The 58,034-nt window shown below is 43.0% G+C and overlaps 1 protein-coding gene across 1 annotated transcript; it reads left to right on the top strand.

Moving 5' to 3' along the window:
• Window positions 1-1,289: 1,289 nt before the first annotated feature.
• ALOX5 (arachidonate 5-lipoxygenase) lies at window positions 1,290-35,682 on the top strand. Its single transcript, XM_074830815.1, has 14 exons — window positions 1,290-1,489; window positions 9,497-9,695; window positions 11,516-11,597; window positions 13,139-13,261; window positions 18,467-18,573; window positions 21,478-21,650; window positions 22,365-22,511; window positions 22,607-22,810; window positions 23,041-23,127; window positions 24,854-25,032; window positions 27,750-27,871; window positions 30,158-30,258; window positions 32,930-33,100; window positions 34,353-35,682. Exons 1-14 carry the CDS (start codon window positions 1,340-1,342, stop codon window positions 34,530-34,532), a joined length of 2,025 nt encoding a protein of 674 aa, XP_074686916.1. The 5' UTR covers window positions 1,290-1,339; the 3' UTR covers window positions 34,533-35,682.
• Window positions 35,683-58,034: the final 22,352 nt, after the last annotated feature.

Genomic DNA, 58,034 nt, shown 5'->3' with positions numbered 1-58,034 from the left:
GACCAAGCGAACTGTCCAACAGCGAGGAAATGAGGAGCTTGGTCTGATCCCAGAGCACTGGTGGAAGGACATTGCAATCTTCAAAAGCCCCAGCCTGGCTTCTTTCAGCACAGTATCGGGCAGCTGCTGCTGGCAGCAGCGTGAAGGAAGATCATCAGTGAGGTGACAGGGGTGACAGCATGTGATATTTGGCTGTGAAAATGTGAGAAGTATGTGAAAATGCAGGAGAAGAGCATTAGTGGTCTTGGTGCCTAAGTGCCAAGTGTGCAGTGTCACTGCTGTGGGGTTATTTTCTGTGGAGTAGGTAGGACTGCGGAAGCAGCACAGCCAGCTCTTCTGTTGTCTTAAAGATAGCATCTTCATGATAACAGGTATTTGGTGCTTGGTATATTCAGGGTGGGGACTGAAATTGTGGGCTTTTTAGAGCACTTTGTGGAAAGGGAGGATTGGTTGTGTATGTCCAGCTCTGATGCGTAGATATGCTGACAGTAATACACATGGTTGTGCAAAGACAACGGGGTGTTTGAGAAGCTTAGAGGAACGCAGGGAATAGAGCATGCCAGCAATAGTGCATATGGAGGTCTAGACCTGAGAAAAGGATGCACATGGGTTTGCAGATTTGGTGTATGGTGAGCATAGAGTGAGTGACTCAAGATGATAAAGAGAATGGGATGTATGTGATGTACATGTGGGGGTAGATCGTGGTGGTGTGTTGAGTCAGTGTAGTACGTGTGTAAGGTTTGGACACAGAGGGGTGTGCATGCCTGCAAATGGGGGTGATTAGGAGGTGAGGTTACAGAGTGCAGAGCAGTTTGAGGGTGCATGGCTGAAATCCTGTACGTGTAGAGGTGGTGAGGCAGGGTGAGCTGTGCCTGGCGGGAGCCCGATTGCTCTGCGGGGCAGCGTGCTGCGTGGCGAGAGCTCCGCGTTGCTGTGTTGGATTGTGCAGCTGTGGAAGGGTATCAACGTGCTGTGTGGAGGATGTGTGAAGCGTGCTGGCGGGGAGCTGGTGCGGTGGGAGGGCAGGAGCGCCGCGAGGGCTGTGTGCAGGGAGTGGGGCAGCTGTGCTGGGGTATAGGGGTGCGGGGCAGCGCGGGGTAGCTGTGCCGGGAGAGGGGCGCGCTTTAGGGCGCCGGGTAGCTGCGCAGCACAGGCTGCCTGGGGGTGTCGGGGAGGGCTTTGCAGGGTACCGGGGTGGGTGTGCCAGGCGCTGGGGAAGGGGCGGGCGGGGCTGAGCCGCGCCGTGCGGTGGCAGCGGAGGAGGAGGAGAAGGCGGCGCTGGGCAGGGTCCGGGCTAGGGCAGGAGCGCGGCTGAGCAGCGGGTCGGGTCGGTGGAACCATGCCGTCCTACACGGTCACGGTGGCCACGGGCAGCCAGTGGTTCGCGGGCACCGACGACTACGTGTACCTGAGCCTGGAGGGCACGGCGGGCTGCAGCGAGAGGCACCTGCTGGACAAACCCTTCTACAACGACTTCGAGCGCGGCGCGGTGAGTCCGGCCGGGCGGGGGGCTCCCGCCGCTGTCCGGCACCCCCGCCTCCACCCCCACCCCCGGCGGTGTCCGCGGGGCTTCACCGCGGACGCGCCGTCGCGTCTCTCCCTTCGCGGTGCCTCGGCCCGGACTCGCAAGGCCGGGGCCGGTGGAGCCGTCAGCGGCCCCTCGCCCGCTCCCCGGCCCGACGCCCCGGCGGGCTGCGGCAGGGCTGTGCTTTTTTAAACTCTCGCCCCCGTGTGCCGGTGCTCCGGAGCGGGACACCGGGACCGAGGTGCCAGCTGCCATCCCCGGCCGCCCGTCATTCCCATCGCTGCCCTGGGGGCTAGCCCTGGCTGTGGTCGTGGGGAAGGGTGGGTCCCTTTGGTTCTGGCTTACAACGGGCTTTCAGATTTCCTCGTACTTTCCTTACAAATACTAAAAAAACCGTACGTGCTTCCTCTTGATAGGTGATGTTTAGGGTCAGTATTTACTAGTAGTCAGAGCCCTGATATCTCCACGGAATTAAACAAAGAGGTAAGAGCTTCCAGTGGGAATTACAACACCCGTCAAGGGAAATGTGTGGGGCATCTTCAATGGAAGTTGGAAAATGGCATGAACATGCAAGTGTGAGAATGAAGTTGGGACTGGGCTGTCAGCTATGCTCTTTCAAACCTTGATTTCTGCTGTGTGTTGTGCCCTGTCCTCTCTGTGGTCTTATCACAGTATCCAGGCTATCCATCTGTAATCGCTTATATTCTGAGCACTGTTTTAGGATGGTATTCATTTATTTGCTTATTGTCCACTGTGGAAATAATAGACTCAGGTCATTTTTTTCCCCTCCCAAAATGTGTATGTTATTTGGAAACCTAACTCACAATTTCCAAAAGGTCTGAGGAGATTTAAGCAACTTTGAAAGTTTTAATGAAGTGTTTAATAAGTCACTTTGGAAACGAGGTCTACAGCTGCATAAGTGAGTGAGACTTCACTGTCATGGTGCTGCTTTGCCTTTAGGTGTGTTTTTTTAACCATGGGGTTCACAGCCCAAGTTAAGTATCTGATCTCTTCTGTGTTAGACATTGCAGGTATGGTTAACAGAAGTCAGCATTCTGAATAAGTGTTGATGGTATGTGTGGGTACTGTCCCTGGATATTTATAGCTGATGTTCTGAGGGGATGCTGTAACAAATTCAGGTGTGGGGACTTACCAGCTGCTGCTGTTGAAGTTACTTTCTTCATGATTAAACATTCATTAGTTTAGAACCTTGTTGTCTGCATCTCTCAAATGGACATCCAGTCTTCTTTCTCTCTTACCCTCTGAACAAGCACGTATTTTAAGTGAAGCTTAACAACATTAGCAAGAGAGGTTGAAGAAGACCTCAGACTGTCCTGCAAACTTAGGGTTAGGGTGCTCTCTCAGGAGGGATGAGCCCAGCACGCTTACGCAACTTACAGGTTGGTTGGTTTGTAAAATGTAGCAACTGGTTTCACAGTTCTGCCCTTAGTGTTTCTTTTAATAGCATCTCTATAATTTTCTTTTTCTGCAAAGGAATTCAATTGTGAAGATACTTGCAAAAAAAAGCACTTTTTCAGTGGATGCCCAGAATTTACAGTATTATCTTGTAAGGCTTTGTCTACTTTGCAGTTTCTTTTCTAAATGTTGGGCCAGGCTCAATAGTTCCATTATCTTGGTAATGTCTTCATTTGAATTATTGCAAATTATGCGCATTACTAGATATGAGGTCTTGGGCCAGTTCTGAGTAGGAGATTTAGATGACAAATGTTGATTGAGGGAAATTTGGGCCACGACAACCCCATGCATCGCTACAGGCTTGGGGAGGTGTGGCTGGAGAGCTGTCTGGAAGAAATCTGGGGGTTCTAATTGACAAGCAGCTGAACATGAGCCAGCAGTGTGCCCAGGTGGCCAAGAAAGCCAACGGCATCCTGGCTTGTATTAGAAATAGTGTGACCAGCAGAAGTAGGGAGGTGATAGTCCCCCTGTGCTCTGCACTGGTGAGGCCACACCTTGAGTATTGTGTCCAGTTTTGGGCACCTCAATACGAGAGAGAGATCGAGGTGCTGGAGCGAGTGCAGAGGAGGGCAACGAAGCTGGTGAAGGACCTGGAGAATAAATCCTATGAGGAGTGATTGAAGGAGCTGGGACTGTTTAGTTTGAGGAAGAGAAGGCTGAGGGGAGACCTCATCACTCTCTACAACTTCCTGAAAGGACATTGTAGAGAGGTTGGTGCTGGTCTCTTCTCACAGGTAATTAGTGACAGAACAAGAGGGAATGACTTTAAACTGCAACAGGGGAGGTTTAGACTGGACATTAGGAAAAAATTTTTCCTGGAAAGAGTGGACAATGGAATAGGCTGCCCAGGGAGGTGGTGGGGTCACCATCCCTGGATGTGTTTAAGTGTCGTTTAGATGAGAAGTTGGGGGATATGGTGTAGGGGAGAACTTTGTAGAGTAGGGCTGATGGTTGGACTCGATGATCCCAAGGGTGTTTTCCAACCTGAATGGTTCTGTGATTCTGTGAAAGGGACATGGAAAAACCTGAAGCAATTTGCACAATGGTAGCTCAGTTTTTGTCTGACTTACTCCAAGTACTGGACACAGGTGATGTTGAAAACCATAGCTGCTTTTCTTTTTTCTCAGTATCTTTTGAGTAAGTTCCTGTTGGTGCTGAGTGATTTCCAAGCAAGTGTTGTGATGTGACTCAGTTCTCTGTTTTCTTCCTGTTACCCCTTCATCTGCTTTTTGCTTTTGTTGAAAGAAACGCATTCACAAGTATTTCCAGAAGGGAAATACAGTTCTTTCTACTTAGAGCTTTGTGCTTATAGAAAGATGGGTTGTCTGTGTTGTTCTTTTTGCAGTATTAGGCTACACAGTAGGAATCCTCTCCTCAAATAGAAAGAGCTTAGGTTTCGTGTGAGATGAAATTGCTTGAACAGGATGCTACGGGAGTTTGGACAGTCCAATAGTCTTCATTAATTCTGTTCTCTCACTCTGAACTCAAACTCCTAGCATTTCTGGCTCACCGTGCAGTCTCAGGGATGCCATGTGTATACCAGGAGACCTTGTACAACAAATGCCATAGCAAGCTTGAGCAACCAACTATCAATTCTTACTCAGACCTTGTACCATCTTTGTAACCTGACACACATTTACTGCATCAGAAAAAATGTCATCTCAGGTGAGACCATGGCGCTGCTATCTTGGGAGCAGCGAAAGCTGGGTGAGACAGAAGGAAGAAACCCTCACTTTCAGAAGTGCCATTAAAATGGGAACTGTGATGGTCATACAAAGATTAAAAATTCAATGTCCTCTTTGCATCACATTGACAGTGATTTGTGTAGTAATTTTAGGACTCTTGTAATATTAGCAAAGAGGTTATTACCAGAGGAATGAGTTTCTTCCAAAGATTGACTGTCAATGTGACATTTGTATGAACTCTTTGGATCTGATTCGCATTGCTCTTTAATGTAAATCTTTGATGTGTGTATATATATATAGGTGTGACATTATAAGAACTATAGAAATATATATGTGTAAATGAGGACTTTTTAAAAATGAAATTGTTAGCTGAACCTTTAAAGGAGATGAATTTAAAAAAGGGTAGTCAGGTGTCTTGGGCAACAAGGAGTTGATAAGAAAATAAAACTAATTTCAGACTTTCTGTGCCATACTCATCACTTGACAGCAACGGGTTTTCGTGAGGACTTGAGCTAAAAATAATGCGGTACATTTCCCCTATCCAAACTGTGTTCTGTGGTCACTTTATTCTTCCTCTGTACACAACTAGCCTTGGAACTGGAAATGAGTGAGAAGATGGAGCGTAAAAGTCCCAAATAGCTGAATACAAAGTGAATCTGATCCAGATGCAGCTTATAATTTTCTTCTGTAGGTTATTGCAATAATTTTTACATGTTTAAATTCCCTTTATAGTGATGAACACAAATGGGTAATAATTCACATAGATTTGTGGATTCATTTGGACTGTGTCTCTGCAAGGTGGCTACTTCCCGCTCCTGACTGCCAAATACAAGATCATGGTAAAATTGAAAGAGAGAATTCATTTTGTGTTGTAATTGCACGAAGAGGTGCACAAGCAGGAAGTGGCTGAGTTTGAGATACATGTGTGATAGCCTGTGGCAAGGGACTCTTCTGCAAAGTGCTTTCTGGTCCTGGAAAGACATATGAAATTGCAGAAGTACTGACTCAGTGCGAAACCTGAGCCTGATAAAGAGTTTATTGACACTGTTTTTATTGAGAAAGCCAGGAGTTGCAGGGGAATTAATATGAAATAGAAATGGTTCAAGTGCTGCTACTTCTGGAAAGAAGATTTGAAGAATGTGAAACAACCTGAGCATGTTATCTACATTTTCTAGCCATCATCCAGAATTCTTTGTGCCGACTGACGAGAGTGAAACTGAGAATGTTGGACGTGGGGTGGTAGGCAAAGATCAGGGTGGTGTTTGAAACCAGCATTGTGGGAGGGAGGAATCTCCATTCACTTAGCCAGGAGCACAGGGGTATGTCCTACAGTCACTGACTGTCATAGTTGTAGCTTAAGGCACTATTAATGTGATTTCTGAGAAAAGCCATTCAACATTTTTCAGTCTCCGCAGCTGGTTGAAAATTATGAATCATGAAGGGAATAAATTTACCTTTACACATTATCTTTTTAGCTGTTCTTAGATAGTGTGTGGGCATGGAGAGGTTGAAGAGTCAGCAACATAAATGTTCAAGAAATATTTAAAATTAGTATATTTATTTGCTCTGCAGAAAGAACTTTCTGCTATGGAGATGCAAGGAAAAGTGACAAGCATCATTTAATATATTAGTTGAAATCTCAGCTCTGTAATTTTCATCTCTCGGCTCACATCCTAGCAGACAGATGCTGTCATCCCAAACTTGCCAAGGACTGCCATGCTATTTGTAAAGCAGTTTGCTACCACCTGGTGTGTATGGGTGTGCTATTGACATAAGCATTGCAAATTTTTATTTAAGACATGATGGGCTTCCTTTTTAAAAGAAACAGTTCAATGTCTTGCTTTAATAGGCACGGCAAGAATATAGCTCAGGGTAAGATTAGTCTGTTAAGTCTCAGCAAATCAGAACAAGCACTGTCCATACCCATTTTAAATATTTGAGCCTAAAATTAAATTAGGCTGCATATTGGAAGAAATTCCAATATCCTTGTTAGTATGAAACAGCCTCATATGAATTGCAGTGTAGCAATCATGGCGTGACAGTTTCAAAGTTGAAGAACATCTTTGGGGAAAGACAGGCAAGGACAATGTTTCATTGTCTGCAGGGTAGACTTTAAAGCCTAAAGGGTTTTTTATTTTCATCTGGCTTCTGTGAGTCAATTAGATGTGACAAACTTTATGAAAGCTGGTATTTTTATGTAATGGGTTATGAGAGAACTGAGTTCTGTCATCCTAAATTTTGGTGGACAGATAGATGTCTTCATGCCAAAATGATCATCACAGCTGGTAATTCATGGATAGCTCATAGAAAAGGGTACTTTGCATCAATAATGTGGGAAAATTGGGTTAAAATGGGAGAGGAAGGGATGCCAAGGTTTCCTTCTTATGTGTGTTCTTCCAATCAGGTGGGTGCAAGTTGCTATGAATCTTTCTTTTGTAACAGTTGAAATAATAAGTACCATATGAAGGCATGTAAAAATTACTTTTTTTTTTTTTTTCCCTCTCCTGTCTGGAATTTAATCTTTCTTCACTTTTCAGTTTTGGTCCTTATGTGAATTAGCCTTTCCCTAGCAAGTAAGACAGCAACACTGGGTATATATCAAATGCCTGGGGAAGGCTAAGAAAGTGCTTCTGAAAAGAACAAGTACAGTGTGGTGTCTAGGTTAAGAGCCAATACACAAAGCTCACACAGGCAGGTGAGTTTCTACAGGCACTGCAGCGTGTCAATGCAGTACCTCATCCTTTTGGTATCAGCAGCTGGTTGATTTCTAAGACTGTTGACTGTGTTTAGAAAAACCACAAGAGAATGAAGTCTCTACTTGTAACCACATGAAGCTTAGCAGGATCATCTGAGCAGAGTAGGCTTTGGCTGCTGCTCCCATGGTTGCCATAGCCAATTCAGCTTTGTTATGATGAGCACTTGGCTACTTCCATTTGCCCTGAGCTGTTTATGCTCTTGGAAAGTGATTCCTCTGAATTGCCTAGCACCACGTGATGTGTTACTGGTCATATTTGAAATGATTACTCATTTCTTCCTGTGCTGGTGTAACCTAATGGTGCAAGTGCCACCAGAACTGTCATTTGCTGGGTGCTGTCCCCACATGCAGTAAGGGACAGCATGCATCCCTGGGAAGTTAGTCCCATGATGGGACTGAAGTGTAGTCATGTCTTGGATAAGCGTTCACTGTCCTAAATCTGTTAGGCAATTTAAAGGCACTTAAGTCAGCATTCATAATAGCCATTGTGCTGAGAGGGGGGTGCTTAGCATGGGCAAGAAGTGCTGAGGGGAGCACCATGTCCACAACTGTCTTTCTCCCAGGCCTGACCATGTAGCTGTGGCACTGAAAGCGGTGTTGTGGGAGAGGTGATTTACACAGTGAACTGGTGCCTGACCTTGGCGGCCAAAGTCATCTTGTGTCCAGGCGACTAGTTCTCTGTGGCCTTCAGTGTGGCCACTCATCACACCTTGCTAGCTAGAGCACTTATCAACTAAGGTTTGCTATTACATGTTCTCACAGATATACTCATCGTGATGGGCCGGGTGGCTCCACATCCATTTCAAGCCATCTGATGGTGAAGCCCTGAGAGGCCAAATCATATACTTGGGCTGAGAACAGGCCAACCACATGGAAGAAATGCTGAGCTTGGTAGCTGAAGCTATTGTAATTCAAATGGAAGGAGAAGAAAATGTTCACTTCTACTTCTTTTGTAGCCCTGCTGGAGCAGTCATCAAGAAAGGGAAAGCGTGGTATTCAGTTGTTTCCTCAGCCTGACCAGGTTTAGAACTGCAGCCCTCACACCTCAGCAAAGCTTGGTGTAGGGCAGCACCAGGGCTGGTCTGCTTCTCACCTGGTTCATTGCATGGCCAATAACTCAAGTTTTCAGGGGCCTGTCCCTGTAGGCCACTGATGAGGGCACTCCTGAAGGAGCAGGTATGGGTGGTCCTAGCCTTCAGTACCAGCTCACTGCAAAGACCCTGTGACCAGACCCTTAGCGTGGGAAAGGACTAAACAGACTAGCTACAGTGCAAGTCTGGGATGAGGTCCCTCTATGTTGCAGGAGTCAGGCCTTTGAGTTAACTCCAAACTGAGGAAGGAGCTAAACCACATTTCCACATGCTGGCTTGTTTTCTGTGAAAGAATGAAGAGCCTCCAGAGCTAGATGGGGTTCTTGTGAACCTTGCTTTCAGTTAGCTACTTAAATTCCTTTTTACATCTCAGCTGTACAAACATAAAATGTATTATTATCCAAATCTGAGCTGTACAAACATAAAATGTACCATTGTCATTTTAAAAATGGAGAGCTGAAGAAGACCAGCCACAGGAAGCACAAGACAAAGGGGATTTAGGTGATCTGGGTACTGTCCTTAGTCTGAAGCACATGACTAATACACAGAGATCTTTAGATTTCTAGTCCAATGTGTTAAACTCATGATCATCTTTCCACTCCAGTTGCATTAATAGATGTGCCCTAGCAATACCTCTTTCAGCTATTGCTAGGAGAGCAGTAAATGGTTTCATGCTCTGCACATTTTCCTTAGACTTGCAAACGTTTCAAGGAGTAATATAATTTTTAGTTTGCATACAAAAGTGTTTCTCCATTTCTGGAGCATTTTGCATGTTCTTGTTTGTTCTTTTATTAATCTTTCTGTTGCATTGCAGTCCAATAATAGGTCTTCCTTTTCTCATCCACCAGAAGCTGGAAAGTTCTGTTGTACCCATGCCATATCAGGAAAGGCCAGGTATGCTTGTGTAGTGCTGGTTGTGCTTCCTGCATGTGCAGTGGATCATTGACTGTATTTTGCTCTGTAGGTTGATTCCTATGATGTGACTGTGGAGGAAGACCTTGGAGAAATTCAGCTGATAAAAATTGAGAAACGAAAATATTGGTACCAGGATGACTGGTACCTTAAGTATATCACTGTAAAAACGCCAATGGGTGACTATTTGGAGTTCCCATGTTACCGTTGGATTACAGATGAAAAAGAGATTGTTCTTCGAGATGGAAGAGGTGAGAGCCATAAGAAACCTAATTTCCTGCAGAATATCTAGAATTCTTCCACCTCTCCTTCCCCTTTCCCTGTGTACCTTCCAGTCTTCTTTCTCACGTGGAGACCCACTGCTAATCCCCTTCTGCATCGTAGGGAATGGGCTTTCCCTGCTGACTAGGACTGCTTTCTGAGCAGTTTGTTGGACTGGGCACTGGAAGTTGAGTTGGGTGTTTTGAGAAACACATACAAGGAAGAGTCCTTAGGCTGGCTTTTTACACTGGTCTTGAATTTGAAGGCTGACCCTAATGCCATATTTTTGCCTGCTCCACATCTCCATTGCTGGAAGCCCTTTTGATTTAATTAGAATTACTGTCCCATCTTTGTTTCATACTAAGCCCCTAAGTGGCCCATGATTAATTGCCTGTAGATTGTCTTGTTTTCTTGAAAGTGAAATAAAATCACAGTGTAGGCTGCTCAGCAGGTACAATGACTGACTTGAAACAGCAGCTTCACTTTTCACCCCTTCTCTTTGCATGCTATCAAGTCCAGAAGGCAGGGTGAGATGGATATGACTGCTGCCAGTAGTGGTGACTAACTGACAAAAGTGTTACAGCACTTCTGTGCTCTGTTCAGAGTGGCCTGTTGGACCTGAAACTTGTGTTTCAACTGTCTCTGACTACCTCCGTGCTGTGATCAGGGTTGGGGCAGATGTTTTTCACTGATGTTTGCTTGTTCCTCTCTGTGCTTCCTAGGGTAAGTTGGCTGCTCTAGTGGTCTACAGCATCACTGCCTGAAAACAGCTGAAACAATGTATGAGGTGGTAGGAAATAAATGTTTATCTTCCCATTAAGTTTTTGGCTACTCTTGGCTGAGGAATTTTGCATTTGAAGCCTTTTGTCCTATAATCACAACTATGTGTCTATTTATTTTTGGTCTCCAGAGGGACTTTCCATTTTTCATAATTTGATTTATAACAACTGTTACACTTCCATGGAAAGCAGCTTTGCATGGCTTTCAGAGTATGGTGAGGTAAAGATCAAAAGCGAGTGAAGCCCTATTGGTAACTTGAACAAAACCAGCTGGAAACCTTTAGCCATGTATATTATCAGTTGTATTACCTCTGATATTTCTAACTCCAAACCACAAACAACTATTTCCATGACACTCCTGCTGGCTTTATCTGCCTTACCATTTGTGTATGTAAAGTGAGTCACGTACTTTGCCCTTTCTCTGATCACTAAGGAAGTCTCTGTGTTATTTAATGATATAGTGAATACACGGTCATAAGAGCAAGCTCTCTGGAAATTAAGCCTCACTGGTTTTTCTTTCTGTTCTCATGACAAGAAGATACAATTACTGCTTCAAGCTGACAGGGGAGAGCACCACTCAAGGAGAGAAGATAGGAGGTTTCCTGGAGATGTCTTTTAGCAGAGAAGATTAGATGGAACAATGTTGTGATTTCGCTTATTGATGAAAATTCCCTTAGATACTGAAATGTAAAATTAATTCCCATGACCCTGTCCAGACCATTTAACACTAGATACGTACAGCAAGTGTCTACACTAGGAACCCAGTTTTTATATACAGTTGAGACAGATGTTCCTAGCTTGAGCTAATTGTCCCTTGGAGGTACACAGTTAGGAGCTTATCTTCTTCCACAGTTTCTCTAGGGACCTGTGTTTCTACTCAAGGTACTAAAATGGATCGTGTAAGTATTTCCCACAGAAACATTGTAAAGGTATAGATCAGAGTTTGAAAGTTTGGGAACTCTTCTGTCCTTCTCCTGGGCAGTGGTAGGTAGAGGAACCTCATAACCCTGTCTCTTTCCCCTGTTTCACAGCAAAGCTCCCCCGGGATGACAAGACCCAGATTCTCAAACAGCACAGACGCAAAGAGCTTGAGACCCGTCAGAAAATGTACCGGTGAGTTTTCCATAGCTCCCCAGAAGGTCTAGGGCCTGTTCTCATCAGGTCAGAGTTTGGCAGAGTATGTTCAGGTTATCATATTGCTTTAATTACTGGACTCCTGGATAAGAGAAAGCATAAGTTACCATGTTGGCCATATATGTTTTTTACTTAGATGGAATTCACTGTAAGTGATGATCATCCTGGTGCAGGTGGCATTATGAGATAGTTGAATCCCAGATAAGCCTATCTGGAAGGCGTAAGTGGGAATTCAGTGGTACAGTCTCTGAGTGGGCCCTCTGACACACAGTTGTTCTTTCAAGGAGGATCTGAAGGCAGATTTCATTTGCCTTCTCAAGCAATACTCCAGTTTTGAAACATGATCTGAACATGTCAGCTCTTACTGGAGCTTTTTGGCTGCTTCAGCAAGCTAATTTTAGTTGTCTTCTGCACTGGGGTGCAGTGGAAGATCTAGCCCTGCTTGAGTGGACTGGAATGTGCTATCAGAACACAGTTGTGATACCCACTTTTACACTGTCACAGACATTTTTTCTAATCAAGGTCACAATGGGAAAATGCTATCTTTTATCAATAGGGAACTCCAGAAGGCATTAGACATTTCCTTTTCTTGGAGACGTACTCTCTGTTAAAATAACAAAAGTTTCTTGCACTTGCATCTCCTTATCATGAGAGTAAGGATCAGAAGGACAGATGGTCCATTTAGAAGTAATGGATTGCGGCTTGGTGTATGTGTTGTTGATATCATTTGACTAAGAAAGGATCTTGCTTAAAGATTATGGGAGATAGAGCAGAGGAAATTATAGTTCAAAAAGAGGTGTGGCACAAAATTTTATTTACATATGCAAAGAGGAAGACAAAACCATTTGTAATTCCAGGAAAATAGCTATTTACAATTCAGAAACATAACTGATAACACGCAATGCAGTCTGTGTGTGGCAGGCAGTTGGGAAATACCACTGAAACAATATTCTTTACAAATCGCCTTCTTTTGTTTTGAAGTAAAAATGGGGCACAGCGCAAGAACATACATGGCAGAGAATGTGTGCCATGACCATTAGGAGGTAAGGCTTTTCTGATGAGCTGAATCAAGACTATCTGCATCTCTCAGAGAGTTGCTTTTTGAAGGAACCTAAATACGTGTCTGAGTACTTTTAGCTGCTGTATCTCAGTTCTGCAAAAATGTAGCCCCAAAAATGAGTGTGCATTGGGCAGCTCTCTGTCTCTCTGTCCCTTCCTCTCCCAATACATTTGAAGCTGTGGCCAGTTTCAACCAAATGTGACAAGTATTTGGAAATATCACAGTTATTAAGTTACTTCAAATTTTGTGAAGGTAGGTGGCCAGGTAGATGCCTTCTGTTGTACTTCAGGATTCTGTAGGGAACTGATATGTATTGGTACGGTATAAGTCACTATTTTTGGCCCAAATGGATCTGCTGCACTTTATATAGTTGAGTCACAGAAGCAGTGTAGGTAAGGGAATGATACAGCTCTCATGCTGGTAAGGTTATATGGTTAATCCAACCTGTCTTGTTTCTCAGCTGGAAGGAGTGGCATCCAGGCTTTCCCCTGAGCATTGATGCCCATTCTCACAGTGATCTTCCTCGTGACATCCAGTTTGACAATGAGAAAGGAGTTGACTTCATTCTGAACTACTCTAAAGCGTAAGTGCTTGTGGAACATCAGGAGTTTTGCAAAATCTCTTTTGGGGCAGGGTAGGGATCTGATCATCTTTTAGGTTTCATTGAAATCTTAAAATTGGATTCTTTTCTTCCAGCTGGATCTGCAGTCAAACAAAGTAGGAAAGAATTGAAGGGATTTTTTTTTTTTAAATATCAATATTTTAAGCTTTTAATGCTGGTAACTGACTGAGCCTCTGCATTCTCATTAGATGTTGTTTTGACTGGAGATGGATGGAGGAGGCACTGGTGAAAAGCATAGGAAGAAGGACTATTGTCACCTGATACCTTAGGTTTTTGACTTAGTTCTCAGAGTCGCCCCCTAGAGATGCTTTTGTCCCCTGATTGCAATAATTAAGCCTTCCAGTCACATACCAAAAGAAGATGGTATCAATGTGCCCTTGGGATCCTGCTGAAGAAAAGCTTTTCTGAGCAGCTCCTCAGTTAAACACATCTGAGTGTAATCTGCTTGGGGCAAAAAAGTCACATACTAACAGATGGTGGGATAGTCTGACATGAGACAAGACTGGTCCAAGATCGTCCACAATTTCTACATCTGTGATTCTGTTAATATGCTGGTCTATTGATATTTTGGAAAAGTGTTCCTCCCATTATTTGGGTGATCAGACAGAGATTATGTCATCAAGCACAGGTTGGTAAGAGCTAGGGAGTTTAATAGCCATACTGAGAAACTTCCAGCTTCTAATAAGAGTGAATACTGAGTGCTTATCTGAGTCCATCTGGGGAACCGACAGTGACTGAAACCTTACATATCAGAGCGTTCTTGGTGTTACATTTATGCAGCTGAATTTCACTACCAACACAGAGTCAAATCCCACGGCTTGTTCCAAGAGAATCTACCTGCTTGTTTTCTAATTTGGAAAATTGGAAGCTTCAAAGAACACATGGTTTTTCTGGCTGTATTAACTCTGCTGTATATTTTTCCCTCCTCTCTCTCCCACACTAGGATCTGTTTCTCACAATGGAATGATGCTTTGTAACATCAACATTTTTTTTTTTTTTTAGCAGAATAAACCTCCAGCAGGTATGAACAGGGTGATGGGTGTGTTTCTGAGCATATATGGCTGGGTGGACCTGGATCTTTCAGAGTTTATTGGAATAAGGCAGCTGAATAGCTTTCAAGACCAGGGGTCTCTAACTTTCTATCATCTTTTGCAAACTAGGATGTTAGGAGAATGATGGAACAGGCTGTAGAGTGGGTGCTCTTGTAGCTTTTTTAAAGCAATATTAGCTGTTATACCAGAGAAGTGGCTGTGGGGTCCACAAGGAGTTAGATTAATGGTACAAAAGATAGACAGATGCTTCCTGCCCCACACGCTTACCCAATGGCACATGTATTGCCTCAACTTTATATGTTTAGACTTCTGAAGAACCAAATCTCTTATCTTTAACATGAGCCAGAAGTTGAGGTCCCTTCTTAACTCATGAAATACCTTATTCCTCAAGCAGTTCTTTAGTATTCAGTGGATTCTTAAAGCTTTAAGAAGTTTTAAAGAATCTGGGACCTTGACCTTAGATCCTTGGAAAACCCTAGACTCTGATGTTTTTCTTCCACCAACGTGTATTAAAACCCAGGCCTGGAAAGGCCTTTTAGTCAGCACATAATGAACTTGGTAATGGCCATCAGAAATAGTTCTTTGGGAAAATAAATATTTTTTTAAAAAAGCAAGAAAAATAAGCCAAGAAAACAGTGAAAGTTTACATAATGTTGTTTAAAAGGCAAATCTTTTTTTTATAAGGCCAGAAGGGATCATTCTTGATCTCAAGAATTTAATACAATGTCAGATTACCACAGCTAGTCTCTAATTCTTAGTTTATCTTCCCTCTGTGTGCAAACTGAAAAGTTAAATTATCAATTTGAATTTATCAAATTTGATAATTTCATTTTCTTTACCTCCCAGAAAGTACTGGGAGGAGACCCCATGCATATCTGTGAAGTGCTCTGAGATTCAGTCAGGTGGGACAACAGTACAGTCTGTTCACCATGAAACAGAGCCAGGAGTGAGGCCATCCTGAAAAAGGTAAAAACTCATAATAGTTTTTGTGTTGTGAATAAACCTGTGGAAAAACCAAGAAGAGATTCCAAGCAAGGGAAGAAAGCAAACACTGTGCAGCTCTTCTCTTGGCCCAGCTTCAGGAAATAGTCTAGCTTAGAAAAGGCAAGGAATAACTCCTTTTAGGGAAGAGGAGAGGTGTGAAAATATACAAACCCCATGCAAGGTCATTGAGATCTTCTCTTGTTACCCTAGCAATGGCATGGTATTCCAAACTTTTACAAATCCTGTGTTTTCCAGGAGCTATTGCTTGTAGCATGGTGTTAGTCAGTGCAAAACAGCTGTTTACCAGCTCATTTAGGAGATCTGAGCGATGCGGGAGCAACAGCATCTGAAAGCCAGAGGTGACCGATTTGCCATTAATAGACATAACCAGTTTGGAGGCTACACTCCCCCTCTAGCAATCCCATCCTGCCAGTCTGTAGCATATTGCTAGGGATCCTGAGTCACAGCCAAGTGAAACTTGCAAACAATTCAGCAGAGTGCGGGGACATCTATTTTTGTCATTGGCTATAAGGGCACCTCCCCATGAAGTAGGAACCTGAAACTTTATTACAGATAGCCAGCTGTTCTGGAGAACTGGTATGACAGAAAAAAAGACTTTTCCAAGGAACAGCAGTGCTTCTTGCCTGGCACATTTGACTGAAAATCTAGACCTACGCTTTTGGTTGGGTGAACTGTGAAAAGCTTTGGAGAATGAGTTTGATAGCTGTTATCTAGCTACCTTGTGCTTTGGGAGCCTGGGACTGCTGTCTGCATGAATGGAGTGTAGATACATGGGGGGAAGGCATGGGGTCTTCCTTCAGTTTGAGTGAAGTAGTAAGGAAGACAGGGAGGTGTGTTTGGAAATCCAAGGGCAGGTGTAGAGTTGCAAGGTGTAGCAGTGGGCAGGGATCACATTTAAGGAAAAATGTGAGATCTGTGAGAGTTATATGAAACTTAGGAAGTAGTGGAAGATGGGAGGGGAAAGCCCTTTTGCTTGGGACATGCAAAACTGAATTTAGAAAGAGGGAGATATGTCTCAGAGATTCCTTCTGTTGCAAGGTTGGATCTTTAGATGCTGTTAGGTGTGGATAATTCTGTAAATTTACAGAATTAATCATGTGTAGTTGGGAATAATCCTGTAAAGTGATGTGACCTACACTATCTAGCAAATGGAAACTCTCGCCCTAGATTCTGTGCCAGAAATGCAGGCTTGTGTAACTATTTTGGACCACTGTTGCATTTGGGCAGATTAAGTTCTACAGGCAGCTCTGCCATTTTTCCCTTGCTGTGATTTCTAGTATGTGCCAGAGACATCTGAGAAGTACTTGATTTCTTGGGGAAAAGAAGGTTTTTGTTTCCTAAGTCCTTTGGAAGTTTGTTCCAAAATAGGAAATGTGAAAGACTGCTTCCTTTAAAAAGTAATCTTTGAAACATCCGAGAATGAATGTATGCCTGGCATTCGGCAGGTCAAACCACAGCAGGTTTGTGACTAGATCGCAGGTGCTGTGCCTGCTGCTTGGTTTGATCAAGCTAATAGCCCCAGGTAGGAAGGGCACCCTGGGCAGGAGAGGAGCAGTACATACTGGTTCATGTGTCCAGTGTTTCCTAATCTCAGAGCAGTTCTGAAGAAGGGCAGAGGCTCTAAGGACCTGTAGTGGAAACTCTCAAATGAGACTCAACAGTCTCAAGTAACTCCTCTCAAGCTATTGAGATACACTGTTTAAAATCATTTAAACTTCTGGTCATGGTTATGCTTTCTCTTGAAGTTCATCTGTGATTCAGACACCTGATGTCTATCTAGAAAGTCCTGCCCCGTAGTTACCCTCCTTTTGATCCTTGTATGATCATTCTGTGTCCCTGTTAGGTGTGAAGAGACCTCTAGAGAGGTCATCTCCTGCTCCAGGCTAGACAGTTGTCTGAGTTTTACTTCCTAACATGCCTCCAGGCACCTCTTAACCTTGACTGCTCTCTGCAGCAGCAGAAACAATCCATTCTACATGCACTCCATCTGGGCTCAGTGCAGAAGCAGCACCTTTGTTTGGGTTATGGTCATGCTGGTCCAGAACCCTCCTCCAGATTACCTCTTGCTGGTTTTCCAGGCTTTTGGTCCTCTTCACCACTTCTAATCCAGTTCTTTTTAAGGTGCCTCAGTCTAAGTTTGCTGATTATAAATCCACCCTCCTGGGATTCTTCCTCCCTCAGATTCTGTTTGGGAGGATTTCCTGCAACACTGTGACTTTTCTTTACTCCATTATCTGCCATGCTTGCCTTTGTGTGATCTGTGTGCTTTTCTTCGTGCATTTGAAGTGTTAGTGGAAAGTAACTTTGTTTTTCAAATTCATTATTTGTGTTTTAGTCAAAAGAAATTATTTCTAGTTAGTAACAACAGTTTAGCATTTATGTAACAATTTAGGACTTGTCGTCTCCTACAAGGTGAATGTGCTTGACTGTGTTGTAGAGAGTACTTTGCTGAATTAGCACTTTAGGTCAGATGTTTCTGGCTCCCAGCCCCCCATGTTTATGTGATGTTTGCAACCAAGTGACTTGGTTCCTGAGGTTAGAGATGAGCATCAAGTTTAACTAGCAACTCAAGTTGTCAAAGACTCAGACTTCACGCTGTAGGGATCCAGTCTGGCCTTGGTCACATATCTGCTTACAGGAGCTGTTCTCTGTTTAGGAATACTGGGTGGGCTGATCCTGGGTTGCGTTTGTTCTGACTTTGTGCAGATCACTCCATCTCTTTGTGTTGCCATACCCATTTCTGAACTGGTGCTAATAATGATCTTAGCGCTCTCAGCTGATGCTAACTACTGATGATGTGTGAAGTACTAGTTTTTCTGACTATAGTTTTTATATGACATAGGTCTTAAAGCACTGCCATTGTAGACTAACAAGAACAACTCTAGAATGGAGTTCACTAAATGCAATAGCAGGGATTGGCCCCTTGAGATGCCTTTCGGCTTGTGTGTAAAGGTACAGCCAGCAAATTTAATTCTGTACTATGTCCAAACTCACATTCAACCACTGAAAAATTTGTTGTGTGTAGGTATATAAAAGAGTGGAAAAGAATGGGGAAGAGTATTGAGGAAGCTGGAGATTATTTTTTTCAGAGATATTTTGTTTCATTTAGGATGGAGAATCTTTATGTCAACCGTTTCATGCACATGTTCCAGTCCTCCTGGAGTGATTTCGCAGATTTTGAGAGGATTTTTGTCAGAATCAGCAACACAATCTCCGGTGGGTTTATTAGTATTTGCTCATGTTTGCATTGTAGAATGACTAATCAGTTGTCTTGTACATATCTGATTAGGATTGAAGTGGCTGACCCGCACTTCTGCTTTCCCATGGTTTTTCACAAATAAACTGTAATCTTGGGCTGCTGATCACACCAGCAGCCTGCAAGACCAAAAAGTGAAGCTATGATCTCTTACAAACTAAAATTACTGGGAATTGCTTGGTGATCTTAGTGTCCTGAGCTATACTGGAGGCCAGGGCAGTTGGGCATCAAAGCCCCTTTTGGCTTTTAGAAATGTATTTTCAGATATGTGCAAGTCCCATAGGACAAATTTTCATAAGTATTTTGCATCTAAACTTAGAGATAGCTTAGTGGGAGTGCTTTTCAGAGCATATTAACTGGCTTTGAAAGTTTGATTGTGTATGTCCCACTTCAGCCATCTAAATACATAGAAAATCTTCAAAGAGGCACTTTTGGAAATGTTCTCCGCTAAAGGCAAGTACAAGGGTGACCCCTCTTGCTTCTTACACAGACTACATCAAAGGCTGTTGCCTAACATCCCAGCCATGTGCTCAGTCCTGGTTGCACTGCTGCTAACAGTCCCACCTTCCCTACTCTGTCCCAACATGGGGAGGGTGTCACTGCCTCAGTTCTGCTGTCATAACCTCACGTGTAGCTCCCCTCAATCAGTTCTTGTGGGCCATTTGTGTCAATGACATGGGACAGCTCAAATGCTTTTCAGTGGTAAATTTTTCCCAACAGGGATCATTTTGACAGAACTAATTTCAGGCACAAAGCTTGTGCTGTTAGGCCAACAGATCTGGGGATGGATTGCAAAGATCTGGGAATGACCTGGGAGCTGTAACTTCTTCAGCTGGTCCTGCTGCAGCCAGGATGGGCCATCAGACCACAACCTGAGGAACCATGGTTCTTACTGGAAATTAGCGTGGAGTAGGCCTGAAAAGGCTTGTGGCATTTATCCAAAATGCCATCTCTTTTCAAAAATGTGTCAGAATTAGTTGTGCATACTTCATTAAATGTCCTGCTGTGCTTGCCATTTCATACTCACATCTTACTAGAAGACAAAAATCCCTCTCTAAAAGTGTGAGTTTCACTCTTGTATTCAGGGCCATTCAGTTTCTGCAGTATCTTTCATACTGTAAAAAATCCATTGATGTAGTATTAACATATCAAAGTCAAAATACCTCTTTAACCCTCTTCAGTGTGGCAATCTTAGCAGTTACTTGAAACCCAGTAAAAAGAATTGCAGACAGACATGGGTTTTGAAATTCATGGTGTCATTTCTGTAAAGCAGGTCTGGGAAGCCTTTGATTTGTGAGCCATACCCAGCCTTCTACTACCACCCATGGTTACATTATTTTACTGTATTATTGGATATAATAGCTACACATACAATAAATTTGTTAGCATGTGGCTCCTCAAATGTATATGAATAGCCTGTTCAGACTCTGCAAAGGAAAATACTTTTCCCTCCTGCTCTGAAGTTTTGCTCCTCTTCAGGCTGCTTAAGGACCAGTTAACAGAAAGAAGAGTAATTTCTGTGGTCTTGGGTATAAAGTAAAGCACACAAGGTGGCCAGAGCTATTAAAAACTAATTACAGCAATTTGTTACATTTAATAAGATTGCTTCCTAAAGTACTTTTAACACGAGAATTAGATATGATCTACCATTAATTTCATTAATAACATTTCAATACTCATGAGGAAAGACCCAATTCTGTGAGTTTTAAATGTTAAGCATTGGTCTCAGTTATGTTAATGCAACTCTGAATCTGCGTATTGACAGAAACAGGGCTAATGGTTCAAGGCATTTTTCAGTCATGCAGTTTCTGTCCAAGCTGATGAGTCATTTTTTTGCTTGGTATAGACTTCAGATACAGCTCCAGACTCATTATGCAATTGACAGAGATGATGGAAATGTCAACTTTAAGTAAACTTAACTTTTTTCCGCTCTGTTAGAAAGCACTGTGAGTTTTAATACTTTTTATTTTAATTATCACTGCATTCCTTCAGGCCTATCTTTTTCATCCTTTCACCCTTTGTAGAAAAATTAATTGCTTTCCAAAAAAGTTCTGCCTTGTCTGAAAATAGGCAGTAGTGGAAAACTTTACTTGCTTCATTTTTCTCCTGAAGACACCAGTGAGATTTTTCACAGTAATCATGTTTTTTCTGACTCTGAACTTGTAGGCTGAAGAGGTGACATGACATTATGAAACACAACACTGCAATTGTGGAAAACATCCAGTAGTACTACATATGTAATAGTAAAGAGATGGAGTACCCAAGACTAGTATTTTGTTAAGAAGTGATGTTAATCTGAGTTTATATTAGCAATTGAAAAATAAACAGAGGAAAAAAAATGTTAAACAAGCAAAACAATGCATGAGCACTTCTACTGAGTCAAAGTCAAAACCCTTCCCCAAGGTATCCCTCCCCCAGCTCCAGCTACTAAGAGAACTGCTCCAATCACTGCTGTTCTTTCCCTACCCACGTTGCTCTGTATTTTCCTTCTCCTGCCTGTGCCATCTTTTTTGGACTCATCTGTCTGTACTGCATACCCTGAGAATTTGAAGAGTGAGATTTAAAAATATCATGGAAGACCTGAAAACGAATATTTTACTCCCCATTGCTTCTGTACATGGAGAAACAAATTATTATCAATTTAATTCTTCTCAAAGAGAAAAGCAAATATTATATTGTCCATTTAACTTAAGTGATTTTTCTTAAAAGTCTGTGACACCTTTTGAATCCTTTTCTTGCTACTTTTTTTAGTCAAAGTTGCCATGCAGTATAGCAAAAGGTGGGGAGGAAAGGAGGAATCCTACACTGCAGTAGGATATTGATGCAGTGGAGATACTAATGCTGCAGGCTTTTTTTTCCTTTAGAATATGTGATGCAGCACTGGAAGGAAGATTTTATGTTTGGCTACCAGTTCCTGAATGGATGCAATCCTGTACTGATTCGGAGATGCACAGAGATACCCAAGAAGTTGCCTGTGACTATGGATATGGTAGAATGCAGTCTGGAGAGGAACCTGACCCTGGAGGAGGAAGTGAAGGTATGTCTCCAAGTCAGGGTGGCCTCCATCTGTTCCATCTCATACCCTCTAACCTCCAAACCCTGTTATAACGGCCTTCAGCCACATCTTTCTTCAGGCTGTATGGTTGGTCATGGATAAACTGGTTGTCTCTGCAGACTGGCAACACTTCTGTCGACTGTTTTCTCCTGCTATCCTGGAACTGCAGGCTGTGCCTTTCTCCAGGTCCAGTTTAAAGAGATGTCACCAGGAGGTGAAGGGCCCTTTTTCAGTGGTTTCCTCTGAAAAGTTAGGGATTGACCAACTGCCTCGAAGGGGAAAAGTGCCTCTCCCTTTCCTGGTAGGGTCTTACCCTGTTGTCACCCACAGAGTTAAACTAACATGCTGCAGAAGGGTTGGCAAGGGTGGTGCCTTGCTTTTGTTTGTACGATGAGCACAGGGGTCTCTCCAGCTGTCAGTATGAAACTTGTTTGCATCTTACTGTCACTGCATGAATGCCACTCACTATCAGACTCAGCAGACACAAGTCAGGTAGTTTGTGTAAAGGTGCCTGCTATCTCAATGTCATCATCCCTGAGCCACCATCAGCAAGGGTGGGCCAGTGGCTGCTCGCTCATAACCACGGGGCATAAGCCAGCCTCTGGCCAAGACTTCCTGACCTCTGTTCTGAGCCTTGCTGCTTGCACTCCGTTAAAACACATCATGTTTTTTTGTTTTTTTTTTTTTTTCCCCCAGCAAGGAAACATTTTCATTGTGGACTATGAGCTGCTGGATGGTGTGGATGCCAATAAAACAGACCCGTGCACAATACAGTACTTGGCTGCACCCATTTGTCTGTTGTATAAGAATCTGGAGAATAAAATTGTACCCATTGCAATCCAGGTGGGCTTACTATCAGGGTCTTTAAAGGGACACATTGCTTGTCTCATCTTAAACATGAATGACTTGGAGTTTCATATTGTTTTTATATCTTCTAGCTTGGTCAAAAGCCTGGGCCAGACAATCCCATATTCCTTCCTTCAGATGCCTCATATGACTGGCTGCTAGCTAAAATTTGGGTTCGCTCTTCTGATTTCCACATCCACCAGACAGTGACCCATCTCTTACGGACACACTTAGTCTCAGAGGTGTTCAGCATAGCTATGTTCCGGCAGCTGCCTGCTGTACACCCCCTCTTCAAGGTTGGTTCTTACATGAAGGGAGGTATGTGTGTCAGGAAGGTTGTCACATTAGTTTGACAAACCAAAAGGAAGTCCTGGTGATAGCTCAGCTGAGATAGTTCGGCTGGCTGCCCTGAAAGGCAACGTACAGCTAAGCCACCAGGACTTCCAGGACTTCAAACGTTACACCTGGGTGCCACTGAATTCAGTCAGAGAATTTGCCTTCTTTCATTGTTTGTCCCATTTCGCAGCTCTTGGTGCCACACATGCGGTTCACAATAGCCATCAATACCAAAGCCCGAGAACAGCTTATCTGTGAATGTGGCCTTTTTGACAAGGTAAGTCAAATCTTTGCAAATCTTCATTATTCTTCATGGTTCTGTATGTGTTTTTATCCTTCAACCATCACATATTGCCTTGTTTGTTGACCTTTCTACTAAAGAGCAAACATAACTAATATCACCTGAGGAACTGGCACACAGAAGTGGTGCCTTGTTGTGCTAAAAATGTTATCTTTTACCTCTAAGTAGCCAATTCAGAACTGGCCAATGTCAGTAGTGAGTCAGTATCTCTCACACATAGATGGTGTGACTTTGGGGTATGAGTCTAGGAGTGTGAGGTAACATAATATGCACATGCATCCCTGCACATGTATGCACACAGTTAAGTCCCCAATATCTTTTAAGTACTTGGGCCAGGGTGATGAGCAGAAGAATTTGTGATTGCAAAAGGAAATTTGCATCAGAGAAAGACATGTAGATAAGATAGATTTCTAAGCCCACAAATAGTGGGTGTAGATTCCAGCCTGTCTTCTTGAATTGCCATAAACAGCAGATCTGCTAGGATTAAAACTCAGCTTCATCTGAGTCGGTGAAACAGCTGTATATCATGGACCGCAGTGCCGCTCTTAGGTCAAATATCTGACTGCACTGGTATTTAACATGTTCCCAGCTCTTCCTCCCTTGGCTCCCCCAGAAATGGCATGTTGCAGCTAGGAACAGCAACAGGTTGACAGCAGCAGTCTCTGTGACAACACGCTATCATCAAATGGGAAGTTTGGAGAGGTTTCAGAAGTCTTTCCAAAGAGGGAGACAAGTGTTTCAGGACAACTCTGTCCCCCTTACACCCCTGGCACCAGACCAAAAATAGCTTCCATGCTCCAGAATTTTTCAACCAAGGAGAAGAGAGAGGTTAAATCCAGGCACCTTTCCTGTATTCTGTACTTTACTGCTGACTGTGGAGACCTGGCAGGCACTCCCATCCCTTTGAACAGAAGCATAATGTCCATATCCTGTGCATGTGGGATGAGTGTGTAGCTAAGACCTGCCAGCAGGAATCCTGGAGTTCCAGATTTTGTTGGTTCCAATATAGATGAACAATCAACCAGAAGACAGTAAGTGTAAGATGACTACTGCTACAATACTAGCATTATGTGCTAGAAAAGCAACACTTGGGAGTTTTGTGCAGTGATTATCTAAAGAGTTTTGCAGTGCTGTTTGTTGTGGACACACTGTGTTTTCCAAATGTAACATATACTGAAAACCTGGCTAATCCTCATCAGTAGCCACCCAGTGAGATTGATCTCCTGGCTTAAATTCCAGGGTGGCTAATAGTAGCTTGCATCCCTAAACACTTTCTCCTAAACCACTCTGTAGCAGCAGTGGGTAGTTTAGCAATAGCCCTGTTCTAACACACTCCTGGCTGCCTGCCTTCACACACACGCTGGTTCTGGAGCATAGGGCTGGCAAAAAGTGCTTTGGGTTCGATACTTCAATGTTGCTGTACTTTATTACTGTATTCCATTAAAAGCTGGTGCTGTACCTATAGAGAAAATGTGGATATTAACAGTGATTCATGGGAGAGGTGTGAAATCTCTGAAGTCAAAATTCACAGTTGCAGTAGACCTCTGCAGTTTTGTACTTGTTTGTGTGGAGATGTGGTTTTGTCCTTGAAAAACAGATTCACCAGCATTTTGAATATCATCTCCTGCAGATTTGGAAAGCCAGTCTCAACACAAAGTGAACATAATCTCCTACTGTTCCTGTCTTGCCATTCTTCCTGCAGGCAAATGCTACAGGTGGAGGAGGACATGTACAAATGGTGCAGAAAGCAATGAAGGATCTGACTTATAGCTCACTCTGCTTCCCTGAGGAGATCAAAGCTAAAGGAATGGACAGCAAAGAAGATATCCCCTACTACTATTACCGGGATGACGGCATTAAAGTATGGGAGGCTATAAAGAGGTAAGAGACCATAGTTCTAGACCGTAGATAATAAAGTCACTGTCACAGAGACACAGCTTTGTTTTCTCTCTGCTCACTTTGCTCTTCGTCACAGCCTTGTGAACATCACCTGGGCTGTTTAGTCACATGGCGATCCATTCCACATATCTCATCTGAGGAAAAATATATAGTCAAGCACACACCCTTGAAAGACTGGTATTTCCTGCTTTTTTTAGACCTGCATTCTGTATTTCAGAGACCCCTTTACAAGTATGTACTCTCCTATAGGATTTTGTGGAGTTTAGTGAATTGAAATTTAGTCCTGCAATGGGAATTTAATTAACTTTCTTTTTTTTTTTTACCAAGAGAGTACTCAGCTCTCTGAGCCAGCCACGTGATCTTGTCAGGGTCCTTGTAGAGTGGAAATGTAAGCTTGGCTTGCATGAGAGTTGTGTTTTGAAACACAGTGAATTAGGCATTAACTGATTCAAGCAAAACCTTTCTTAAAATGGCTTAAAATTGCAAGGTCCAAGTTTTGTCAGGAAGGGCAGCAATTCTGAGTCAGGAGAGGTACTGCAAGACTGCTCGACCTCACAAATGTGACTTCTTTTCAGATATGAAATACTGAATGGAATGGAAAAAACTCAGAATGGAATGATTCATTATGGTTTTTATTCTACAGTGGCATTTCATTTAACAAACAACATATTTTTGCATGGCATAAGTTGCTTGCTAAATATGCAGCTGTTTCTGGTCACATGGCTTTTGAAAAGCATGTTTATTAAAAATCAGATCTTTTGTGTACATAAAGTAGGGGGTTTATAATGCAAGTATAATGTTTGAAGTGTTGGGTACATCTTTGTGTCCTGTGTTTTCTCTGTGTTTTGGCAAGGGGTTATCTTGTAATATTTCCTGCAATTGTTAGTGCCCATTTGAGGGTAAAGGAAGTTATAACTTTTCTGTGGTTGTTTTTTTGATGTAGTCCACTTTTTGTCCTTCTTCTCTTTCCTGTGTTTTCTTTGCTGATTGAGACATGCCTTTTCAAATACCAGATAGTACTTAGTCAATTTAGTTTGACCGTTTGTGGGTGTTAACCTAGTTGGAGGAAGGTGTTCCACTGCCTCAAACTTGGCTGAAAGATTCTTCTTAAGTGAATAATTTGGTTTATAAATGGTGTGGGCAGTACCCTTTTGACTGTGTGATATCCTGACCCATGAACCCACGGTCATGCATGTGTCTAGTCTCCTACACTCTGCAGGGATGTGGTTTTCCACTCTTTTGATGAAATAACTTCTATCCCCAGCACTGCTTCACCTGTAGTAGATGGCCTAGACTTAAGAAAGCTGAAAAGGTTGTCCCTATAGAAACAATGAGGCTGACATGGCTAATTTTTAAACCCCTTCTCTAATACTCAGCTTCTTATTTCTGATCTAACCACAGATAGATATCCCAACCCAAAAATATTCCAACCCAAAAGGCCTCGTTCATGCTTCATATACTAATTTATATTTGCATGGATGGTGATCGAAAATACTGCTATTGTGTAAGAGAAGGATTACCTTCTGTATGTGTTTGCATATGTGCCAGGTAGTGGAGGCAGAGCTTATGCAGGGCAGCTTTATCTCTGCATGTTGTAGGATTTTTCTTTTTCTTTGGCTTCCTCTGGAAGCCAGAATTACTTAAACTCTTGGTGTTTATGCAGTTGTTTGTTTGCCTCAGTAACAACTCTTGACTTGGTTGGCTAATAGAAACCAGATTGACAGACTTGTAAAGGTCTCCAAATCGCGATAAATTTATAGTTTATTAGGGGAGAAATCTGTATTGGATAACAATTCTTAATCCCATCAGCCATTTTCCACAGTCAAATGTTTCACCCTATGGTTTGTTACCAAAATACTTAACAAGAGATTACAGGTACCTGCAGATCTAACAGAATATCTCAGCATAGCTGTTAACCAGTCATATTCAGTCATGAAATGCAAATCTTCAGGAAATCAGGCTTATGCATTTTTACTACTTTCAGAACTATTTCTTTTACCTTAGTGTTTTAAGAGCCCTTCTTCCTGATGTGGGTTAGCCTGGGAGGCTTTTACAGAAAGAGGGATTTTGAAAAGAGGAACTGAACAGGGAGGAGGTGTCTACTGTATGCAGTGGATGTAGGAAAAAACTCTAGACCTCTTCTCACCAAGAGAAGCTTCCTGGGCCACCCCCACTTTGGAGTGTGACACTTGGGTTTTGTGAAAAGGATGTGCGGTAGGAGGGGATTAACTATGTGAATGGTATTCAGGAGCAGCTTTGGAGTATTGCACGTACAGGGGATGGCGCTGGTATCACAGTTTGGGAAACCCTGTTCCCAGTGTAAGAACCATGTGGCTATGCCAGAGGAAGTCTGTATTAAGTGAAGAAAAGGATGCAGATGTGATGACAGAGGTCTGGGCAAGAATAAAACCTCAAATAAGAGAATAAAGCACACAGGACTGTTCAGGGGATGTGGTGCAGTCTGGCATCTTTTTGTTGGGGGAGCAAGTGATGCAGTCAGAAATGAATCAAAGTTACCTCTGTGCATTCCCACTGCTTGTGGGAAGGAGGTAGGAGGGTGTTGACACCTACTCTTCCCTTCTCTCTTTCCGCCCTACAGCATCTGCCTCCTCTACAAGATCAGTAGAAGGTCTTCAGGGAATGGCAGGCTTGCTTTCTCCTTTTCATTTTGTCTTGTTCATTTGTTCCTGTGTCTGCAGTTTTGCAGAGGATGTGATTCACATCTACTATGAGAGCGACGAGGTGGTGTGTGAGGATGTGGAGCTCCAGGCCTTTGTCAAAGACATTTACGTCTATGGGATGAGAGGCGTGAAGGCCTCAGGTAAGGTGTGATGGCCCAGCTAGGTCTGCAATGTGTTGAGTCCCTGTTGACAGCAATGCTGCCCACACAGCATGCCTTGAACTGTTGGAGACCCTCTCCCTTCTTGGCCAAAAGATGCTCAGTTTTATGGGTGAGACCCTGGATCAAGCCCTCCCTCAGGAGACAGCTCCTTCCTTTGCCACAGCTTGTCACCATGAGCTTGGGCAACTCGTGTAATCTCTCTGTACACTGGGGATTGGTCCTTTGATCTTGTCTGCTTATGCTTTAAGCATTAGGGGAGGGGCTATCTGTATATGCTGTTGGAACCACCAGGCAGGCTAATAGAAACCACAAGGAGCAGCAAGACCCCCTTGAATCCTCTCATCCAAACCTTGCACCAAATAAGAACAAGTAAGAACCTCCCCAGGAATGACTTGCTGGACTTTGCGTTTGTTCAGTATCTGTGTCATCATTGAGCTGTTTTTCTTTCTTCAAGAGAAGATACTCCTAATTCTTTCCAAGAAATATTTTCCTTTGCTCTATCTCCTCTCACTGCCTCTCATTCCTTGCAAAGCGCTACTTGGCTGTGGGAACTCTCACCCATAACATGGCTCTATTCTCCCACCTGAGTTAACATGCTCCTGGCTTTCCCTAAATGTGTTTTTTACTTCCACTCACATTTTGTCCAAAAGATTTTCAGGAATTTATACAGGTGGGTGGGTATTCTTCATACTGTCCTGACTGATTTACATCTGGAAATACCTTGTTGGCCAGTGGTCTGGAGCAGATGGCTTTGGCACTGCATGCACACGTTTGTATGTGAGACTTAGAGGCAAAACTGTGATGTTTCCACTCATTACCAATATGTGCTGATGTATAACAGCCTCCTGGGCTCTACCTGCCTGGACAAGCAAAGGATTGGGAGACACCTAATTGCTATCATTTTCGTTTGTCTAGTTGTCTCTTAGGAAAAGCTTAGATATGGACTGCTCATAGGAACTTCATGCTTGACCTAAGCATCTTGATATGGGACAAGTACTGAGCCTTTCCAGGGCTACAGCTGGGGTGGGATGCTACCACTGGTGGCAGGACTGCCACTACAGGTGGGAAACGTCCAAGGCCTGCAGCATCCCTGTCTGCACTGCTGCCACTGCAAGGGCTGGGTCAGAGAGGAGGGGTACTTGACTGGGTCTGTAAAGAATGGAAGGAGGATAAATGGGGGAGACTGTTGCACCCAGGTCTCCCCCTCCAGACTCTGTTCCTGCTCCAGAAGGGCTGCTCTGACTGGGAGCATGCCAAGTCCCTTTAAAGATAAGCGCAGTGTGCATAGGATAGCAGTACACAAGAGGAGATGGTACATCCTCTCCTCTTTGGGCTTGGTGGCTGGCCAAAACTACTACGTGCCTCTTTCCCCTCTCAGGTTGAGTTCATATCTGCATCAGGTTGTTGTTGGAGATGTGAAGCAGCTGGCACAGACAGCCTGAGCAGAGGCAGCTCGCACCAGGATGCTGACAAGTTTCTAGGTATTCTGGGACCTGTGGTCACATGGGGCTGGGACAGGGAGTAAGCACAGGACTGTCATGTAGTGGGGATAGGAGAGGTACAGGCTTGGGGGTGCTTTGGTAGCAAAATATGTCCCTAGTCCCTGACTATCCCCTTCTTTCTTTGTATAGCTCAATTTGATGATGTTCCCTTCAGAGACAGCTTGATGCAACTATTTCTTTTCCTCATTTTGTTCCTTCTCTTTCAGAAGTTCTCATTTCCTCACTTCCCATTTCAGCAAATAAGCTCTCCCTGCACTCTTTCTCACAGTGCACTTGATTGCTGAGCCTCGGACTATTATAAATACAAGCACATGGTCATTTGCTCCTTGGCATGAACCTTCCCTGCTTGCACTGCAAACTGAAGAAAAAGGGAGCATCCTAGGCCCCTGCCCTGTGGACTCTCTGGGTTTATTGCTGCAGGGTAGGTAGGGTGAGAGGACAGGGATACAGTATTTTTTAAAGGTGTAATTATACTTTGCCTTTCCCTTAAGAAACGCCACATACTTTGCAAACAGTGGTGATGCCTCACAAACCTCTATGAGGTAAGGCAGGATCACTCTGTTTTTATGGCTGGACAGCCAAGACAAGGAGAGGTTGAGTAGCTCCTGTTAGAGCACACAGCAAGATTCAGAAAGAGAATGCCCTGCTTTTCAGCAACTGCTGCACAATCCTCTAACTCATGCCTTTTGAGTAACTGATTACTACCAAGTAACTGGGTTACTTCATAGCTGGGTTACTTAAGCTTTTCTTCTCCCTTGTTTAGGGTTTCCTAAGACAATCAGAACACGAGAGAAGCTAGCAGAATATCTCACAGTGATAATATTCACCACATCAGCCCAGCATGCAGCTGTGAATTTTGGTCAGGTAGGAATTTCTGGGAAGTCTGTTCTTTCTGGGCTGGGAGGTGCATCTACCAGGGCAAGGTCTGAGAAATGTTTTTTAGTAGATGTACAGACATTACATTACTCTTTCTGGTCAAAATAACTGCAGAGCCATCTGAAAATCCCCACGAAGCCTGTGGAAACAGAAGTATTTTGGAAGCTAAGAAAGGCGTTTTGAGTCCTAAGTATGTACCAAAGCTCAAATTCAGGGGTTCTAACTTGTATATTTTAGTTTTAATGATTTTATTGTGGGGAACAGGTTTTCTTAAGCATTTAAATGGGTTGCTAAGACCCCTCTCAGAAATGCTGAAGTGTTCAGGTGCACAGTCTAGCTACCATGCTTTCCAGACATCACATGAACTGCCTGGATATGATACGTGCTGGTAGTCTGTGGCACATTCTGCAATGAAATGTAATGAGTTATGCTAAGTGGCTTTACTTTGCATTTGCTGTGAGTGTGTGCATGAGTGACTACCATGGGTTGCTGTTGTAAGCTGCGCTAATTTGGCAGTGTGCCTGTGCTGAAGCAGCATACATCCCATTTTCAGATGTGGCTTAGGGAACGTGCAGCACAGCTCAGGACTCTGACTGCAGTTCGTGTAGCTGCAGACACCTTCTGACTTTGAGTTGGTGCAGCAGGCTATTTCCGACAGCTCAGTCCCAGCAGTACAGCAATCTAGCTGGCCTAGTGGAGCATTTACTGAGGGTCCTGCGTTAACAAGTTGAATGCTGCCTTGCACGTCTGCTTCCTGCAGCAGCACAGACAAGCCTCTACAAGGTAGTCTCATGGAAGTCAGTGGGACAGGAGTCCATATCTTCAGTGATACCTAGATATGTAACTCCCACTGACATACATAAAAATTTGAAGCAGTATGTCTCTGAGGACCTAGGCTTTGGTCATGTATGGTCAAGTTTTCAAAAGCACCGATATGCTTAATGTTCCCAATGCATGAAAAAGGCATTGCTGATCATTTCTTGAGTTTGCAAGCCAACTGACAACTTTGACCTTCATTTATGATGTTTAATGTGTCACATACCGATAGCCTGTGTTATCCCTGCCTGCTTTTACTGACATATCTACCCTGAAACTATAGTAACTGCCTGCCTTTCAAATGCTGTTTCTTCCAACATCAGGCATTTTGGAAAGCAGACTTCACAGCTAGAAGCAAATCTCTTTGTCAGTCTGTATTACACAGAGCTGCTTCACTGAGTGGGTGTTCAGTCACTGGAACAGGATTCCCAGGGAAGTGGTCAGGATGCCAAGCCTGTCAGAGATCAAGGAGCATCTGGACAATGCTCTTAGTCATATGGTTTAGTTTTAGGTAATCCTGCGAGGAGCAGGGAGTTAAACTAGATGATCCTTAGGGGTCTCTTCCAACTTGAGATATTCTGATTCTATGAGCTTTTATTTTTTTGGCACAAGTTCTGGCTGATCTTTGAGATCATGGATGATCTCACAGATAAACAGGGAGACTATCTTTGCTATGATGATTATTCCCAAACACATCCCACATCACTCTCCATGTTGACCCTCCTGTCCACCCCTGCAACTCAGGAGCCTTGGAGCAGATCTAGAGCCAGGTGTCGAATGAACCTACACTATTACTGTGCCATATGTATGACCAGGAACTTCTGTGACTGTTCACTTCTAACCTGTCATTACAAGTGATTGAGACATCTCTCAACCTCCCCCTCAGGAAATCCTGTCTGTTCAAGTACCACTAAGAAACCATCTCTTAATATTGCCCAGGCTATTAGGGTTTAGCAGAAAGCCTTCAGAGAATGAGAGGGGGAATTTAGCATGTAGAGGATATTCAGCTCATCAGCAAAAGGGTCTTCAGCCATGGGAAAAAAATGACAGAGGGAGAAAGCTGATGGTAGGAGGAGATGGCTATGCACTGGAGAGAGCAGATTGAGCACAGTGTAAGCATGGCACACAGCTGAAGTAGACCTTTCTGTTAGGCAGGACAGGGGATATGTATGAAGATAATGAAAAAATGCTTGGAAAAGAAAGAGTTATGGTAAGTGCAACATCTCAGATGGCAGCAAAACTCAGGGTCATATCTGAGGCAAAATGAGACATCACCATGCTACAACACTGAAGCAGGCCAGAAGTGATTCTGAGTTCCCAGTCTGGCATCCACCATGGCCACATCCACATGCCGTATTCCACAGTGCACCAGCATCCTTTGCCTTTCTTAGTGCCTGACCACAGTACTGTGGGCATGTTCTTAGAGCAAATTTTGCAGAAAAGAGAAACTGGAGAAGAGGCGATTTTATCAATTATAGGTTTTTTACCAGAGGTTGCCTCAGATTATCAGAAGAGATCTTTGTTAAATAAAATAGGTACGTCCTTAGCCTGGCTGGTGAATCTGGGCTGTGTGGCACAGGCCTGTGGTTAGCAGAATAACTACTCCCATTTAGACAACCCAACTCTCCCTTGTGAGATCCTGAGAAAGACGATAGGGACTTCCTTGTCTACTTCAGTCCTTCTCTAGAGCATCTGTCTATCCTTTAGTTAGTATCTTCTCTTTCTGAGAGGCTCATATTACAGAACCAAACTCCCTGGTGTTAAGACTCCTGATTTTCTTCGCAGTGTTCCTAAATATCAGCCACTGTGGCTTTTCACTGTGCTCTCTTGCTTTGTTGTGCAGTATGACTGGTGTTCCTGGATTCCCAATGCCCCACCAACAATGCGCTGCCCTCCTCCGACAGAAAAGGGGACAGTCACCATCGAGCAAATTGTGGAGAGTCTGCCAGACAGGGGACGTTCTTGTTGGCATCTTGGAGCTGTCTGGGCCTTGAGCCAATTCCAGGACAATGAAGTAAGTCAGCCTCCCTTCTCTAGGTGGTGGAGATGTAAGCAAGACAGCAAGGGCCATGGCAAGACCACATGGACTCATGAGATTGTAGTGCTGCCCTGTGCTTGTCTCAGCCACATTTGCCTTTCTGTGGAGATATATCAGTGGTGTGGCTTTGCCCTTGTTCTGCCAGGTGCAAGCCAGCTCTCAGTGAGAGTCGTATTTTTACTCTGAGGCTGTGTTTCAGTCAAAATGAAAGTTTCTAAACTCAAGAATGGTGTTGCTGAGTAAGGATGCTGGTGTGGGGGAAAGAGGGCTGCAGAGGCACAAGGGTTTTCTCCACTCCTTGCCCCAGCAGTGCTGGTGAAGGTACAGCCCCACTGTGTCCCAGTGTCCTGTCCTTTTGGAAAGTCTGCCCCAGTGCCACGTGCACTACAGCTGTGACTTGTGCCTGGCTGATGTGGAGTGTAAACAATGCAAGCCTACAGGAGGTTCTGCAAGCAAGGTCTATAGCCATTTACCTCATGTAAAATGAGATTGTAGGCACTTGGTTGTCTCACCCAATGGCTGTGTCAGGAGGATGTGTTTTGAAATCCTTAAATGGAAGATGATGGACAGAGGGTACTTCAGATGAGTTTGCTCTTCAAGAAGAAAACAGATTTCACCTGAGAAGCTAGTAGTAAGGGTAGTATCATGGGAAATAGTTACCTAAAGCTGGTAATATGCCATTATGCGTATTGGCAATGAGGTATCCAGGGTGCCCTTAAAGTCCAAGCTGACTAAAGCAACTGTCAGGTTGAACTTTGAAGGACAGTTTTAAGTCAACAGAAACTTTCACTGTCACTGAAAGTAGTTGTCTTCCTTTTTCATCCCTGGCTGTTCATTCCCCTCCTGTGCTGTCCTTTTCTTTATGAGCACAAATGTTTGAGTGGCCAGTCAGAGATCTGGCTTGGAAAGCTGATCTGGCTGACCACTAGCCTGAATAAAAGTGCTTATTTTTCGGTGGATCAGCTCCCCGAAGGTGGAGGAGGTGCCACATAGGCACCTGAACCAGCACTACAGAAGGATGTAGGGATGGAAAGAAGCAGCCAGAGGTGAAGGGGGGATGGCACAGCATCCTTCATTGGAAGTGCCAATGTAGGCTAGCTTAACTACTAATAGTACTATTTTAATAGTAGCATTTGTGAGGCTCTGGGTGTTTTGCTGGGTGGCATAATATTGAAACAGAATAGCCTTTGCTTTCTCAAAGCATGATTTCTTGGTGTTTTTCAATTAGCTGTTTCTGGGCATGTACCCAGACGAACACTTCGTGGAGAAGCCGGTGAAAGAGGCTATGGCAAAATTCCGCAAGAATTTGGATGAGATTGTCAACACCATCACTGAGCGCAACAAGAACAAAAAGCTTCCTTACTACTACCTTTCCCCAGATCGCATTCCCAACAGTGTTGCTGTTTGAGCAGATACCCAGGAGAGTTTGGAGGCGTGTAAAGCTAATGATGCTTTCCTGTTACATATGCTTCTTTTCAATGAACTTCCAGAAATGGATAAAGTAAAAAACCCACCCTCTCCATCAGAGCTGACCCATAGTCTGTTTGGACTTTCAAAACAAATTTGATTATGACTGATCTTGCAGACAAAGTCTAGTTGACAACCCTCTAGGTCAAATTTGTTGCAGGTTTATTTTTCCAAGATTTTTTAATTGATCTTAGAATCAATATCCATGTTTCTGTTAGCTTTCTCACTCCTGGTCAAAACAATATAATCACAGATTCACTTATTCAATGAAAATAGTATCGTGAGCAATAAGCAAGTCACATCTTTAAAATCCTTCCTATTTTTAATAGGTGACACTGGTGACTTATAAAAACGTCATCTTTAAAGTTTATGCATTGTTTTTAATCTGATTAAAACAAAGGTTGAGTATTTTCGCGACACCTGTGAATGTCCTAATCCGGATGAAAGTAGAAGCAGGACATTTTCTTATCATAACTGATGGGGTTTTATCACTTTCTTACCAAGTTCATGTGAAATGAGATAGCCTGATTCATAGGAGATTAAAATTTTGTACCTACATAAACCTATATATTTCCAACATAAAACTAGGAAGGTTTGTTTTAGTCTCTGCCAGCAGAGTTTGATGTCATTCATATGTATGGACAAATGTTTTGTTTAGCACAATGGCAACAAGTACAGAGTCTAGCAGTGCTTATGCTTGATTCCTGTGTCATTGCTCAGGCTGTGAGCAGTTTCTTCTGCTTTGTGGGGGATGAACAGGCTACTTTATATAAAGATAAAAGTTGTGGAGAAGGGTTAATTGGTTCTAAGTGGAATTTTTCCATTGGCCAATTAAGCATAATTGGCATGTTCCACCTTAGTTAGAAACATCTGAATTTTGTCTGTTTTGTTTAGAGGTGATTAGGTTCAAGTACTTGGGCTTTGGTTAAAGTTGAGAAGGTCACTGAGATAATGAGAGCAAAAATTAAGTTTGGGAAATTGAAGAGTAGTAGTTTTGTTAATAACAATTTTGCTTTATTTTTCCCTGTAATAGCTTCACCAGCCTGCAGTGTGTTTTCTCAATAAATAAGAAAGCTTCTTGTGCTAATAAAATAAAACTGAACATCGAGCTTTTATTTCTTAACTCAATATCTAATGCTTTATGTCTTGAAAACCTTGTAAGAATAAGCACAATGCTGTGTAGAGAAATGAAGTTCCTGCTATCATTTATGCATGATTTGGAAAAGGGTACTACCAAAATATACGTTCTTTCTGTTTCAAATGAAACACAGGCGTGGAAGCTGATTTTAGACTCTTTACAGCAGACTTATTCCCTTTTTCTACCTTCAGCTAAAGATTTTCAGCAAAAATGTAGAAGGTAAGACCACTTCCTGTTATTGAGGAAGTACATTTAAGACTTGTGCATCTTCCTTTTACTGCAACCCATGAGAAGTGATAACTGTAGGAGCTGAGGCATGCAGTTGGGTAGCAACACTGGAATAGGACCAGGGGGTCGGAAACCATAACATGAGAGCCACCAAAAAAAGAAAAAAAGGCACAACTTACATGCAAAAGGCAAAAAATGCAACAAACTGACGCAATATATCCAAGAGCTCTTGTCCTTCCCCTTGTGTACAGCGAATGTCCTTTTGCCTCAGCTTTCATATGATAATGATGTGCATATTCAAGTATCTGTCTAGATAACAAAATATGGGAAGAGAGGCCAATGGCTGTTCTCTTGCATCTGTTCCCTCTGCTCTAGCCTGTGGACCTGGGATGCAAGTAGCGTTGATGGTAAGTTTGGAGAATTGACTGTGCAGCTTTGAAGGCCGGTATTAGCAGTCTGATTCAACTGCAGGAGAGGATGTGGAGAGAGGTAAGGAGGTTAAAAGTAATGCTGGCACCAGAAAGGAAGCAAATACATGCAAATAGTAAAGTGCTTACTCTTCCAGGGGGTCTGGGTACACATGTTGCTGTCCTACTCCCTGCTCCCTTTTCAACCGGTCACCATCCACCAGCAAGTCATCTTCCTGTGCGTGGGCCATGGCTTCCTCCCTTACATCTTTAGCCATGACTTGCACAGAGGTATCTCCTAAGTCATGGTACTAAGGTACAGTGTCAACTTGCAGGATCACTCCGAGTGGAAATGAAAGGATCAGCTCTCTCTGAAGTGGGTCATGCACTCAGCTTTGTCATAGATATTACTGTTTGATGTGCATCGTCCCATGTCTAACAGGGTTTGACAGCCAATAGCATGTGTCTTGGCTGGATGGCTGTTGCTGTTGGCCAGTCCAAGGGAATTTAGCCTGTCTCTTCAACTCGAGCTTTCTTGCCGTCTTTTCCAATTGTGGTAATTCTCAATCAGCTGGAAGACTGAACTGGTAAATGTCCCCTTGAGAAAGTCCTGTCAGTAACTCGAGAGTCTGTGGCATCTTAGCCCTTCGTCTTGGTGTTTGATCACAGGGGAGGACACTCCAGCTGTAAAACACCATTAGTGCTAGTGAGAAATTAACTGGGAAGTGTTGTCCTAAAGGACTGTCACAAATAGAGGAGAGAGCCTAATGATGTCTCCTCAGGCAGATTCAAAAAAATCTCCCCTTAAAGAGAAAAGGAGGCCTTGAGGTGGAGAGAGACCATCGACGAGGGGACAGGGCAGGCATTTCCCTGCTGAAGTCTGAGTCTTTGGGTTCATCGATGACAGTGAGGATTAACCTCCCATGCTTTCCTATTTTTGCAGGGTGAGGTTACCCCTGTAAACTCCTTTTGGGACATTCTCTTTCCCAAACCACAGACATTCCTTGCAATATTATGATTCTCACTGCCTCTGGACTTAATAGTCCTCCAATATGAAGTAAGCTACCTGCTTTTTTTGCAGTCAGTCCCTATTTTACAGGTGGAGAAATGGAACAAGAGCAATGATATCCAGCAGATCAGCTCTGATGTGAAGTGCCTCTTATATAGAAAGATTGTGACAAAGTTGTTTACCTGCAGCATGCTAATTTTAGCCTTCTAGAGAGCAGACAACAGGTTCAGGCTTGGCCACTCAGAATTATTTGCTCTGTTGCATGTAGGGCAGAACACAGAATAGACCTCAGAAGACCTGTTTCTAACAAGCAAGTTTTAAGCAGCAACTGGCCTTTTCTGCCACAGTAGTAGCTACCTCGTATCTAGGAAGTAATTGCACACACTGAGATAGTAGCACAAAGTGCTTAGTTTGCTTTATTTGTACTATAAACAGGAATAAATATTGCACAACCAGACATGCTGGTAAGTTTAGAGGTTAACTGAGTCATGGGTTTAACTGAGTCATGGGTTTTTATGGCCAGAAGACATGGCTATGACTGCTTAGACTGATCTCAGCATAACACAGTTGGATTTCCCTGAAGCATTTGCTTCTTCAAGTTCAATACAGGGGTGCATGATCTAGGAATATCTTCTGTGAAAACACCCACTCATGATTTACTGAAATACACGGTTCACCCTGGTGCTTGAGTCACTTGTCTCACTGGTGAATCCATCTTGCTGTTAAAGACATGTGCTGTGTTTCTTGTTCTGTGTGCATTCAGTTTTTGCTTCTTGCAACAGACAGCTGCTTGCAGTAGCTTTGGGTGACTGAAGATCCTTCTCTGACCAGTTCCCTACTACATCCTTCCCCTTTCTTTTGGTAAACTGAATAGATTAATTTCCTTTTGCTGTAAGACTTTAAACCTCTTATCTATTGCCACTGTGTGGACAGTATATGGGCAGTTGACAATGACCATGATTCAATGACTATTTCAGCCGTTATTTCATAGGCTGCTTTTCCTTCTGCTTGCAACTATATGTCTGCAGTTTGTCCGTAGATTTAGGTCTCTGACATGTAAAATCAAAGCAACAAGTTGTTTGTTTGCCACCAGCAGCTCAAGAGATCCAGACTGTATGCAGATTTCAGTGTTCCAGCTTTACTAGTTCCAGTTACTGGAGGATACTGGTGTGTTTCTGTGGTTTATGAGGAACCTCTCCATTGCACCAGCTTTGACATTCAAACTCAGCTGCTGTTGCCTCCCCAAGTATGTGATCTCTGCTAAACAGATAGGTGGTAGGAACCAAGTTTGAACATTGCAGCTGACACAAGCAGGATGGACACATCAAGGAAGCCTTGTCTCCAGGATCCTGCCAGGGGTGGAGACACATGCACTCACACAGGTGCTGCCATCACTTGTGCAGCCAGCATACAGGAGAAGGGAGGGACTGGCTGCTCACTGGCTTGTCTTCGTTCACATACACACAGGTACATGCATACAGGGATATAAATTTATCGTCAGGACACAGGCAGGTGACATGACAGGAAGTGCAGAGTAATGTGGTAAACCATCACAGACACAGGAGGAACTTCAGGTGGGTAAGTTGTCACCTGCATTTGGGTTTTGGCTGGAGAACAGTCTAAAAGGCTTAATAAAAGGTTAGCCAGGTCTTTTCACAACTGTGAGAAATTACTGTCATCTCAAAAGTCTATTGTGCTAGTAGACATCACAGGATATATGTCAGCTATAAAGATAGAGGAAAAATATAACCTATAGAGATTTGTCCATAACCACTCAGAAAGTTAGAGTCAAAACTCAGAAAAACAAGGGTGTCAGTTTTGTGATCTGACCACAAGGCCTGAATTTCCTTCCCTTACTGCTAGAGCTTCCTTGCAAGGCAAAAGCTGATGTTGCAGTTGTCCAGATAAATGGACAAAATAATGGATAAGATGCTGATTGTCTTCAGCAGTGACAGGAGAGAAGAGCTTTACCAGCTGAAGAGTTAAATGCCAGTCTGAATATACCTTTATCTGGCAAACATTGGGAAGGTTAATCACACTATACAGTGAGATGGAGATGCTGGAGAAGGTGTTACTGCTTCTGACAGATCTCCCCAGAGACTGGAGATGTACAGTTTTCATTTTTGTGAGGTGGGTTCTAACACAACAATCTTTTTAACTGAATGGATTCACAATAAATTGCTTTGGAAGGGCAGGGGTGAAAGGTAGATGAAGTAGTAATTTTTGTCTGGTTTTCACAGACCTGTGCTATCACTTTTAAAATCAGAAGCAACAGAGTAGTTTCAGTGTTTGTTCATCAGGTTTTGTTGGGGGTTTTTTTAAGCAGATGTGAGTAGAGATTATTTTGCATATAGTTTATTTTAATGAGCTTTCTTTAGCCACAGAACAGGCACAGCAAAGGCAAAGGTACATGGAGCATATTTTGGAGACCATGAGGGATGTTCCGACTGCTGACCTGAAGTTACCATTGAGGTCAGAAGATAATCTAATATCTATAATATATCAGAGTGTCCCTGTACTATCTGTCAGTTTTAGGTGTTGTGGATTATTGGCAATTGCCACCTTACCTTCAGCAACTACCAGTCTTTTCATGAAAGCCTTTGCCTCAGGATACAGTAAAGGGAAGATAGAAGATCTATTTGTTGGTATTCTGTTGATACTGGAAACAAAAATGGGCAAGATTCTAGAGGTGCTCTAAAATGATATATCTAATTTGAAATAATTTATGGCTATATGGATTTATACCCACTCAGAGCTGTCTTAAATTTTTGCCTATTTTGATCCTCTCCTGTTCATTCTTGGAAATGGCATGCTTCCCTTACCTCATGTCTGTTTACAGCTAGTAAATGTGGCCAGATTCTTTTCCAAAACAGTAAAGGACAGCAATATTATATTAAAATAAATCTCTTTCCAGCTTTGGACAATACCGGTACTGGCAAGATGAGCCCTGATTTCTCCTACTAGTCCACTTCTCCAACAGAACTGGTAATCTTGTTCAGTCACAATTCTGATTGCTAGGGCCAACACCATATCACTGATTTTTAAATTTATTTTCCTTTTTAATGAGTCCTCATTCATCCTTTGCTGTACTAAAGCAGACTTTGAACATGCGAAGTCTGCCACTCAGATATGCTGTGCTGGCTTGTACTCAGTACCTCTGTCTTTGCATTAGACCACTCATTGGTTTAAATACACACTTAGGTGGAAGGGTATGAAGAAGCTCCCTCTGTGTGCAAGTTGCTGTTCAAGAGATCTGCTTGTCTGAGGCTTTCTCACTGTTCCTGATGGCCACCTCCTGGCACATGGACTCTCCTAGCAGCACTGTTAGAGGACAGCTCTTACTGATACTGAGCAGGAATGTCCTAACTGGGCTGTTGTCTTGATATACTCAATACTTGTGGTTTTGCGTGCCAGGTTCACTTCTACTTGAGTCAGGAGGGTGGTTCTGAACAGGGTGTTCACATGCCATCTCTTGGTCTGGAGGGAATATCATCTTATCCAACGCTTCTCCTGCTCTTGAGATTTCCCAGGAGGAGACCAGATGCTTTTCAGGTTATCTGACATTACTCTCTGGAAAGCAGACCTTTGAGAGCTTCAGTTTTCTATTTCATATCAAAACAGAGCTATTTGAGTCAGGCAAGGCCAAAACAGTGAGACTTCAGCATTTTAGGTGACAGAGAGAAGTGTGTGGGATTAGAGTTCCTAAACACTGCATGGGTCTGAGGATGATTGCAGTAGGCTTCATAAAGCCTGTGCTTACACCACAGCCAGTGAGAGCAGGAAAAATCAAGTTGGATTAAGTCCTTTCAGCTTCAACAGATGACTCAATGTCTCTACCATTGTAACTAGCAACAGCCATTGGTTCAGTGGGCCAAACCCTCAATTTTTTCATTTAAGGGAGGTATGGTTTTTGGCTTGCAGAGAGTAGTGCAGCTAGGTAATGTCAAAGCAAAATGCTGGAAAAGGTTAACTGAATTTAACTGAATAACAAACAAAGCAGAAACATGGATGAAGACCCTAGATTTGAACTCTCATGGGCTTTGGGTAATTCTGCCTCTAAATCCAGAGAGAGTCAGATTTTCTAGCTCAGGTCCATCTCTAGCCATCTACTTATCTCCAAGCTTCAGAGGATGAGATAGTCACTACCCAGGTAAGAGGAGGACGTCAGATTAGTAGGACAGCATTCTCGGCTCATGGGTTTTTAGTACCTCCTTTGGAACTGTCCTCTACTGTTCACCTCTGTGAACATCCTGTGCTAGAAAGTTGATTTTGCTTCACAATCCATACAGCAATTATCTGTGTTACTGAACAAATTTCCTCTTTGTTCATATGCAAGTGGTGGACAATGCTTGAATACCTTCAGTGAAGTGCAAGAAATATTAAGTGGGCTGTTGTTCAAATATTTCCTTGTAAGAGTTGAGTTGGAACCTAATATTCTAGTTTTAACATCTGGACTTTGGTAGGTCTCTATCCAGCTTCAAATTCAGCTTCTCTGGTGAGCACAACTAAAACTATACATCCAGCAGCCTTTTAACTTTAGTTTGGCAGTGTTTAAAAGCCAGTACTTGGTGATTAGGCTCTATCTTTACTTACTTACCTGAGTTATGACCTCATTAAAAAAAAAAAAAATTATGTGGGAAGGCAGTAAACTCAATTGTTCATAGACTTCCTTCTTGGAAGACCTCTGCCGAAACCAAGGGAGCACCACCAGATGGCAAGTGGGCCTGCCTATTGTGGGAAGAAACAAGGCACTGAGCTTCTTCGTAATGAGTGCAAAGTTCACATCTCCACCTCTTCCACTAATTAGCTGGACTGATGCCAAGACTGGGTGAAAAATCTTGAAATAAGAGCAAGGGCATGCCTCAAAAGAGAGGTATGCCCTGAGTACTTTACCACACATCCCAGGATCTAAGCCTCTGGTGGATTTGCTAGCAGATACCAGCATTTTCCACTGCTTTCCCAGGCATACAGCTTTGTACAGGGAAGAAGGAAAGAAAAGGAACTGGCAATGGGAGAAACCAGGAAGAATGTTTTGTTCTGTCTATAAAATCCATATTCAAGACATAAGAAAGGGAAGGAGCAGACTTGTGAGCGCCACATGGTAAGTAATGTCACTTTTATTTCTGTGGAGGGAGTAAAACATGTATCTCTATCCTAACCACTGAAATCCCCAGTGATTTTATAGAAAAGATTAATTGTCTCTGACTTTGCTGATTTTTTCCTCCTCCTTCCTGACATGCTCCCTACAGGATGAACTGCACTGTTTGGCTCAGATCTCCAAATCCAAGCTGCTGTTATGTTAATTTGGTAACTGCAAGACAAAAGTGCTTGAGAAGAATGTTACCAGGCAAGACTCTGTTGGCAGGTTCAGCCAGAGATTCCATCGTAATTAGATAGGCACTTGTTGGTAGAGGCTATGCTTTTCTTTCTTTTTAAACCTCCTAGCTGCAAATGGGTTGTTAGTTACTGCTAACAGTGTATTCATCTCCTTAGATATATCTTCTGCTAGATCTATTTTGCAGGTGTTGCTCCTGAAGTGTCTTTTCCTTTCCATAAATGGCAGACCCTGTGTCTGCAGATTTCTTCTTTCCTTTTTGCTTACTTTACTGGAAACAACATTCAGAAACAGAAAACCATGAAAAAAAATGGAATTAGTGCTCCCTCAAGTTACTTGTGTTTCCAGGTGAATAATTAAATCAAGTTGTCTAGAAGAAAATGTTAAGTGGGATTCAATGTGGTAAGAGATGGACTGGAACTCCTGGGGTCTTCTTGATGCTCCCAGGGTCTTCACCCTTACTAATCTCATCCCAGGCTGGGCTCAGTGAGATAACACACAGGAAACCACCATGGTTTATATTTGAAGTCTTTATTCTCAGAAGTGATGTGTGTATCTGCTCTCACATATCATGGTTGTCTTTCACATATCCTTAAACAAACACACTTGTAGAAACTAATGTGTCATCTATGATGTCCTTGATTTGCCTGTGGCAGATTAAGATCTTTTCCTGACCTTGTTACATTGCCAAGTCAGAGCAGTTGCCTGACTGCTTAGGCCAGGGGTATATGTGGTGGTTAGTATGAGAGCTTGTGTCTGACAAGATATTTTCCAAAACTCAGTGGTATCTGGATGCATGTAGTTGCTCAGTGATTTGTTGGAGTACAAAGATTCAATACATTGCTCACATTCAAAAACTTCTCTATGAAATGTGTCATTCTTGGAAGCTACCTGTGGCTATGTCCCCTGGCTTTTCACAAGTTCTGTGGCGGGGACTCGGAAATGCTAATAGAAATGATTTGTGTAGTGTTGGCTCCTGAGCAGAACTTTTTATTCATCTGCTGACAGAACAGGGTTGTTTCATCTGCCAAAGGGCATTAAGCATTCAGTACCCACTAAGAACTAGCGGGAGCTGAAATTTGGTAAATTCTATATATAAGGACTTGTGGAAAATTCCTGTAGACCCCAAGAGGACCCATGCTAACACAAGTCTACTGAAACTCTAACAACATCTGATCACCTACAAAGCAGGAATTAGGCTCTACAGTGATTGGTTCTTCTGAGATGCTGAACATCCTAGACAAATACTAGCCTTTTAAATGAGTTCAGTTACTCCTGTAATTAGTCCTCTTCTCTATCCAGAAGGTGTGTGGTGTGGTCTGGCACAGAGAGAAATGTAGATACTGAAGAGGTGAAGTGTGGTACAACAAAGCAAGGCAAATCGGCTGTTCTAGACAAAGTTTGTGGTGGCCTTGGCCACAGTTTGAGGGAGCTGTCTGGAGAGGTTGAAGAGAACTGCCTGGTGGGGAGGGAATAGAAGAAGGCTGTGAGAAAGTCCTGTGCACCAGAAGCTGGGGGCCAGCAGAAAGTAGTTGGATAGTTTTACTGTTTAATTTTGAGCTTCATATTAATAACCATTGACCCTAGTAAGAGGAGAGTTACTGGGAAAACTCCTTCCAGCTGCAGCATGTCTAAGAGTTGGAAAAGGAAACTTATGCAAAGTAGCAAGCATACCTGCAAATGTAGCAGTGATACACCCTACTATGATGATGAAAAGGAAAAGGCCCGCCTTGCTATGTCCTGTTCTATAGCTTTTCAGTTACTAGAAGAAATGTGGATGTGAATGAAAACAACAGAACATCATCTCCTGGGTGTTTTGCACAGATGTATGCCCATGTTCTCAAGGACATGCAAGTTACCACCCAGATATCTGTAAAGAAATACTTGCAAAGCAAGGCAGGAGAACAATTGAGACAACCCTACCAGTGCTTCTAGGGGAAGGCAAACTGAACCTCCTCTGTGAAAGTGAAAGCTGTCATAAATGTTCATCAAAGCTAATCTCATGTCCCCTCCAGAAAGACCTCAATGATACCACAGTGCAGGAGCTAGAACACATAGAAAAGTTGATAGCCTGAAGCTGAAAGGACTCTTCCTTGATCACCCCTGCCTGTTAGGGTCTGAAATTCTTCAAACTGTTCTTTTAAGAATTCTTCAGCTCCTTATATTTACTGTCTGACCTTCTTCTTTAACCTGTCTGATCTCCAGGTTTGATCCTGATCCCTGGCTCTGGTCTGTCCATGGAATATGAAAAGTCAGCCCAAGGTGATCTACTTCAGCTTGAAGTGCCTGATCAAAAACAGCACCAAGAACAGTACAGGGGAGAGATCAAGCACACACATGTGAATGCCCCATCCATTTGTTCTGTGACTCTACAAATGACCTGAGAAGGATGAATACCAACAGTGAAACAGAAACCTGTCAGCAGTGTGGAGAAAGGAAATGTGGTAAGGGCCTCCAAAACTAGTCTGTCTAGGCTGCAACCTGCAGCTGGTCTGCAGGCTCAGAACATTGTTCTCTGGACCATGAACATCCCTCAAGCCCTTTATTAAGACCTGTTGTTGTTGTCTCAGGTCTGTGGGGGTAGATCAGAGGAGATGGGGAAAGGAAAACTCTTGGAAGTTGTCATTCTCTCTAAGTCATTAGCAGGGAACTTCAGAGCAAACATTGCTTATTCAAGTATCAAAGCCTTCATGGTAACATTTACAAATGCACCAAGTCTAATTTTTAACAAGAACCAAATGCAAGAGTGACTTAAGTGAGTAAAACCTCACTCTGAAATACACATCTATTTTCTTCCAACATTGGAGTGTGTGCAGAACCTGAACTTTGCTTGGGGCTGCTCTGTAGGGCAGCATCACTGCTCAGATTGGCTAGTAATTATGTCAATGCCTCTTGGATCAATGTTTATTGAAGTTAGTGGATATTTTTACTTTAACTTCAGTTAATGTAACTTTGGAATTAGTCACTTCATAAAGCACCCAGGGAAAGCCATTTTTCTCTCCCAGAGCATTGTCTCAATTTCAGGTTAACTATTATAAGTGTATAGAATAAAATGGGAAGAAAAGAAAATGACTTACTCCACCAAAAGCAGATCTTGCTCCATACTCGACATTTTGCTAAGATAAAACATGAATCCCAAAAGCTTATTCAGCGACTGTGATCTTCTAATAGGTCTCTAGAGCACAGAGTAGACTAGCAAAAACTGTATGAAGTTTAACAAAGACAAGTGCAAAGTCTTGCACCTGGGATAACGAACACATCCCACTCTACTTGGTGCTAGTCAGGCCACAGCTGGAGTACTGTGTCCAGCTCTGGTCCCCACAGTTAAAAGAAGATATGGAAAGACTGGAGATGGTCCAAAGGAGGGCCACAAAGATGGTCAAAGGGGTGGAGAACCTGGCCTGTAAGGAAAGACTGAAGGAGATACGTCTTTTCTCCCTGGAGAAGAGATGGCTTAGAGGGGTTCTTATCAGACTATTCCAATACTTAAAGGGCAGCTACAAAGAGAATGGAGGCTCTCTTCACAAGGAGCCACAGGGAGAAATCAAGGGGCAAGCAAGGGGTACAAGTTGCACTGGGAGAGGTTTCATTTTGATATAAGAAATAAATTTTTTACAGTGAAAATAATCAATCACTGGAACAACCTCCCCAGGGACATGGTAGAGTTCCCATCAGTGGAGGTTTTCAAGATGCAATTGAACAGGGTGCTAGATAATCTCACCTAGGCTCCTGATCCCACAAAGGTTGGACCAGATGATCTTTCAAGAACCCTTCTAGTCTGGCCTGTTCTATGATTCTATGATCTTTTTCTTTCATTCAAAGTATAGAATTTCACTCAGACCTGTTTATACATTGCCCAAATGCATCTGCAGTAGGCAAAACTAATGCTCTTCCTAGTGAAGGAGCGGTCATTGCACTGTGAAGTTAACTGGATTACCTGGAAGGATGTTCCCATGTGAAACCAATATTCCCGTCTGAGAGGAGTGAGCTATACTCATCTTGTATCGTTTCAGGTGACCTCATTTGTCATAAACTGTATTGCTATGACCTCTACATCCCATCTGCCCCTGCACCACGGAACAAGGAACAGAGAACTGTTGACAGTTTTATTAATGAGAAGATTGTGGAAGTCCTGGAGAATGATGATTACTGTTGTTACCACGGTTACAGGAATTTTATTGGTGGAGATACCATCATACATGCCATGCAGACACCCATGAAAATTATCCCTGTTACACTTATACCAGTCTACAAAGACAAATACTTCCGAAGAGTTTTAGACATGCTTTTAACTGCAGATAAGCTGAGGAGAATTGTACTGCTTTTGTTTGATGCTACTTACACTTTGCCCAGTCTATGGCAATGTTGCTTTTCAGTAGAAGCCAATGACCCACAACTTTTGCGCAAAATAAAGAAAACCATAGATCGTCACAGAAAACTGATTCCATTGAGCAGAAGGAGACAGATAATGTTGAGGGAAATAGACACAGGTAAGGTCACAGGTCTTGTCATGTTTGGCTGTTGAATTAGTTTAATTCAAAGTTTATTTTGCCCTGGAGAGTGAGAGCTTTGGAAAGAGGCAGTTGCTAGTATGGGATGTTAAGGATTGCTCAGCAATACTGGTGCAAGCTTCTGCCAGATTACCTCCATTAGTCCAGGCTTCCTCTATCAGTCTGTCCAGGATGCAAGTTGGGCCAACAGTTTGTTATATAGGTACCTCACTTCAGTGAGGATTTTGACAGATCGCCTTACTTTAAAATGTCTAAGGGTATGTCTACCCAGTCAGACCCCATGATGAAACAGAACTGTCTAATTTGGCCACAGTTCTGTGCTCGTAAATGAGTTCTAAGATAGACATAGCTCATATTGCATCACCAGAAATGTAGGCAGAGTAAAGTCACACTGTCTGCACTTGGTGATGGTAGTATATCCTGAGAAATTTACCAAAACAGTCCTGTGACAGTTTTTTCAAAACTCTTCTATCTATGAAATCTAGATCTTTGGTCCCAGAGGAAGAGAAAAAAATATATACTGCTTAAAGGTAAACATCCTCTAATGCAACCTGAAATAACATCTTTAGTCAGTTTAAAACATCTTGCCTAAAGAATTTCAAGAAATCTTAGTGCTCTAGTGAGATTTGCATAACTTGAGAAGAAGCTGAAATCGTTTCTTTCCAATAGTATGAAACTCTCCAGATAGCCAGGGGGATGTAGGATATTCAAGCCACTGCTGTGTAGAACCAATCATGACTTTCTGGCCACTAGTTTGGTATTCAGATAAAGGACACGTTTCTTGTGATAGATTTTCAGTATCTGACCTGGTTTGGAGAATAAACTCAGTAGTGGAGCTCAGGAGTATTTTCTTCAGCACCCTTCACCCTGCCGAACACTTCACAAAATAGATGGACAGGCACAGTTGTCATCTCTAAAGTCCTAAACCTTTAATGACACCTAAGTGTTGGCATTTTGATAGAGAAGCAGATATGCACTGACTTGTGTATCTGCACCCAGCAGTAAATACACACATAGGGCCAGGTACTAAACATCAGTCACAAACCTGCTTGATTATTCCATGTCAGATTAGACATGGTTGTGCCTTTTGGTTGTTTATATTTTGTCTTATCCTGGAGAAGAGATTGCTCTCCTTAACTTCTTGCCTTCTCTTTCCAGAGTCTACTTTGGCCTTCTCATCCTTCACAGGCAGAGACTGTAAGTGATACCAGAATTTTTGAGCATGCACTTACTGCAGAGTGTCTACAGGATAAAAGAGGTGGATTTAGCCAACTAATGTCTCTGTGCTCCATGTTTGTATTACAGCACATTTCAGAAGGTCAGATAGATCAAGGGAGTCATTCAGACCGTACTCAAGACATCTCTGCACCTCTTCCTTCAACAACTCATTCTTGCAGCACAGAGTTCTTCCCCACAGAGGTACTGCTTCTGCACATACACTCCATACACAGACTGCTCCCCCACACTGGTAATGCTCTCCCAGCCGGGGCACTCCCACTCATGTAATACTCCCACACAGCAGCAGCTGGGAGGACTTCGTTGAAATAGCCTTTAGGAACTTTCATGTCCTGCACAACAGAGTCCTGCCTTTCCAGTTGTGCTCTTGAGCTGCAGAATGAAGACCATATTTATCTGCATCAGAGTAATTACTAGAAGATGATTCATATAAGTATAATGCTCTCAGGTAGTGGTGATTAATAAGCAGTGCACTGGAGCTTCTGCAAAGGAAAGAGCTGGTGGGGAAAGCAAGCATGAACTCCATGTCCCTTGTTTATGGAATTAAGTGTACATCTGACTACCTGGTGAAGCTAGCTGAATTATAAAACACAAGCAAGATAAGAGAGGTGTTCCAATTCAGCTTGAGTCTCCCAGGGCTATATAGTCTTAATGGGCAAGAATCAACTAAAATATGGATTGCCACTCATGTCTATGCAGCATTGCTTCAGCAATGCTGTGAGCCAACTTCAGTTCTTACCATAGTCAATAGCAAGACTTCACCTTTTCCTATTTATCTCTTCAGGGGGGCAATAGACTGGCTCTTTCATTAAAAACACAGGCTGTAGTCAGGTTTTGACCACTGCACCATATTCAGAATATGTATATGGCTTTGTGTTCTGGGAGATCTTTGAGGATCAATATGTGAAAAGTTTGGTCAGGACGCCTAACAGAATAGTAAGGAGTGACTCTCTTCCTTTCAGATTTCTGTTAGGTCATAAGTACGTTCATTGGTACATTCCTAGCATCATCTCAAACCACATCTTCTTCTCTGAGGACAGACAAATTGCTTAATGGTCTCTGTAGGCTCTGATCCAGTACAGAAACCAGGAGGGTTCCAGCTGACATATGCTTGTTTTATTTTCTGTCCAGAAACTGAAGACATCCTGAAAGAAATGTCCTACATATCTTTTCAAGAGCTGGATGATTACTTTGAGAGATACTGGGATGTTAGCAATGAGTGGATCAGACAACAGATCTGTCAGGTGTTGGTCAAAAACATCAAGAGGGACTTTCTGACTTTCTCTAGGTTGGCAAACCTGGATAACTTAGAGCTGAGAGTAAGAAATCTCATCCAATGCAACAGCTCTGCTTCCAACCAGGAGCTCTGCATTCAGCAGGAGAAACTACACTGCTGGATTCTGGCAGCAATGTTTGTTCATGTCTCCACAACAAACAATGGAAAGATGAAGGCTCTGTTGAGAGGAATGGTCTTTGCAAAATGCACTATCCCTTCAGAGGAGAGAAATTACGAGTACCTGTGCTTTAGTGCCTACCAGAAAATCAGATTGGCCATCTCCACTGCTGTAAAAAAACAAATACCCTGGCCAAATTTCATAGAAACATACCTGAAGCACTTGGAAAGTTTCCTTAAGATGCTGGAGAAAACAGTGACTTGTGTAAACCAGAGGGTCATGCAGTTCCAATTCATCCAGAGGCAGCTTCAGAGAATACCCTGGATGATAAGACATATCTTTATTCTTGTTCTTACTGAAAAGGTGAGTAATAAACTGATCATGCTATCCTAGTATTTTTGTAGCTCCTGACTTGTCCATCTCTCACTGGTGTGACATTACTCTGTGAGCACCAAATTGCCACCCCTAGGCAAGAAACTTGTTTTATGCATCCTTTTAGTCCAATGTGCAGTCAGGTACTTAATATGAAAGCAAGCAAACACCACCAACGAAGCTCACAGAAATGTGAGCAACTCAGTTACTCTCTGTATTTCCAGGTGCTTGAAGACAAACTACTTGCAGTCAGCCAGCAGTTCTTCTTCCATGTGTGCACTAAGTTGGGGAAAAAGCACTGGGAGATTCTACTGGAAATCACTGAGCGCATCACTGAACATATCCAAGCCAGCCACACACAAGGTAAGGAAACGCAGGACTGGCCTGAGTCATAGGCAAAGCTTTGGCCATCAGATTTCAGGCAATGGCAAAACAGCCACCACTCTGCTGGTCACTGTTCCTAAAGGTCTCTGCTGCTTTATTTCTTAGACTGTATGTCCATTTGTTATCCCTTTTTGTCTAGCATTCACCACTAACTTGATTGAGGAAGGTGATAATGACAATGACAAAATTATGACCTTTCAGAAATAGGCAGGACTGGGCTTTTGGTTTCTCAGATAAAGCAGCTGAGATCTTCGCTATCCAATTTTTCTGAGCTGATTGCTTTTCTACCCATTAAACTGAGCCCTGTGCTGCTGAGACAAAACTCTCACTAGAGACATAAACCAGCACTCCAGTTGCCTACGGATGTCCAACCTAGCGTGGCCTTTTCAATGAGTTTGTGGTGACTTGGCTCTGTTTAATCAATGCTACAGCAGATAAACAGTATTTTTCTTCTCTTCCTGGCTCAAATCATTGTACCATGGTGCCATGTTCTTTTTAAAAGTCTGCAATGTATGATATGGTGGCTCCTCTGTAGTGGCATTAACAGAGCACTTCTCTGTCACAGGGGAAGTAAAAGAGTGCCTGTATCTTCTCCAAAGCCTGTGGGAATGGTGCATGAGAACTGCCACTAAGAAGAAGATGACTTTGGCAATAATCATCCTCAATCATTTCTTCCAAAAGTTGCTTTACCACCCACTGCGTGAGGTGAGACACTGCATTGCACCATTACTCTTTAGCAACGATGGCACATACACACCTGTTACTGACCTGGGAAACAAAGTGATCCCGGCTAATCCCAGCTACGTGGAGGCAGCTCTCCGAAAATATCTGAAGGTCACCTTCCCTGATCTTATCCTCAAGGGACAGATAAAGACAAATGCCAGTAGCATTGTTGTGCAAGGTATCACACCTGTAGGCAATGCAAAGATTTACATAGCCAAACAACAGACCCTGAATGACATCTTGCAGACGAATTCCACTGACAGTGACTTCGAAAGGTTTCAAGAGCTGATCAAAATAGTGACTCTGTGTCAAGACAGGGACTCCATTGCCAAGCTGCAAATGTCCAGTGCCTGTGGAGTGCCTCCGCTGTACATGATGGAAGATGGGAACCCGATCTTGGCTTTCCTGCAGGAAAAAAGAAATAAGCTCACCCAATCCATTATAATAGACATTTTAAGAGATATTGCTAGAGCTGTTGGGTCATGTCACCAGAAAAGGGTCTTACTTTGCAACATCACTCCAGCCAGCTTCATTGTGGTCACAGGTGGACCAGGAACTGGAGCACTTCAAGTGCAGGTCAAGTTATCTGATTTCTTCCAGGCCAGACTGGCTCCCCCGGAGGATGAGAGATACTATTCAGCTACTGATTGTTCCTATGAAACCATCAAATCTGGGCAGCTCAGAGGTACGGACATGAGGAGCTGGTGGGTTGAAGATGGGCTTGGGAAAAGTCAATAATTTTCACTGGGCTGCTATTCACTGAACAGCTCTTCTGTGAGTCACTTCTCTGCTTGGAGGTTTAGTATCCTCAGGGAGTTTGTCCTTCCCCATACCTGTGAAGAAGCTAGAGAGCCCTGATAAATGCAAGCTAACACTATTAATGATATGAATAGGTAAAAAGGCCGAGAGTGAAATGTAAGAAGCCTCAGAGAGCACCTGTTCTTACCCTGACTGCTATCAAAAAAACCCTAATTCCATTTCTAGGACCTCAGCTTGTTCTGCTCCTGCTCAGTTTTTTGCTGCAGTCTGAGTGTCATTCTGAGCACCTGGCTAGGGTTGGCTGACTCTTATGAATGATTTATATGTGCACAGCAGCTATGTATATAAAACCTGTTGTAGACAGGATTAATCATGTACTTCTTATAAGGAAATGGCTTTAACAAAAAAAAAAATCAGTTCTGGAAGTACATAAAAATTCAGCCAGTTTCTGCATATGACACCTGTGGCAATTTTGCCTGAGAAGTTATCATAGCAGACTAAGATTAAGATCACTGAGTCATCAGAGATTATGGAAAATTCATCCTGTAAACAACGCCAGTCAAAGGTTAAAGAATAAAACTGTCCCAGAAATGCCCAGTTGTGTATGAACTTTGAAGCCTTGCTGCTCATACTTTGAAATCCTAGGCAATGCCCTTACTCATTCAGTTTCCCACCCTCTTACTGGAGCCACACAAGCCTGGTGGCCCAGGAATGTATTATAAGGGTGAGTGTCTGTGTGGGTTCTTGTATGTGTAGTAAAGGCTGAGTCGTGCCACAGCTTCCCTGCAGTGAAGACACTATAAAATCCTCATTTTTTCACGTCAGAACTCCTCTGAGACCTCCATCGCTCAGTCAAATGCAGTTGCAAGCGGTCAACACTTTTCTAAATTATTAAGGTGTGATAGAAACAATCTCGCACAGACAGTATGACTTATTTTCCATATTCCGCTCTCTTTACCCTCCTTATGAGAAACTTGTAGGCTGTCTAGTAGTTGTTGCTAAGATCAGTTTTCCCTCTTCTATTTTCTTATTGGCCATGTCCAGGTGCTGTGAGGATGGATGGTTACTGGTGGTTACAAAGATAAATCTATATCCATTGCAAGGGTAAGAGAATTCTGGTCATAGCTTTTGTCTTGATTCATCTCTGTCTTAACATAGGAGACAGTGAGGAGCCACTGTCCATATACTTCAGTGCTCCTGAATCCCTGCAGTATCACATCTTCTCTACTTTCTCCGATGCATGGGCTGTTGCTGCAACGTTTTACTCCATTCTCCTGTATGGTGGGCAAACATACTTTGAGCTCAGGTACTTGTCTGTGCCCAGATTCATAGGAGAGGTAAGTGGCTTTCATAGGGGATCAGAAAAACCTCTCTTCTACACACTGGGGGATGCGTTCTTAATGCCAGAGAGTGTTAAGGGTATGAAATGACACTAACAGTGAGAAATGAACAGGAGCCATGACAAATATAACATTTTTCCCCCTGAGACACGGAAGTTTACATTGAATTTGGTCTTTCAAACCTGTGGTCCTTGATAAAACATCTGAATCTGGGAAAGTGCATGAAGAACAGTCCTCAGACACACAAATAGGCAGTCCATATATGACTGGTTACACATCCATGTGTGTTGTCTGGAGAAGCTCCATTTTCCCCAAGGTAAATGGAGGAGTGAAGACTCCAGAGAGGTGATCAAATCATCCAGAAAGGGAAAGGAAATTGCAGACATCTATGGGAACCAGAGGGGGAAATCTGCATATCATTAAAATAAATCTGGTTAAATAAGCATAAGGACTTGCTATAGCAGCTTGTGTAGGGTAGACTAAAGTTGAAGTTTCTGCTCTGCGTACTGTACTGAGTTACTGTATCAGAGCTCAATGAAAACCACTTGTACCTGAATATTGTCACTACTTTGGGACGGGAGTAGGGTCTGATACCCTTATGCTTGAAAGATCTGTGTCTGCTGCACTGGAAACTCATGAAAAGAAAAACAGAGCGGAGCCAGCTATGGTATAAAGGGATTTAATTACAAGCAGAAGGACACTGTTGGGTCTTTCAGGAGTGAAGCCATCAAGGAAAATTTTACATGCAAGCTGGAATAGCAGCAGTTCAAAAATCTCCATGGTGCTTCACAGTGGTGATGGGGAACTGGAAGAGTGAAAGGGGTGTTTAGATAGGTCAAATTCTGATCCATTATGTTGGTGTAATTCTGGAAATCAATAGTGGACTCAGTTACATTTCCATGACCTATGATGTCACCTTGAGATTGTAGGATAAGCATTGTCAAGGGCTGTTTTGCTTTGCAGTCAGGCTCAGCTGCAGTCAGCAATGGTTAGTCCTTTTCTTTGCCTTCCCCTCTTAGATCTGTAGTGGGCACAGAGCGCAAAGACCAGACTCGATTCCTCTGAAACTGTGGGACATAATAGCCCCCAACTTGGAGCATGACGAGACAAAGCGTACATCCATGGAGGCACTGGTAGAGGGCCTGGAAAACTACAGAAGGACCCTGGGTATGGAAATCACTATAACTGGCTAGTCTCTTGTCAACATCACTATAGCAATGGCTACTTAATGTAGTACTGGTCATTTGCAGTATTGTAGTACCCAGTCAAGGGACTGTGTTGGGGCTGTACAGATGCAGAGTCACAGTTTACAGTTTTAAGACAAATGTAGCCATGAAAATTATGTGTTCGTTCCCTCCTGTAGAGGAGCAGCTGGAGGAGCTCCACCAACTAGAGAGCTAATCTTAGGGACACCCTTTCCTTTATTCCCAGGATCCTGCTTGTGAACCTTCCTTTACCAGCAAAACAACAGGTCAGCGGTGTAAAATTCCTCGTGCTCTGAAAAGCTAGGTCTGAGCAATTCAGACAGCAGTATGCCAGTACCTGACACCTTCACAGCTCACTTACAGCTTCTAGAGTAACAGTGACCAAACAGACAGTTTAATGCATTGAAAACTATATATGTGTATTGGGTCTGGATGAGATGGAGTTAATTTTCCCCATAGCATAATATACCTGACTGATAAATTCTCTATTCATTGATGCAGTCAGGATCTGGATAAACGTCTCCACCAATCCTGCCCCATGATTGTACCTCACTGTGTTCTGGGTATCTCTCCTTCAAGGGAAGGCTCAGGTTTACAATGTCTTCTGCAGTGGGACGTTGGCTTTTAGGTAATGGAATCTGATTTCATTCATCCTCTTTACCTAGTGCATTGCATAGTCAGAGAGATAGAAGTCTGTCTCAGCAACATCACTCACCTAGGTCTTAATGTTTTCCAGTTGAACTAACAACACTTTTAGCTCCTGAGTTGAATTCTCTTTCGTTACAGAAGCTATTAAATAAGAGACTCCTCATATTATGACAATGAATTTTGAGAGCATGATGTTACCAACCTGACACTTAAAATAGCCTGGAACAGCCCCACAGAGATAGAGGCATGAGGTCCTTTCCCAGGCTCTGGGCCAATTCCCTGGTTACAGAGCACACTGATGGACCCATCTGTTCCCACATCTGGGAGTGGTTTTGAGTATCCTTTTCATAAAGGAACTTGTTGGTCTTTGGAGGGGCCTAGACATTTCCTGTAATTATTCACAGTGCTTGCTCAGAGTATGGGAACGTGCCCATGGTGGTTTCTGCTGCCTGGTGGTCACCACTGTAGCCCCTTGAATCAAGAGTTGTAAGACATTTTAATTAATAGAGGTTAGCCTCCGATGCTAGAAATATTTAACCTGTATTTAACTTAATCAGGGTTCACTCTAATGTTAATTCAGGCTTCTGGCTGCCTGCATATACCAGTATATGGCAGGAGGCCTTACACTCAACATAATTATTGCAGTTTGTGTCAGCGGTGGGAACTAGACTGAGAACATCCTTTTATATGGGTCACTGAAGAGTCATTTTTTTCCCAACTTAGTGCTTGTCTGTAGAGCTTTTTATTCACTTTTCAGTACCTTGTCTGAGCACCTTCCTCACATACATAAAGTGACTAACATGATGTGCAGACTAACAGCTGTCATGTGTAGTTCCTCCCTCTCCACTTGCTGCCTCTTCAGGATCCATTTCAGGAGAAATCCCCATAGGAGACATTGGTCTTCCTGAAGACTTGCAGCGGAGTCTCTTGAGTCCTTTCATCTGTGCTGGAAGCACAGCAATATAAGAGTCATCCTCTCTGGAGGGGCTGAAGCATATGGATGACTCTCATCTCACTTAAATGACTGTCAGATACTTTATCTATTATACAGTGTTCTTTGGTTGCAACCTGCAGCTCTTAGCCAGATTTTTTGTCTTAGTTCAGCGATAAACTGAGCCAAACCATTTGCCTCAAAGGTACTGCAGCCATGACAGCAAAGGGAGCTCTATTCCTGCCCTCAGGGCATGGGTAGTATCAAATACAAACTCCAGCCTTTATTTTCTTTTCTTTGTCTAGGGTCAGATCTGGACAAGCTACATGAGATAATGAGCCAGTTCTCTCCCATCTGTGAGGAAGATATTAGAAGGGTAATTGTCAAAGCTGCCTAGTAACATTTCCAGATCTGCCAACTTTGTAAATATCTTTTTTGCATGTTCTAGAGCATGGTGTCTATGGCACCAGCTGCTGCCACTCACATTGTATCTACTAATGGTTAGTAGCAATCGGTGTTAATCACTAATCGGTAATCAGCATTATTCGTTATCCTAATAACTGCAGGGTAATCTATCTGGAGGGCATGTTTGTTGAAAACTAGATATGTATGTTGAGAAAGCCAGCCTGATACGCTGATGATCGGGTTTCACAAAGTGTTTGTGTAAAGCTTTGAACTGTCTAGCTTTGTCCAGCTTGCCTGGTCACTGCTGAACTTCAAATGGTAGGAAAGCTGTGTTTGGTCAGGTTGAAAACAAACAGATCTGGTTCCTCTGGCCCTGTGGAAACAAAAGGTTGTAAGCAGACTTGCTGGTCCCATGTGTTTATGGGAAGTATGTAAGTGTTGCCTTTTTTTTCATTTGGACACTGCATTTGGCCCGAAGTAAAAGTGCCCATTTAACAGACTTGATACTGGACTCCAGAAAATCACGTTGGTTTCAGACATGAAGAAAATTTTTTTTTTTTATTTTAACCTAAAAACAATGGATTTCCACCATTGGGATCCTACTTAAGCCTGGGTTGTTTCAGTATGTTCAAGCTGTTCTAGCAGCAGCATTTCACACCAGGCTTTTCTTGTTTGGGGAATGAAAGGCTATCTGGAAGCCTTCTCCTTCCCAGGACCTGCACTGCTGAAACCTGATTTTTCTGGCACCATTAGATCTCAAAGGCTAATGAGTGGCTACGTGATTTAAAAGTGGAAGTACTGGTATTTCTGTCTGCATAGATGGAAGTAAGTAAAAAGAATAACTAAGAATGGTCAAGATTTAGTTATATTTCTTCTCCCTTTTTTTTTACAGGGCTGCCTTGACAGCAAAGGTATGAACCAGTTTTCTCAAAGCATGCATGGCAAATGTTTCTGGCAAGAAATCTTTCTTAACAGCACTCGTGTCTCAAGAGGAAATCAACAGATGTAATAATAGGAGGATGCAGGGGGCTTTGCAAAATGCATGTACTAGAAGCCAGAGGGTTTGAAGAGAACAGTGGCAGAGCAGGTTGGACTGCATTTGGGTAACCCACGCAAAGGTCAGGGCCTTTGCTGAAGTAACGGATCAGACTGGGATCATATTCAGATGTACAAATTGATCCAAGCATCTAATGACAAAAAGTCTTTACATAAGGTTTTTCAGAGTTATATAGATGGGGATCCAGAAATGCAAGTTTGGAGATAAGTTAGCAGCTAACCCACACTCTGGATGAGTCCTGGATAAAGGTTCTGCTTGGCTCTAACAGTTTATGTGAAAAATCTCCCAGAACAGGTGTTACCAATCATGAAAAGGGAATCTGTGCTTCAGTGTGTAGGAAACCACCAAAGGAGACTCAGTG

This window comes from Strix aluco, chromosome 7 (genome assembly GCF_031877795.1).
Source record: "Strix aluco isolate bStrAlu1 chromosome 7, bStrAlu1.hap1, whole genome shotgun sequence".
NCBI lineage: Eukaryota > Metazoa > Chordata > Aves > Strigiformes > Strigidae > Strix > Strix aluco.
The sequence above is the reverse complement of the archived record's forward strand: the minus strand, read 5'-3'. Positions and strand labels throughout refer to the sequence as shown.

Bases quoted from the DNA above. Each gene is read 5' to 3' on its own strand.
- ALOX5 (XM_074830815.1), top strand. From the start codon at position 1,340: ATGCCGTCCTACACGGTCACGGTGGCCACGGGCAGCCAGTGGTTCGCG. The intron at 13,262-18,466 runs GTAAGTGCTTGT...TGTTTCATTTAG, and splicing joins ATTCTGAACTACTCTAAAGC to GATGGAGAATCTTTATGTCA. The intron at 33,101-34,352 runs GTAAGTCAGCCT...TTTTTCAATTAG, and splicing joins GCCAATTCCAGGACAATGAA to CTGTTTCTGGGCATGTACCC.